This window comes from Gopherus evgoodei, chromosome 9, assembly GCF_007399415.2.
Source record: "Gopherus evgoodei ecotype Sinaloan lineage chromosome 9, rGopEvg1_v1.p, whole genome shotgun sequence".
NCBI classification, from domain to species: domain Eukaryota; kingdom Metazoa; phylum Chordata; order Testudines; family Testudinidae; genus Gopherus; species Gopherus evgoodei.
In genome coordinates this window covers 106123430-106195518 of record NC_044330.1, presented here as the reverse complement: position 1 = coordinate 106195518, position 72089 = coordinate 106123430, and the positions used below count along the sequence as shown (strand labels likewise).

Sequence of the window (72089 nt, the reverse complement as noted above, 5' to 3'; positions counted from 1 at the left end):
GATTTGGAAGATGAACTGTTTGCCTGTATATGACATTAATGTGGAGCAAAATAGCAAAAATAAATGGTTTGCAAAGCTCAGCCTACCACCCGATGCCAAGACAAAGCAGCAGCACACAAACTGGAATCTGCCAAATAGGCAGTGAATGTACGAGGCTACAAAGACCTCCTCAGCCATATCCAAGAGAAGGAAATGAAATGAGTCAGCAGGATGGAAGCTGTGGCAGATCCCAAATCCCAGCCACAACCTCATCTGTCAGCTAGAGAGAGCGAAGGAAGTAAATCTAAAATTAAATAAAACCAAAATGAAATTACAAGTGACTACAGCACCATACGTGGAACACATGCTGCCCTGCTGCCCAGGATAACAACCTGACCCCAACAAAGGAAGGGCAATACAGCGGATAGCCACATATTAAGTCAGTTCAGAGACCTTTCTGACACCATTTCTTCCAAGCCTCTGAAGGGTGTGTGAGCCCCTGAGGTGACTACTGGACAAAGATGCAGTATGGCCATTGTTCCCTCAACATGATGCAGCTGTCATCACATATATCAAGAAGATGGTGACGAACTATCCCAGCCTGAAAAACTACAGTGCGAACAAAGAGGCAACCATATAGTGAGATGGGGCTTGGGGCATCTTTCCTACAGAAGAGATAGACGCTAGCTTTCACATCAAGATCTCTATTGCCAGTGGAACAAGCATACATCCAAACTGATGAGGAATGTCGGGCAATAGTGTTCATGTGTGAAAAGTTCGACTGGTATATTCAAGGATGGGAACCACCCGGGTTGAAAGGGACCATAAACCACTAAAGAGCATTTTCAAAAAGCCACTGCTAGTGCCCCCAAAACGCCTTTAGTGTAGACTACTGAAAATGCAGTGTTACAACTTTAGATGTATCAGAGGGGTAGCCGTGTTAGTCTGGATCTGTAAAAGCAGCAAAGAATCCTGTGGCACCTTGTAGACTAACAGACATTTTGGAGCATGAGCTTTCATGGGTGGGTGCATCCGATGAAGTGGGTATTCACCCACGAAAGCTCATGCTCCAAAACGTCTGTTAGTCTATAAGGTACCACAGGACTCTTTGCAACTTTAGATGTACAATACAAGGAAGGGACTGAAATGTACACAGCTGGCTTCTGACCCTGTGAAAACAGAGAAACTGAACAGGAATGAGAGATCCTCAACTTGATAGAAAGCATCAGCCAAGCCAGGAATGTGCCAGTTTTAAGGCAGGGGCTTGAGAGTATTTGAGAATAAACCATGCAAACATTATCAGGTGTTCACATCCACCATTCTATCAGAAGGGCCAGACAGCAGAGGAGAAGTCCCACCTGCCACCCAAGAATACAGGAACTATTGAGATGAGATGAGTGTGCAAGATAGCATCATCTATGTATATAGTTAACCATAAAACCCAGATCACTGGGGACAGAAATTCTGACAAGCATACCTTGGAGCCATTCTGGAATAGAAGCCTGTCTCCAGAATGCTAGAGAACCTGTACACTGGCGAAACATGACCAAGGATATCAGAGACCTGGTAAGCTGGTAAAACACATGGGAAATGCAGACTAGACAGCAAAAGGAGATAGTGAAAAGACACAGGATCTCCAAGAGACTGTGGGGCAAAGTAGGACTAGGTCTTTTCACAACAAAGTACCTCATGAACGTAGACTTCTGGGATCTAGCTGAACTGTCAGACACTACCACAGTCACCAGCACAGATGAAGCAATGAACCCTTCCAGCAGCCCAATATCCCAAACTGTGTCGTTTCAGACAACAGACCCCAGCTGACTCGCAGAGCGCTTGGGAAGGACAGTTACCTGGGATTGGGAATTCAGTCAGATCACAGCAGCACCGTACCACAGCCAGTCAAAGGGCAAACCTGAATTGGTAGTTACAGTTTGCTAAGATTCTATTTAAAGAAGCTGCACAAAGCAAAGCAAATGTACAGCAAGCCAGCCTTGAACGGAGAATCCCTCCCCCAGAAGGCTTTAATAGCAGCTTGTCACTGTACTTGAAGTCAAGATGTACACATAGCTTGGTGCCTTTTCGCCCAGTGTTACTACAGCTAGCAATGGTGCAGGGAGTAACAGACAAAACGGAGGAGAAACAGAGGTACTATAGGCACTGCATTTAGCCGTATGAAGTGGAAATCCATCAACTTCATGAAAAAACTTGTGCAGACTGTATTTTCCACCGCATGCATCCGATGAACTGAGTTTTAGCCCACGAAAGCTTATGCTCCAATAAATTTGTTAGTCTCTAAGGTGCCACAAGTACTCCTGTTCTTTTTACTCAAGATCTCCCTGTTTATACATCCAAGGATCACATCAGCCCTTTTGGCCACATATTCACGCTGGGACCTCATGTTCATCTGATTATCCACCCGGCCATCCAAGTCTTTTTTATAGTCACTGCTTCTGAAGATAGCATTCCCCATTCTGTAAGATGGCCTCAGGGCCAATGAGAGGGTGCGGGGGGTAAGCCGGTTCAAATTACCAGGGCCTGGCGGTCTGGAAGGGGGCCCGGGGCCTGGCTTCCCCAGCTTCGTCGGCCCTGTTTAGCCGGTCCTCCCTTGTTGAGAGGCCTGAAAAAAAATTTTCACCGGGGCCCGAACCTGCTGTCGGTGGCCCTGGATGGCCTGCAGTCTTTGTTCCTTGATATTTGGCCCTGCTGAAACATATATTGCTCACTTGTGCCCAGCTTACCAGCCCAGATATCTCTGTCAGTGAACTGTCCTCTTCATTATTTAGCTCTCCTCCAGCCTCTGGTGTTATGTGCAAACTTCACCCATGATGATTTTAGGTTTTCTTCCACATTTCTAATAAACTGTTTAATAGCGTAGGGTCAAGAGCCGATCTATGCAGGTCCCCACTAGAAACAGACCCACTTGATGATGATTCCTTCTTTGCAATTGCACAGTGAGACCCATTGCTAGCCAGTTTTTAATCCATTTAGTGTGATGCAATGATTTTGAATAGATCTAGTTTTTTAATCAAAGTTTTGTGCAGTCCCAGGTCAAATGCCTTATAGAAGTCTAAGAATATTAAATCAACACAATTACCTTTACCAACAACTCTTGTAAACTCATCAAAAAAAATCATCAGATTAGTTAGACAAGATCTTTTCTCCATACCCCCATGTTGATTGCCACTAATTATATTACTTTCTTTTAATTCTTTAATAATCAAGTCCCAAATCATCCATTCCATTTTTTTGTTCATGTGATCTTCAGGCACAGAGGCAGGATATTTACAAATAAAAAAATCTAACTGATGGAGATGGTTACCATCACCCCGGCCGTTCCTCCTCTGAGATAGGCAGCTGCTTAGTGACCTGCTCTTTGACACAGATGCCAGGACAAGACCTGCACTGGTGGCAATTCAGAGCACAGCCCAATTGGCACCTTCCTCTCTGCAAAACTCTGAAATGACATTTCACAAACACAGACTCGCCCATTTTCATCAAAATGCAGTTGCGTTAGGAGAGCAGCTTGCCCTCCAAGCGCTCTTTGGGGCGGGGGGGTGCCAGGACACTACCATTATGAAGATGTAGTGTGGAATAATTGTGTCTTTGACACTTGAAAACCCAACTTCCCTGGCATCTCACCTACCAGTGCCCTGATTTTCATACCTTTAACTACAGTATCTCACAAGTGATACCCCTCAGACTGAAACTATTCTGTCAGAAGACCAGAGAGGAAGGTTACTCTCCACCTGCATTATCTGCCTGCTATTTAATCGTTTCCTGCAGTGCTGTTAACACAGGAGGGGAGGCCATAGATCCCTCTGTGTCTCTATGGGCTGGTCCACACTATGGGGGGGAAATCGATCTTAGATACGCAACTTCAGCTACGTGAATAACGTAGCTGAAGTTGAATATCTAAGATCGGATTACTCACCCGTCCACACCGCTCGGGATCGATGTTCGCGGCTCTCCCTGTCGATTCCGGAACTCCGTTGGGGTTGATGGAGTTCCGGAATCGATATAAGCGCGCTCGGGGATCGATATATCGCGTCTAGATGAGACGCGATATATCGATCCCCGAGCAATCGATTTTAACCCGCCGATACTGCGGGTAGTCTGGACGTGGCCTATGTTTGTACTTTTTCTATAGATGAGACAAAGGGTGACCTTTCAGTAATAAAGGATTTATTCTAAAATGGCAAATAAAATGAATCAGATCAAATCCCTGAACATTGTTCTGTGGTATAAATATTTGAGATGGGAAAAGCAATTTGGATAAAATAAAAACAAACACAACTCTTCGTCCCCAAAGCAATCAATGAACCAAACCTGGTTTTGGAGACTCGGGTAAAGTTCAGCTAGCTTCTTTCTTCCCTTGTTGTTTTTCTATTAATTAGTTCTGACCAGGAGTTAGAGGCATCGAAACACTGAGGGAAAGGCTCCAGTCTCAGAAATTGGAATCTGAAAACAACTGGCAAGTGACTGAAATCTCAAAAGGGAGAAAGAGCTTCTTTTTTTTTTTTTAAACATTTCCTAACCCAGGCAGTTGAGACAGACCTCTGAACTGCTGAGAGTTTTACAGCACCTCGGTCAACTCTTTGGAAGGTTCCCTCTCAATGATAACTATTGTGCCGACGCTCCGCTGTGCAGGTGCCATGGAGATGAAGGACACTGGTTCTGCCAAGCTGCTGTGCACAGTTTTGAATATTTTCAATTCAAGGGAAAGGGACAATTCTTCCCTAGGTTTAGTTGCGCTGAAGGCACCAGAGATGCACCAAGGAGGGATTTGGCCCTGTATATTCAAGTCATCAGATTCACCATCCTTTTCCAAGTGATCCTTCTCATTTAGGTTTATCTGAGGGGCTGTTCCCATGCCCCCACTCAGAACATTTACATTGTGTGGAGGGTTAGAAATGATTGTGTACATGTGGCCATTTAAATAGCTGGGTGCTGCAGATGGCACCAAAGTGGGAAGGAGTGACCAGGGCTTTGCTCTTCGGGGGCTTTTCTTGCTGAACTGGGTCCTGGTTTTGGGGGAAGATAAGCAGTGGGGTTTCAGAAGTCTTGGTGTTGATCTAACTCTGCCCCCGGTGACCTGAATGGGAACTGTACCATTGACTGCAATAGGAGTGGGGCCAGGCTTTTCAAATCTATTTAGCCACCCAAAGATACAGTGAGGCACCTAGAGGGATCTACAGTGCACCTGAGCAGGTTAGGCACCTGCGTCTCAGTGACATCAAGGACCTCCGGGTGCCTAATGTACTTAGGCAAGTTAATCAGCCCCATGAGGCATATAAATACCTTTGAGAAGCTGGCCCAAAGGTAAGCCAAGGTCCCGCCTAGTGGCCACAAAGATTAGCCCAGGAAACTCCTTTCTCCTTGTGAGATGATGCAGGGCCAGGTCCAAGCAAAACTCCTATTGGCATCAGTGAGTTTCTTAAAGTAAAAAAGGACCACAGTATCTGGCCCTTGGTCTTCAAAAGTGTCATCACCCACTGCATTAAATGGAAGCACCAGTGACTTCCAAGTAATAGACACTGATGAACTGGATGGAATTACATCTCTGCTCAGCTGTAAGAGAGCTTCCAGCCCATTGTACTGTAGCTGAAGAAGAATAGGACAGAAGAAGTGAAAGATGGGCTCAGCCTGATTTGAACCTGCTGCCTGAACGTTGTTTGGGCTCAGGCCTGCAGCCAGGTCTGAACTTCACAGGGTCAGCCCATTGCTAGTTCTTACACTGCCTAGGAAAGAACCCACAGCCAGATGCGCATTAGCAGACTGCAGCTGTGACACAATGCCTTCGGTTACCTGGGAACTGGCTACGTTCTCTGGGATGCATACCCCAGCATGGCTTGTTCCTATTGGTGTCTCGTTGCATTATGTGACATCTTGTTAAAAAAGCCAAGGACAGCTTTTTGAAGTTTCTGTCCGCACCCAAAAGTAGCAGTGCTGGGGGTGATGGCCAGATGAGACCTTCCAGGCCAATGTCATAGATTCAAGGGTTCAGATAATTTAGTTCTACCTTGGAATGCTAGGTACTTATCCAAAAAGCATCTGAGCTCTGACCCTTTTGAGGTTTGTCCAACAATGCTAGTGTGAACCCCCCAGAGCTTTACTTGGATATGCTTGTGATTTAGTAGTGTTGGAACAACATGATGGCAGATGAAAACATATCTCAGTCATTCAGACCAGTAGCGGTTCTCTGTTGTTGTCTACAGGTTTCTGTGGGCCTAGTATTCAGATCAGATGATGGCAGCTAAGGAAACGGGGAATATGTAGCAATGCACCCTCCCTGATCTGGGGGTTGGCAGGGAGCTGGTTTCCTGGGTGTAATTTTGAGCAGCCTCAAGTTTGCTCTAAGTTGTGGCCAACTGCAAGAGCTTGCAAAGAGACGTTTTATCAGCCAGGGATCAGCACACAGCAGTGCTCCAGCCAGTAACTCCAACATGCCCCATTGCCCAAGGCCATTACAATAGGGGTATCCCCTGGCAACAAATTAAGACAGCTTCAAGGCTGCTTTGTGCCATAGAAACAATGAAGAACAATTTTAGTAGCAGGTTAGGATCTGCTCCGCAATCTCAGTAAAGCTGTTCATCTTCTGAAGACAAACTTTATCAGCACTTGCGAGGCCAGGAGCACTCCCGTCCCTTGGGTCTATTTAATGCAAGTGCCACACTAATTCTCAGAAACTATAGAACTGCAAGTTCCATTAACAGGCTGCTATTGAGAAGCAATGTGAAACTCATTCATAAACAAATATTGTTGCGAAGGATGTGACCAGAATACCAAGTTGCAACTCACAGCCATGAATGATTTATGCTGAACCGACCACCACACAACCCCCAGGGTGCCCCTCATCTGTGCACTGACATTTCTTTCTGAATATTTAAGTGAATGTCTGCTCCAATCTCTTGGGCAAAATCGAACACACACAAAGTGGTGTGCCTTGCCTGGAAGTTTTTACTCCGTGTACAATAGATCAGCCTGTGATGAATGCTGGGAACATACTAACAGGGCTCTGTGTTCAGGAAGTTGTTTTTATTTGTATTTGATACCTGAAAGGCTTTGGGGAGGATTTTATAAGTATAGTGCAGGTCTCGAGGCAGCTTTACATTTACCTGAAGTCCCAAGAATCATCTGAGCTTGAAAAAATGCAAATATCAAAGCCCTAATTATAGCCTTTCATTAGAGAAATAAAGGACTGTTTGATGTAGCACTTTCAGTAAAAGTCAAGGGCAAATAGTGTCCTAGAACAGGAGGTGTGTTTGGTACGTGCAGCTTTCGTTAGAAGCTTATCAAAATAAGAGAAGGATTAAGACAAATAATGGCTTCTAGGCCCCTAGTACCTGTCAAAAGTTCTCCTACCCCCTTCCTCTCCTCCCCCCCCATGTAGGGCCGTTGGAGAATTCTGTCTTTTCTGTCTATTTCAGCACTCCTGCTGTTCTGTGATGGCAGCCAGTTGCTTATGTTATTTCAGTACCTGACAGTATTAGTTGTTTTTCCATAAGGCATTAACCATATGCTATAGTATTCTGTAACATATTTTCTGTTTTCACTGCTATTTTTTGTGTGCAGTTTGTAAAACTTCTCAAACTATAAGTAAAATAACATCTATGTAGTTTGCATGTTGTGACGGGTTGGATCACAGAAACCCCCTAGGGATTTGCCAACTGATGTGCCAAGACTACTTCTACCCCTGCTTTCCCTGCCAGCCTGGGACCCCAGTACCCTGTCTTGCTGAGCCAGACACACCCATCTGCTCCAACACAGACATAGGGTCTGAACCACCTGCCCCAAAGCTGCAGACTTAACGGAAAGCAACTTGCAGAAGTGTTCCCGTCTTTAACACTCTGATGCCCAACTCCCAGTGGGTCCAGTTCCAGTAAGCTTCCTTTTACAGACTAGTCTCCTTCTAGTCTGGGTCCAGCAATCACTCACACCCTCTGTAGTTACTGTCTTTTGTTCCAGTCTCTTTCAGTCCATCCTTGGGGGTGAAGAGGCTCTCTCTTTAGCCAGCTGAAAAAAAATGGAGGGGTCTCCTAGGGGGTTAAGTAGACTTTCTCTCATGGGTGGAGACACCCTCCTCTCTCTTATGCAAAGTCCAGCTCCAAGATGGAGTTTTGGAGTCACAGGCAAGTCACATGTCCATGCATGTCTCAGTTTTTACAGGCAGTAACCATTGCTTACCTGCTACCTTGAACGTCCTCATGCAGACTTCTTATGTGGATTGGACCCTCCCTAGATCCATTGTCCCATAAATATCAGAGGGGTAGCCGTGTTAGTCTGGATCTGTAAAAGCAGCAAAGAATCCTGTGACACCTTATAGACTAACAGACGTTTTGGAGTATGAGCTTTCATGGGTGAATATTCACTTCGTTGGATGCATGCATGTATTCACCCATGAAAGCTCATGCTCCAAAACGTCTGTTAGTCTATAAGGTGCCACAGGACTCTTTGCTGCTTTTATTGTCCCTTAAGTACTTCTTGATTGGGCACTTAATCTGCACTTTCCTTTCTCAAGAAGCTGACCAAATGCTTTACAAAAGGCTACTTAAAAATCAGGCAAGTACACAGCCAATATTCATAACTTTGAATACAAAAATGATACATGCATACAGATAGGATGAATAGATTCAGTAGATCACAGAGATATGTTACATGGCATATGTAGCATAAAACATATTCTAGTTATGTCATATATACATTCATAAGCATATTTCCATAAAACCTTATGGAGGGCACCGTCACACGTCGGTGAGATATTATGAGTGTTTATCTGATTTTTTTCATTGTAAAGAATTGACCCTATGCTTCTCCCATGACTGAACTCTCAAAAACCTTGCAATCAGCCCCCAAAACACACGTTGTTTGTGTCACCAAGTCTATAATACTCATTGTATTAACTACAAGGGAGTTGGCGTACTACAGCTACAAGTGATAACTGGAAACTTTGCTTCTTTGTCCGACTTCTCTGTCATCCAATCTTTTAAAAGTATCATATACACCAACCGAGCTTCCTGTCAGATACCTAGCTTGGCTCCTGGATGGGAGAAATCACAGCAATGATACAACTCTAATAAATATGACGTTTTTTTTCTATTAGGGTCCATTGGACACAAACTTGCAGCAATTCCTGTTGGAATCATGAGCAGCTAGTCCTATGTTCAGCAAGAGGAAAGTTTGCAGTGGAATTCCTTTTTTTTTTTTTTTTTTTTGGTGCATAAGGGCCTAGCCATCACGTCAATAGAAATTACTGGGTTTCACAGGCAATGTTCTATGCAGCCGTAAGCAAATAAAGTCTTTGGCTGGTATAAAGCAAGAGTAATTCCAAGTTACACTTCGTTAATACCCACTGTAAGCGAGAGACAAGCCAGGCCAAGCATGTCCGAATATTACAATGAAGGCAATTTTCTTATAGGAGAATACAGTGAATTGTGGCCCATGGAAAATTGATTGATTATCCTTCCATAAGAGCTTGACGCGTCTAGACGAAAAGTCAATAGTGAGGCACTAGCAGAATCTATTTTGTACACATGCTGCTAGCATGCTCTGGTATCTTACATTCCCATAATGGCCCTGGAACGGTTTTCTCAATTCTATGTTATTTCCAGGCCTCCAGTGCCCTTTGAGCCATTTTCCTGGTCTTCTCCTTCTTGTCACTGAGTGTTTCCTAGTCACTGTATTAGCCCGTGATGTAGAAAAGGAAACAAGCCATGAAGGAACATTCTGAGCTCTAGCTTTCCCTTAGCTCCTTTTGTATTAAAAATGACACAATTGCATATAAATACAGGGCTACATCCAGAGTTCAGTGCAGCTGATGGAGTGGGAGGCAAAGGCAGCTCAAGGCCACCTTTCTCTATCTTTTATCCTAGGACTGGATGGGCCAAATTAGCTCCTGGTGCAAGACACAGCACCCATAAAAATACTCTAACATGCAGCCGCTGTCATGGTTTCCTATGTCCATTCTGGACATGCTTTGCCCAGCCCGTGGACGTCTGAGAAGAGCACACAGTGTCAAGAGAGCTATGCTGTCCTTACATCATCAGAGGGTTCCTTTACAACAAGGTAATTCCTAATTGCCACTTTTGCCCTTTGACCCAAGGCAACAGAGCAAAGAGGACTTAGTGTGGCCAGGGGGCTAACCCAAGAGGCCTGAGCTGTTTTTTTTTTCCAATTTTGTGGATGCAATTTAATGCCTCCAAATTTGCACCCACACTCAATTGTGGATGCAGCTGAGAGCATACAGACATCTACCTTACAACGGCAGCCTGATAATGAACTGTCCATCTGCTGGAATTTGCACCTGCAACTAACTACCCTTCAGAATTACACCTTCAAAACTGAGACCAAGTTCTGACTTTTAAAAATGCCAGCCGCAAGGGGGTGTTCTGAAGGAGGGATAATCAAGGTTCACTATCCTGGGAGGAAAAGCAATATAGGAAGCACTACACATTAGTATTATTGATGATGATGTAAAAGTTTCGGGTGCACTTTTGATGAAGCCCAGGAATGTTCAGTCACACAAAGCTGGCTGGGAATTACAGCCAGTTACTCTTTATTACCCAGCATATTTTAAGTGTGTAGCCTGGTGGTATAATTATAAACTTGATAATTTCCAAGGATGCAACTATCAATTCCAACATACAGGGACATTTGCATTGTTCAAGGCATAAAGCCACCACTAATGCAGCCTTTTGTGTTCACATGCTTGAAATATGCCAGGACGTATAGATGAACTAAATCCTGGCAGTTGATTTCAGCTTTATTTTTCTTTGACATGTACACAGTGGGCAGGGTACATACCTATGGTTTTGCCATGTACAGCTCTGGTTTTGCACTCACAGTATAAAGATCAACATATTCTGCTTTATTGAAAGATAAAGATGCCAGGTGTAGCAACACATATAAACCACAGCCCTGCTGTGAACCATTGTCCATGTTGAGCAGTTACTCCCACAAGGAATCCACTGTTTGAAATAGGACTGCTCATGTGAGAAAAGGATTCGTCTCTGGCCCCAAGTGAGTGATCACGTGGACGGGCTGTACATTAAGGCCTCACTCTGGCAATGTAAAGAGACAAGTGATTTAGTTGTAGCGGCCTAAAGGGCTTTAGTGTAAATGAAAATTCAGGCCAAAATGAAGGAGTCACTGATATGAAACCCATTAGGATTTGCTTCATATTATTAAAACAATTTTGTTTGAAAATATATATCCTTTCTTGATAACCTAGAGCTTGGTTATTGTGCAACAAAGGTTAACAGGGAGTTTCATTTTGGGACTAATTCCAAACGAAACATTATTTTCATTATCTCAGTTGTTATGTGAGTAGAAAAGGTAGCCATCACGTAATACAACTTTCCTTCTGTCTTTACTCGGGGTTTTATTACTGGAGATTATACTCTAGGAAGCGAAATGGTTCAGAAATCATCTTACATGTTTGTTCAGCGTTCGCCTTGCCAGATAAATGTCATTAACTTTCTAACTGCTGTCATGGTTACTACCTCTAGCGATGACCAAAATAAAAGTGAATTCAGTTAATAGTCATGAAAACACATATGTATTTTATGGTGAGTGGGATGTTCTGTTTCCCAGCAGCGTGTCATTCATCAGCACAGCTCCTGAACCAAACATACCTATTTGCAAGCTTGTTTCACTTGACAGAATGTTCCTCTGGCAAAGCTGCTTTGAGATCGGCTCTGTGCACCCACAGATGTGGCACGGTGTACATCCAGCAAGCAGGCTAAGGGTAGACACAAAACCTTTCACTTTTAGCAGGGTAAAGAAAGGAAACCCCTAACTCTGAAAAGGTACAGAACAAGGAACAGACAAGGACAGGGAATGCACAAGAAAATCTTTGCCAACATTGGAAAACAACCATGCAAATCCCCACTTTAAATAAAAGGAAGATAAAATGAATCACTGCCCATAGCTGTTGCCTTAACCCAGCACCCAGGACTTGCTTTGAAAAATGCCTGATGCGCCTTCCCAGTTATATCCTGCTGAGCTCCAGGGCAGAGAATGTGAAGTCATAAAGTATGACTAGGGAACAACCCCAGTATGCGGAGACACTTGAACACCTGCTATGGATCGCATGGTGCATTATCCTGGCCTCATCTTACACCAGTGGAAAAAGGGAGCAGCCAAGAATTTCACAGATGGTTGCCAAAAGTTAGGCTGCAAGGTCCATATTTGTGCATCTTAATAAATTTCTGCATTTCAAACCCGCAGAGCTGACTGCAGCTCCCATTGGCTTCATTGGGGCAGACGGACGTTTGCATTCTGAAGACTCAGGCTCATTAGTGATGCCCACACATTTAGCAAGACACAGCTAATCATGTCCATGACTACGACAACTTCCCAGCACGACTCTAATAAGTACAGATGTTGCTAGCCCCACCTTTGTATTAGTTATGATTCATGTCACTAAAATATGCTTTATTCATTACCCAAGCCGTGTTCATTTCTGTGCCAACCTCTGTCATGTTGCAAGCAACAGGGGACTCTGTCAGGCTTGTCAAAACCAAGTGTTTTCTGACAGGGATCTTTATATATAACCTGACTGAGATTCACTTTACAAAAGTTCGGGATCAAAAAGGTTCTTCTTTGTACAGAAGAGGAAAGGGAAATGTAAATGCATCTCAATGAAAGAGATTTTTTTTTCTTTTTTGCTACTCCAGGCACCCACCAACTTTTAGATGAACCACTTACAAACTTGGCTTTAATTGTTCTCACAGTTAGTTAATTACATATTTCTATTTTAATCTCTTTCTAATTAACTGATGAAAAATGGCCAGAGAAAAACACGCAGGCTTAATGTGAAGTTGTTTTCAAAATACTTTAATGTCAGACATGGAAGGGAAAGAAGAAAAAATGGCTGAAATTTATTATGATAAGCAAATAAAAGTAACATCAGAAAACTCATTTGGGCAGGTTCTTCTCTGGGCCTCTAGTAGCTTTTTAATGCATATACAATGCAAAATGAAATGAAATGGATTTTCCCCTAAATACATGATGTGACTGAATCACTGGAGTTGGAGAGTTTTTAAGGGTCATTTCAGTCCCCTGTCTCATTGATTTCTTATTCCCAAAGCATCGCCAACACAGGATTATCATTGTGGCCAATTACAGCAATCTTACAATTTCCCTTGGCAGATAGTTTAATTGTCTAAATGTTCTTACTATTTTAAAAGGATGTTGTCAGGTTAATTTAGGCCTCAAGTTTTTCAGAAATGATTCTCTGAAAAAAGTAAGTGAAAATGGTTGTGGCACAATCCTGCAAACTTTGCTCAGGTTACTCATTCTTTTTCCTACTAGCAGTCACAAGGAAGCAGGTGAGGTTTGCAGGATTGTGCCTTTAGTTTTTAACCAAGTAATATTCTCTGGAGCAGCTTCCAACTTTTCAGTGAAAGTCAGCAGATTGGAACCCAGCATGGCCTTTTTGCTACTTGTTGGTTCTGCACCTTGTGCAAAGGGGCCTTGGTCCTCAAATGAGCTTCCTAGGGACTGCAATAATAAACCCTCATCACCTATATGGAGATATACCTGTCTCATAGAGCTGGAAGAGACCTTGGAAAGTCACTGAGTTGAATCCAGTCCCCTGCCTGGACCAAGTACTGTCCCTAACAGTTGTGGATTTTTTGTTTTTTTCTCCCCAATCCCTAAATAGCACCTCAAGGATTAGTACTCACAACCCTGGGTTTAGCAGACCAATGCTCAAACCACTGAACTATCCCTCCTGCCAGGTGATGATAAATGAAAGTGAAATGGACAAGTTTGTTTTAATTGTCCAACTAAACAGACACCTTTTTTTTTAATTACCCTATATTTCTTGGCTTTAGACTCTGCCTAATCCTCATTACTACAGAGAAGAATCTATTCCGTCTTCTGGTAAGTACTTTCAGAAAGGGGTGTCTACGGTTAGTCTTATATTCTTGAGAAGGTGCTATATGTATTCAGTTCTTCTCATCTCCCCCCAGGTGTTTTCAGATTGAACAGTCCCCGTTATAGTCTTAACAGTGCTAGCCAAAGAGGAATCAATCCCTCACATTTCTGAAGATACCTCCCCAACATTAATGCTTTTTAGAGACATGTGAAGTCAGTATAGCTTATGCCAACAGTGAATGTGACTCTGGCTGTAGCATCTGATTGCACACACAGCCAATTTTTCAGAAACAGAAGTAGAATATCTGCTCGGTCAGTTGTATCCCCTCATGTTAGATATGTATTTTTCATCACTCCCCATGCTGATTCCCTGCCCTTCGTTCTCAGCCCTTCTCTCTAGCCTCTCCAGGTCATGATGTATTTAACACTATGCTCCAGCGGGTGCCTGTTTCCCCTCCCAGTTTCATAATCACGTAAGAGTCTTTCTGAATCCCCCCTGCAAACACTTGAAAAGTACATTCCCGCCTTCCTGCCTGAGCACAGCAATGCCAGGAATTGGATCAGTATTGGTGAAATGCTGGTCCATCATCCCTTCATGTGAAACAATTATGAAAGCTATTAGTGCATGAGACTTACTTGTACCATAACAGCGGTGTCAGAGGAAATGAACGAACAACCAAGGAAAAGACATTATTCATTAATTTTCCATGGTAGCATTTTGATTGATAGATTTTAAGAGCAGAAGGGACCATTGTGATCATCTAGTCTGACCTCCTGCATAACACAGGCCAGAGAACTTCCCTGAATTAATTCCTGTCTGAGCCAGAGCAGAATTTGAAAGACACTTTATATTGATTTAAAAATGTCCATGATGGAGAATCCACCACAGTCTTTAGTAAGTTGTTCCAATGTGCTAATTACCCTTTTGTTAAAAATGTACACTGTTAGTTCTAGTCTGAACTTCTCTAGCTTCAACTTTTAGCCGTTGGATCTTGGTTTACCTTTGTCTGCGAGACTGAAGAGCCCCCTGTTATTACCAAGTTTTGTTCCCCATGTGGGTACTTATAGTCTGTGATCAACTCACCCCTTAATCTTCCCGTTGATAAGCTAAGCAGGCTGAGCTCTTTGACTATGTCTACGCTGCAAAGAAAACCCCAGAGTGCCAAGTCAAAGTGCCCATGTCAATTGATTTGGGCTCACGGGGGGTTGGGCTGCAGTGTTGACATTCCCAATTGGGCTGGAGCCCAAGCTCCAAGACCTCCCCACCAGCCAGGTTTCAGACCCCGGGCTCCAGCCTGAGGGGGAACAGCTACACTGCTGATTTTAGCCCCAGGAGCCTGAGTCAATTGACCTGGGCTCTGAGATTTTCTTTGCAGTGCAGACATACCCTTTGAGTCTCTCACTACAAGGCAATAGGGACGAGTTTGTCTACTAGGAATCATAGTTAAAGACCAAAACATTCATTTCACATAAGCCACCAAATATCATCACTGGTCTGTGCTTAACCAGTATGCTTCTAACTGGGCGCCATTGCATCTTTCTTTTATATTGCGGGCCAAAGTCTGTTCCCAGTTACATCCATTCACCATCTGACTCTCCATACCCATCCTGTTGGTCTATCCACTAGATAGAGAATAATGGAAACAAAATACCAGACATAAAATACCTAACGAACTGCCTAGTTACTATTTCTTTTGTTCTTGCCCTTTGTGATTGCCTTGGCATAGTTATTCAGTTCACTAGTAAAAGTATATTTCTGATACTTACAGTACTTGTGCTCAATTTAAGCCTCAGGGAATCAAATTATGCTTTCTGATTAACAGGCCATCATTTCTGGTGAGCAAAAATAGTCAGATAACTGCAAGATTCAGTTGCAGGGGAATTATTGTTCATATTCCTAAGTAAAGAATCATGGAGCTAAAACAAAACAAAAAAAGCTATTTTGGGACAGAGCGGCCCAGAGGATTCAGGAGGCCTGGGACAAAGAAATTTTGGGGGCCCCTTCCATAAAAAAAAGTTGCAATACTATAAAATACAAGATTCCCATGAGGGCCCTTGTGGGGTCCGGGGCCTGGGGCAAATTGCTCCCCCTCTGAGCAGCCCTGTTTTGGGATGATAGAACAATCTTTTTGATAGTGCTGACAAAAAACAAACAGCAGGACACTCCTCTCACTCATCTCCCTACAGAAGCACAGTGTTGGGATAAAAGTTAGAAAATCCTTAATTAAAGTGAAGAATTAGTGCATCTGATCCCTTGCAACTGAAACTGCTCTACATACTGGGAATAACTCTGTTGGCCAAATCACGGCTGGTTGCCTGAACTCCTATGGTTTCTCTTGGTTTCTCCATGTTAGTAGTCAAGAACCAGCACCTCAATGGCATACATAGAGAAGAAGTGAGGAGCAGCGAGGAAAATATAGCAGACTGAAGAATTTCCCAGTTTTCTACCAACAGGGTGAAGGGGAAATTGCTCATATTGGCAAGTTCAGTACAAAGGAAAATGATGGGAAAAGATTTGTAAAATATCGACAATTGTGAGCAAAGAAGTCAAGAACTTCTCAGACGAGTGCATGATATACAAGATGGTTGTTCAAAGCAGTCTAAGGGATGTAGACACATAGCTAACATTAGAGTTATCCATGTTATTCCAGCCATAAGCAGTGATGGATCTTAAAACAAACATTTCCAGGCAAAACACTGACAAAATCAGAATTAAAATTCCACAGATTTCATGGTATTTGGACTCAACTCATTCAAAAGATGTTTTGGAGCAGCAGCCCCAAATTTGAATCTAGAACTAGACCTGAGTTGAAAGGTTTGGGCCATCTTTAATTATAAGACAAACATGCACCTGGAAGCTCTTAGCTGTGCACATGTGTCTAAATCACTTAGCTTGGAAAAACTCAACCTAAGTGGATTCAATATTCACCCTCAGCAATGACCCCAAACACAGGTAAACACATGCATGAGCATGCATTTCATGCTATCAACCTATGTTCATTCATATTCCACGATCAACAATCAGAGCTGGCCTGAACCAAAACCAAGGTTCCAAAACACACATCCAGTTCCAGGTTCAAATCTGAGATGGCAGCTTCTGTAGGAGCAGGATTTTATAATGTCCCATAAGAATTAACGTATGATTTGATTTCATCTTGTCAACCACCCTTTTTGAATAGCAGAAAGGAATGACCAACCAGAACAATCCTTATGACTGATTATAGTCACCCTTTTGTTTTAGGATAAGTTATAATCTCTACTATGGTTTCCTATATGCATTACAAATTAGGCACTCTAGTTAAATATACATTTATTTGTTTCAAGGTTTTAGTAAGTAAGAGACAGAATCTTTTATTGTCTCTATGTTAAGGAGATTAGAGGAATGTTGAGGGCCTGAAGCCCCAATGTGAATTGTTTTAGTTATAAGATTTAGCAAGGCTTGATTTACACTGTATTCTGCTGGATATACAATACTGCTGTCTGTATACCTTTGAAAGTTTCTGTAAGAGATTATTTGTGTGAATGAGAACATAACATAAGAACATAAGAACGGCCATACCAGGTCAGACCAAAGGTCCATCTAGCCCAGTATCTGTCTACCAACAGTGGCCAATGCCAGGTGCCCCAGAAGGAGCGAACCTAACAGGCAATGATCAAGTGATCTTTCTCCTGCCATCCATCTCCATCCTCTGATGAACAGAGGCTAGGGACACCATTCTTTACCCTTCCTGGCTAATAGCCATTTATGGACTTAGCCACCATGAATTTATCCAGTTCCCTTTTAAACATGGTTATAGTCCCAGCCTTCACAACCTCCTCAGGTAAGGAGTTCCACAAGTTGACTGTGCGCTGTGTGAAGAACAACTTCCTTTTATTTGTTTTAAACCTGCTACCTATTAATTTCATTTGGTGACCCCTAGTTCTTATATTATGGGAATAAGTAAATAACTTTTCCTTATCCACTTTCTCCACATCAGTCATCATTTTATATACCTCTATCATATCCCTCCTTAGTCTCCTCTTTTCGAAGCTGAAGAGGCCTAGCCTCTTTAATCTTTCCTCATATGGGACCCTCTCCATACCCCTAATTGTTTTAGTTGCCCTTTTCTGAACCTTTTCTAGTGCTAGAATATCTTTTTTGAGGTGAAGAGACCACATCTGTACACAGTATTCGAGATGGGGCTTACCATGGATTTATATAAGGGCAATAAGATATTCTCTGTCTTACTTTCTATCCCCTTTTTAATGATTCCTAACATCCTGTTTGCTTTTTTGACCACCTCTGTGCACTGCGTGGACATCTTCAGAGAACTATCCATGATGACGCCAAGATCTTTTTCCTGACATGTTGTAGCTAAATTAGCCCCCATCATATTGTATGTATAGTTGGGGTTATTTTTTCCAATGTGCATTACTTTACATTTATCCACATTAAATTTCATTGGCCATTTTGTTGCCCAGTCGCTTAGTTTTGAGAGATCTTTTTGAAGTTCTTCACAATCTGCTTTGGTCTTAACTATCTTGAGTAGTTTAGCATCATCTGCAAACTTTGTCACCTCACTATTTACCCCTTTCTCTAGATCATTTATGAATAAATTGAATAGGATTGGTTCTAGGACTGACCCTTGGGGAGCACCACTCGTTACCCCTCTCCATTCTGAGAATTTACCATTAATTCCTACCCTTTGTTCCCTGTCTTTTAACCAGTTCTCAATCCATGAAACGACCTTCCCTTTTATTCCATGACAGCTTAATTTGGTTAGAGCCTTTGGTGAGGGACCTTGTCAAAGGCTTTCTGGAAATCTAAGTACACTGTGTCCACTGGATCCCCCTTGTCCACATGTTTGTTGACCCCTTCAAAGAACTCTAATAGATCAGTAAGACATGATTTCCCTTTACAGAAACCATGTTGACTATTGAGGAGTGCATGCATCAGGAAAAGATAAGGTGTGAAAGCCATCACAAGTGTCCAAATGGTCAAGAAGAAGTGAGTTTGCAAGACTCCTGAGGGGGGGTGCAGGACCTCCATATCTCTGTTAGCACTCTCTGCAGCTCTGGTGCAACCCAGGAAGTGACTCTGGTCTTCCTAAATATCAGTTCTAATGCCCATCTTGTCCCTGATGAGATGGAATTTTCTTGCTCATGTGGTTTATGTTGACTTGAGGTATGTTCTCCAAAATTCAATAAAACTTAAAGCTTATTGGTTTGTTTCAACTGCTCTGCTCTTCATTTCTCTTTATTTCTTCATCCCAGAGGAGCCCAGTTGCTGTCTTAAAGTAGAGTGAAGACAACAGTTCTGTTCAGAGGCTTCATGCTGGTGCTAAGGATGGAGACTGATGGCTTCCAAGTTCAAATTTTAAAGGAGGACTGTGTAACCAGGGCTCCCAAGGATCCCTGCGGCTCAATCACACTTGACAATGGGCTGTCCCCATGGTTCCCAAGGTTTTTCTTATAGTTCTTTTATCCACATCGATAACAACGTTGAGTACAATGAAAGGCTAATAGTTCAGGTGCTATTGTATTACCTGCAAAGTTCCTCATGAGTACTTCTATTACTGTGCAGAGGCTTTGCAAGGGTTTCAGAAGAGCATGTGATTGCACAGTATATGTCCTTTCAGCTGCAATATGTAGGCAGAGTGATGGCCATTGAAAAAGCAACATTTGCCCACAATTATCACTCAGTGTCTTTTGACATTCTGCAGTTTTATTTTACTTAAAATAGGGAATAACTGCAATAGCTCCAGGGGTAACTGCTGTTAAATTCTGACTCTTAATGCCAATCACTGTGTTACAGGCTGGCACTTTTCCTTGCTGTGGGTTTAATTTAGATAGATTTCCCCCAGTGATCTAACACTTGGAACTGAAAAAGTTAACACTTATAAATGTGCACTTTTATTACAACGGATTTCTAAATATATAAACCAAGAAATTAATGTCAATGGGAGCAGGCTGCAACTTGGTTCTGCTTTGCTTTTGTGCTTTGTTTATCTCTGGAGCATCCACAAATGGAAGCTGACTAGCCGTGTAAATTAACCCTAATGGAAGTGTGTTTGTGAGAAGTACTCTGCCACTTTCTTAAAAGAGCTCATTTCACCATCATAAAAACTAGACCATGATCTTTGACAAAGTGGCTCTGCAGATTTGACTTCATTAGCTGCTTTGCTGACTGCTAGTCTCCCAAGGACACAGGTGTGGGGGTACACATGTCTGGGGAGGGATAGCTCAGTGGTTTGAGCATTGGCTTACTAACCCAGAGGTGTGAGCTCAATTCCTGAGGGGGCCACTTAGGGATCTGAGGTAAAAATCAGTACTTGGTCCTGGTAGTGAAAGCAGCAGGCTGGACTCAATAACTTTTCAGGGTCCCTTCCAGCTCTATGAGATAGGTGTATCTGTAAATATCCAATCTTAAGACATGGCCTGTCTGGTCAGAACAGTTGTGCCATGCTTAGCAAAAAGTTGCTAAATAAACTTAATTGAGCTTTTCAACCATTAACTTTTCTTGTTTTCTTTCCCACTGCTTACAATTTCAAAATGTTGCCTTAAGCCACACACTAAAATCAACCCCTTCATAAATATGATCTTTAATTGCTTTTGCAGCATCTTGAAAGGTCCACCATTCTCAGTGATTAGAAAATGTAACGTGCCAAACTGCTCACCATGGTAATACTGCATGATTTAGGTAAGTATTTGTGCAGGACTGAGACCCAGGGAGCCCATAGTGCCATCTGTAACAGGGCACACCATGCCATAACACACTCATTGCCCAACACACTGCTGTCATAACCTGGATCTAAAAGGTGTCACGTCAGGTATCATATGCAATTCAGTGTCCCACTGGTCATTAATATTAGTGCATGATGTATGTATGGGCAGTGTATAAGGAATTATAAATGTGTGCTGGAAGCATATTCTTAAAAGGTGTTTTGTAAGCAGTATAAAAGCCCAGCCTGTTCTAGAAAAACAAATGTTGTTTCACTTGTTTTCCTGTGTCTCCCATGTACATTGAGCCCAGTATTGCCAAAGAGGACAATGAAAGTACATCTATATATAAGGTAAACAAAGCCATCAAGCTAAACTAAGTGTGTGGGGGGGGGGGCAGACTGTGTAATGATGATGACAAGGGGTGGAGCCTGCACTCTGAGGAAGCCTTCCTGGTTCTTGAAACAGAAACAATAGACTTTGGGAGATATGAGCAAAGACAGGCAGCTATTTTGGCATTCATCATCTAGGGGATAATGGGTGAGCAGAGCCCTTTGAGATCATGAAAAGTGGATCCTCGTGGCCTGAAATCTTAGGTATTGATGATAGGTGAAACACCTGTTTAGACAAAGATTTAGGCTTTGTACACACTTCAGCATACATTTGTATAAGTTATGTCACTCAGGGGTGTATATAAGCCACAGCCCAAGCAACGTACGTTACACCAGCCTATGCGCTGGTGCTATGTTGTCAGGAGAGCTTCTTCCATTGACATAGCTACCACAGCTCTGGGGCTGAAGTACTCTAGTCAACGGAAGGAGCTCTGCCTCTTGGAGGCAGCAAACTTATTAACTTCTGTGACTATCCAGTGAGAGGGACTGGACACTGCAGAAAGCCACTGCTGGGGAATTCGGGAATTGGGGCTCACTGATTAATAACTGGCAGGCAAGGTTCAGACTGGTAGAGTCCTGAGGAGTTTGCTGGCAAGGCAGACAAGCAGGTATGTTAAGGAGCTAGTAACAGAGTGAATCATACTTCTGAATGACCTGAGCAAGACATCACAAACTGGTGAGTTGGGCAGAACTGTAAGGACATTAGGGATGAAAATCGGCCTCTGGTGAAAAGAAAAGTCTGTTGAAAACCGCTGAACCCTGAGGATAATGAAACTTCTCTTGAAATGTTAAGCAGTTTGAGCAATAACTCTTACACTAAAACTGGTACAGTTCCTTCAGTTCTAATTAAATGTCATTATAACAGCTCTTGTAATGATACTTGTAAATTGACAAAAATAATGACAGATACATAAAAAGTAATCATTAACGTCTACTTATTAACTAAAATGTGTAGCCAATTGTTTCACTACACTCCTGGTTCATTCTTAAACATGTTCAAGAGACCAAATAATTGAACTTGGCCAAATGTATTCCCTAAAGACAAAGCAGCACAAAGACAACAAGGAGACATGCATGCTTCTCCTTCCAGGGAGCAATTCTTATCTCACAGCACGTTCACCTTACACAGAAGATGCGCTTCAAAGATATGCACTTCAGCTAGTAGTATTTATAGTATGATTTTACAAGTTACAAAAGTGTTTACATATCACTAAAATCCAACCCAACTGTTTGTAACAGTCCCTTGATGTTTTGTTCTGTTTCTTACCTCTGTTTTAGACAGGGGCAATGAAGCTTCCTAATGGGGGGAGGGCGGGGCATGCACCGGTGACTGAACTGTGGTCCCAACTACAGTACACATAGCACTGAATGGTGGGTGATTTTTATTTATTACTATTGATCTAGAGCCATTATGTAGATCATTTAATGAACTTTCAAAGAAAAATCCTCCAGGGTTTCTAATTGGAAATAGAAATGCAAGAGGCTTAGTATAAATAAGATTTCTTAATCTGTTATGTATATAAAGACATGCCAGTAGCTGAAAACTTGTATCCAAAGCTAACTGTACGGGATTGCGATATGCTCTTTTTATTGTCACTGCTGGCTCACGGGGTTAGAACATGGCTAGAGGATTGCAGTGATAAGTCAGTGGGAACTGAGGCTCTCGATAGCATCTTTCAGAATGGAATGTACACTTAGGGCTGATCAGACTGCTTTTGAGTCAATAGGTATGTCTTCATTGACGTTAGTAGGTGTAGGATTCTGCCCTTGGTAACAATGACCTGATCCTGCAAAGCTTTACTCATGGGAGAAAATATTATTTGCACAATTGTCCTCAGTACATCCATGAGACTGCTTACTTAACTAAGATTTAATTAAGTAAACAAAGGTTGCAAGATCAGATCTCAGCACTGTGAATTGCACATTTGTCTTGTCAGGAGATAATTAGATCTATGTCTTTCTCTTGTCATTGAATTAAATGTAATGACAAATTTGGAGCTTGACTCATGAAGCTGTCTGTACATGAAAAGCCCAGGGAAGTCAGAAAATAATATTCCTTACTTGTTGGTTCATAAAAACAATTATAAAAACCTCCCATTGATCAGATACCCACGATTAGACCAGGATAGTATAATTTAGTATTTATGAAAGAAGGCCTGATGTTTAGCAGATGAACATGCTCAGGAGAATTCCTATGACAACAGTACAGATCAATTTAAATGTAAACTATCCATGATATTCATGACCTAGGGAGATATAGCTTAGATTAACCTACTATAAGGTGGGTACACAACTGGTTGGAAAACCACACTCAGAGAGTAGTTATGAATGGTTCACAGCCAAGCTGGAAGGATATGTCAAGTGGAGTCCCACAAGGATCTGTCCTGGGTCCAGTTTTGTTCAATATCTTCATAAGCAATTTGGATAGTGGCATAGAGAGTACACTTAAAAAGTTTGAAGATGATATTAAAGCAGGAGGGGTTGCAAGCACTTTGGAGGACAGAATTAGAATTAAAAATGATCTTGATAAACCGGAGAAATGGTTTATTTATTTAGAAATAATTAGAATGAAATTCAATAAGGACAAATGCAAAGTACTATACTTAGGAAAGTATGATCAATTGCACAAATACAAAATGGGAAATGACTGCCTGGAAAGGAGTACTGAAGAAAAGGACCTGGGGGTCATAGTGGATCACAAACTAAAGTAAGTCAAAGTGTAACACTATGGAAAAGAAAGCAAATGTTATTCTGGGATGTATTAGCAGGAATGCTGTAGACAAGATATGAAAAGTAATTACTGATAAGGCCTCAACTGGAGTACTGACCCATTCTGAACATTGCACTTTGGGAAAGATGTGGACAAACTGGAGAAAGTCCAGAGAAGAGCAACAAAAATGATTAAAGGTCTGAAAACCTGATCTACAAGGAAAGATTGAAAAAAACTGAACAGGAGTACTTGTGGCACCTTAGAGACTAATAAATTTATTTGAGCATAAGCTTTCGTGCTCAAATAAATGTGTTAGTCTCTAAGGTGCCACAAGTACTCCTGTTCTTTTTGCAGATACAGATTAACAAGGCTGCTACTCTGAAACCTGAAAAAAATTAGTTTGTTTAGGTTTGAGAAGAGAAGCCTGAGGGGGGACGTAAGCCTTCAAGTACATAAAACAACTTCCAAGATGAGCATCAAACTGAGGATGAATTCAACCAACACTTTCCAAAAGCAAAATCCAACAGGTCTCTACTGAGTCCCAGTAGGTAATACTGACATGGAGAGTAGGACATTCCCTGTTAGCAAAATGCTGGCTCAGCTTGATCCATTGCTCTTCCACTCTAGCTACACTTATTGCTGAGGGTCTGTATTATTTTGCCTTTGACAACAGCTACCCGCGAACAGTGGCTTTCCTCTCTTGCTAAGCCGAAAAGTCCTCGGTGTGCTATGACGACTGTTGGAATGGACTAGCTTTACGCCTCACCAGAAAACCCAAAACACCAGCAACTGATAGAAAATACCACTGACCACTTGGAAAGGGTAGCGGTGATCATTGCTTTACATTGGCAGTAATCAGACATGCTGCACTTCTTTGTCTTTTAAAAAAACAAAGCTCAGATGCAGGCTTTTTTGCACAGTGTTACATACCTGAATACTGGCTCCAGCCTGGGTACCTCATTGCATAATCCTAGATTTGCTACCGCTTATAAGACAATGCCAAGGTCACACTAGAGAATATTTTGCTTTTGGGATATCTGACCCCCATCCCAGCAAGGGAAGAAAATAATGCCTGTTTTGTACATCGCTAAATACTAGGTTATGTCTGATTCCATTGCATCACTTGCTATAACGTAAACCAACGTAGCCAGATAAAATGTGACACAAGTGTCATGTTACATCAAATTTTAAAGAGGCTGGCAGATCCTACCCTGTAGTTAAAAAGTTCCAAGAGAAGTATAGTCATCAGCATTCTGATAAACCTTCAGGTACAGTAACATTGTCCACTAGCTACAATTCATATTTTCCATGTAATAATTAAACATTTCTAATGTATGAAATACAACTTCTGTCTCTCCCCTTTGCCTCCACTCACCCCACAACACAGCCACACACACACACAGGTGAGCACTGGTTAGCAGCCTGACAGAACGCTGAGTCAGTATTGAATTCATCTACTGAAGAATTTGTAAAACACAAGGGGCCTGACCCAAAAGCCACTGAAATCAATAGATATCTTTCTATTGATTTCAGCAGGCTGTGGATCAGGGCCAATATGTTGAACTAATTCTCCATTATAATGAAATGTAGAATAAAGAATGTAATTTCTTTTTACAGAAAAAGGCAAAGCAAATTTTGCGTAAAAATGAAAACTAGAAGCAAAACCTAGGCAAAATGTTAAGTGCTGATATTTTGGTTTATAATATTATTCTTCGTTTTCTCTTATAATAAAGAAATATTACACAAGGGAAACAACAATCCTTATCTTGCCATTTATTGTCTTTCTTAAATACTTGTCAAATTTTTCATAAAATGTATATGGCAACTGTACAACAGAGATTTAATAATCCAAAATAAGAAGCTACAGTTACTACTGTGTATTTCCTTTTCCTATTTATTGTTTAACATATTCTTTCTGATCCATTTGACCTAATCATTATTTTATATGATCGAGGAAGGTTATTTACTTAAGTCAATTCAGCCCACTGGACAGGGGTAAGTCCTATGCCTGATGTGTGTCTATATATATATAAATACACACAGAGAGAGGTGGAAAGATTGCTTTTTATCAGTAAATGTTGATAAACATTGGTTTCAACATACACACAAACCAACAAAAACCATTTCCATCAGTAATAACCTACATTTAAAGAGAGGCAAAGTAAGAGAAATGCTCCTTGAGAACTTATTAGCCCCATAATACCAGTGTTGGCCCACGATGAGTATTTCATTTCTTTATCATCTTGGGTAAGGTGGCTACAACCCCAAATTACAACCCAGCAACCTGTCACAATTCAGACTACATTTCCCAGCTCCATATGTGGAGTGAATCTGCACGTCCTTTTCCTGCTACTGATTTCTTCCCCCTCCAGGCTTGCTCCACTCTGCTAGCCAGGGTGCACAGAGGGGCAGGCAGAGGGGCAAGTAGTGGCCTGGCAGTGCTGGCCTTCCCCCGAGCAGCCAGCTGTGAGAGGGGTGGCAAGTACAGGGTTCCTTAGGCCATGCATGAGCATGCAGCAAGAGTCATAGTCCGTCCCTAGCCCATGCAGAAAGGGAACTAAGAATCAGAGGAGACCAGCAGCGATAGGTAGCACCTCAAGTTCCCAGAGCAGCAGCAGCAACAGCTGAGGAAGGTTTGCAGGACTAAATATGAAAGAGAAAGAAAAACGATAGTTACTGTTGCAGAGGCAAAGAGGCTACACCGTGAGGGAAAAGCAATTACCATAACAGATAGGGCAGTTAAAAGGACACTGCCAAGTTTACACACTCATCTATACACTTTTGCCAGCCTTCCCTCACACAGAAAGTTAGTCCTGTAATGCAATATTCGGAGTTAGAGTCACAGAGCAGGATGCTGTATGTTCACTCTCAATTGTAGCACAAAGGATGCACGATTGGTTACGCACCGTTTTGTTTTTAATATTTGTGAACATTCTGTTCCTAGCTGGTAGTGGCCAATTGATTCCCCACTGTGTTTTGAGGCCCTCATTTAGTTTATTTCCTTGCTTTTCAGCCCTGGTCTGGTAGGGTGTAGGAAGGGAGCAGAGCATCGGTTAATTGCTGCTATAGACACAGCCCTGAAATCACAGATTGGTTTTCATTGTGCACTCTAAAAGAGTCCTGGGTGTGGGACAGTCTGTCCCATAGTATGCAGCATAGCACAGGAAACACATGGGGCTTGAGTCACCAGGGGAACTCTTAGGTGTCCTGCTACCTGGTGAAAGTCACAACTTCAGGTTATACAAGCCCTGGGGAGAGCCAGGCACCTAAAAAAGGGATTCCCAGGAGCCAGCACACCGACCAGAGAGCTGCCCAAGCTAGCCAATAGGAAATGCCAGGGAGAGGGGTGGGACCTAAACCCCACCCCTAAATGTGGGGCCTGAGGGAGGTGCCTATCTCTGCTCAGGATCCATAGGTCTGAACACTCTCCTGGAGGTAGGCACCTAAGCCAGGCCAGTCCTTTCACAAGAAAAAAAAAAGTGTGTGGGGGGGGGGCTTTATATCCTACAGCCCAGTGTGTAGCCAATGGTTTTAGTTTATTGTTCATTTATTGTGTGATGTTACGACTAACTCATATGTCATGTTATATATAATCAGGGTAAGTTGTAGGATTATAGAAGTATAAGATTGACCAGTAGTTAGAAGGGATAATTATGTATTAGGTAGCTAACTAAGGAGGGCTGAAACGCAAGACCTATAGGCTGAGGCCTGTAACGTTTTAGCTTAGCTAGTTTCGGCCTTAGAGATAAAACATGCTTGACATAAGTAAGTGACCAGAAAATAACCCTATACCATAAGATTATGGGACAAGATGTACCAAGGGGTGAAATTATGAAAAATTTGCCAGAAGATTAATTTTAAACCACAAAAATGCTCTAGAAGCACATTTATCTCTAATAGGCTGACCAGACAGCAAGTGTGAAAAATCAAGACAGAGGTTGGGGAGTAATAGGTGCCTGTATAAGAAAAAGCTCTAAATATTGGGACTGTCCTTATAAAATTGGGACATCTGGTCACCCTGCTCTCTAATGTGTCTTACATACAGACTACAGGTTGTGCATGAATGCTGGTGAGAAAATGGGATACCTGAAGTTTCTTGGGAACACAAGACCAGTAAGGAAAAAGAAGGCTGACACTTTCATGAACATGTGCAGAATGTAGGTATAGCCAAAAATCACATTATGAAAAAATGAAGTTGCCCAGATTTGGAAAATTGAGCTTCCTATGGGAAAACTACAACAGGAATCATCCCTCTATGGATAATCAATCCGTGAGAGACCCATCAGACCCTAACAAAAATCTAGGACAGTGTTTCTCAAACTCCTCCTCAGAGTAGAGACTTGAACCCAGGAGAGAGACAGTCTCTCTTACCTAAATAGTCACTGGGCCAAGAGAAAGTAAGTTCATTGAAAAATATTTTCAGTAAAATGGGAAGCCTCCTTTTTGAGATGGTAGCTAAATTTTGCACAACCCAAGGCCGGAGTCAGCATTATTTTGTGCAGTTTCCCTCTGGGTGCTGGAACAATTTGTATAGTGGGGGTGATGAGGGCCATTGAACCAAACTGTAAACCCTGGATATGATGGAAATCACTTCAAGCCAGGGGTGTGGCAGCCCCAACACACCCCTAGTTCCAGCACCTATGGTTTTCCCCACCAAGCTATGGCTCCCCCAGTGATAAAAGCATGTTCCAGGGACAGTGACTGCTCAAAAAGTACCTGGCAGCATGGCTTCATCACAACCATGTTTCCATGGGTAGGTCTAGGAGTCTGTGCAGAGTCACAGGACCTCCACCATGAAGAGCCAACATCTCCAGCAAGTCTTGGAGGATCTGATTGGGGGAAAGGGAATGGGAAGGGGAATGTGAAGAAAAGGCTATGAAACCAGTAGTGCCTTCCTTTATTTTACACTGTTTATTTATTTGTTTTAGGTCCTGATCCTCCCATCAGATCTTCAAGATGGGCCACTTGTGCCCAGGCAGAGTCCACTGACTACAGTGGGACTCCAAGTGACCGTGAGAGCCTGCCCTGCAGGAGTCAGGGCCATTGTTTAGTTACTAAACAGTTTTAAATGTACAGAAAGTTTGAGAAATGCAGTCACCAACAAGTTAAATGCACAGAAGACACAGAATATTCTGTGAAGAACACATTCTGTCAATCTGTTCATTAATTTGTTCACTGCTTTTGACTTTTAAAGAATTATTTTTATTTATTCCACACATATATTAACTTTAAATAACTCACTCAGCTAATGGGAGTTTTTTATTCCCAGTTTTGGAAATAGAGAAGTGCCCTGGATTGTTGTAGACTAATGAGCCACTGTCAAAATTTCTTTTTTGAAATGGAGCCATTTTAGAGTTGTTCCACCCTAACCAATTTCTTTGACCCAATTTCTAAAAATAAATTCAGTCCTGCAAGTTGGAAATGTCCATGCCAATATATGTTGTCCTGCCAATATAAATCCTGCTGAAAATAGAATTTTATCATGTAAATATGCAGAAACTTCAGCTACTTTGATGCAGATTAAGTTGCTATGTTATTTTTGCTAAGACTATTCTGAAATTCTTGAGTCAGAGCAATTTAAAATTTGTTTGAGCACAATACCTAGAAAATGGCATGGTACCAAAGGAATTAATTGTACTAAGAAGAAGGTTACATTTAAATAAAAAATAGCTCATTGGGGAAAAACATGGAGGGAGGCAGGGCTGCAGTTGAGTGTGGAGAAAAAGTTAATTGTTTTGAAGGAAGGAACTGGAATGTTACTTGCACAATGAAAAATGATTGCTACAAAATAAAACCAAATATGCAAGGACCATTACTGCCATCATTTTTGTTTTTAAAGAAAGGATTGTTAGAACAGGGAAGAGCAATTTGGAACTAAATTGAAGAAGATGGCAACAAATCCACTGCTCCCTCGATATAACACCACCCGATATAACACGAATTTGGATATAACGCGGTAAAGCCGTGCTTGGGGGGGTGGGGCTGCACACTCCGGTGGATCAAAGCAAGTTCAATATAACACGGTCTCAGCTATAATGCAGTAAGATTTTTTGGCTCCCAAGGACAGCGTTATATCAAGGTAGAGGTGTATGCATAGATAATATATTAACCGCCATGCATTATAATCACTTTGATCACTTTGCTTTCAGCTTGTATCTCATTTCCCTGCCTTTTGTCCATCTTGTACATTTTGATCGCAGACCCGTTGGGCTAGGGGCTGTGTGTCACGGTGGCTCTGATCTGGCACCATTAGAGTCAATGGGAGTTTTACCCCTGAGTGTAGAATCAAACCCGATGCGCATAGAGATGAAAACCTAGAAATTATCTTTTTCTGAACCTTTTTGTCCAGCTTTTCATTTAAAACGAAAAGATCCTTTAATAAAAAAGGCTTTTCTATGCAGCAGCAAAAAGACATTGTCTGACTTGTTTTCAGCTAGAAATTTAGAACTAAATCTTGTCAATCTACCCCCTTTCCTTCAAGGGACAAACAAACATTTCTCCAGTCTTCCCAGCACAGCTGAAAGCGATCACAAGTCCAACTGAGAGGCAAACTCATTACAGACTTGATCAGTTGTTCTATCCATTTCTAGAGTGTTTTTTCCTGAATGCAACAAACTTCTGTGAAGCTGTGTTTGTTCCATTATTCTTGGATGAGCTAGTTTACAGTAACAGCCAGATTTCCAGCAAAAGCTATGCACATACAGATTTCTTAACACTGTCTATGTTAGTGTAGATTTTACTCCCCTTCACAGAAGAGATTTCAATAGAAAAAAACCCACATTAGTCTAGCAAAGTGACAGCCACCTATAATCTACAGCAGAAAGGGGAGTTGAGGGGAGAGGATGGAAATTGGTTGCTATTCACCCAGTCATTTGTCCTAAAGAAGAACTTCCAATTACTTCATTGAGAATTGGATCAAGATCCCGGTCCTCTGATTTTAAAGGGCCAGGTTTAGGATATTGCCAGGCTCTTCTTCCAGACCCTAGTTGTGCCAGGGTCCTGTCCAAACTTATACGTTGAACAGCATCAGTGCTCGGAAGGAAGTCCTGCAGCCCTGGAGACGTAAAATTCCACCTGGCCCACAGGGAATGTCCATCAAATAACAGCAAAGAATCCTGTGGCACCTTATAGACTAACAGACGTTTTGGAGCATGAGCTTTCGTGGGTGAATACCCACTTCCTCAGATGCATGTAGTGGAAATATCCAGGGGCAGGTACACGCATCTGAGGAAGTGGGTATTCACCCACGAAAGCTCATGCTCCAAAATGTCTGTTAGTCTATAAGGTGCCACAGGATTCTTTGCTGCTTTACAGATCCGACTAACACGACCCCCCCTCTGATACTTGACATCAAATAACACTGAGTTCCCATAGAAATAAGCCCTCCCTTCAGGCTTGGGAAGCTATAAGGGATGCTACTATCTGCCTCAATGGATGGGGGGATTTGATGGGGACAATCCCAACAGCTACGTAGGGAGACACCTGCTGAGGGCCACTCCATTGGCCTGCTGTCAGGTGAGGGGCACTGATTGGTAAGCATTTTCCAGCTCTCCGGATGTAATGTGGAACAGGGTCAATATGGAGTCTCTTTCAGCTCCATTCCAATCTGCTGCTACAGTTATCAGAGCACCTCTTCTGTGCTCCTTAAATATGATTAGCAGCATTAGAAAGAAATAATCCTGAATTGTAGTGTATAGATCAATCCCTGGGTTCTTTAAAAAAGAACCCTAAATCAATTGTTGCCATTAAGGTAACTGCAGAAGTAAGGTGACCGGCCTCTCCAAAGGTACTGCAGCTGATTCAGTGGAAAGAAGAAAGAAAAAAGAAAAGAAAGAAAATTGTTTGTCATGGGCCAAAAAAGCTGATATTGTCCTGGTAATATCCATAAATAAGTGAATGAAGGTGGAGAGAGGCAGACTGGTTTCTCCACGGGAACTTCTGCCCCCTCCCTCCCCCGAAAAAAAATCAGAAGCAAGATAGCCAGAGACACATTCCGCTTCATTAGAAGTATTATTTCAATGAAGGAGCAGCTCTGCAGAGCCCTGCTCAGACCTAGCAGTGGGGTCATGAATAGGGTGCATTGCTGTGGGAAATAGCATATGAAAATTAGCTCCACCCACAAGAAGTGCCTGCACATGGACAGGGATGGTTTGTTTTTTTGCCTCAATGCACTTGGCCCAACCTTTTCCCTGAGCAGTGTGGCCAGGTCCGCCTCCACTATACCAAATGGCTGGAGGATAGCTAATGGGACGCCAATTTTTAAAAAGGGCTCCAGAGGTGATCTCAGCAATTACAGGCCTGTAAGCTTGACTTCAATACTGGGCAAACTGGTTGAAACGATAGTAAAGAACAGAATTCTCAGATACATAGATGAACATAATTTGTTGAGAAAGACTCAACATGGTTTTTGTAAAGGGAAATCATGCCTCACCAATCTACTAGAATTATTTAAAGGGGATCAACAAGTTCCTGGACAAGGGGATCCAGTGGATATAGTGTACTTAGATTTTAAGAAAGGCTTTGACAAAGTTCCTCACCAAAGGCTCTTAAGTAAAATAAACTGTCATGGGATAAGAGGGAAGGTTCTGTCATGGACTGGTAGCTGGTTAAAAGACAGGAAACAAAGGGTAGGAATAAATGGTCAGTTTTCAGAATAGAGAGAGGTAAATAGTGGTGTCCCCCAGGGGTCTGTACTGGGCCCAATCCTATTCAACATATTCATAAATGATCTGGAAAAGGGGTAAACAGTGAGGTGGCAAAATTTGCAGATGATACAAAATTACTTAATAGGCAGCAGGTTTAAAACAAATGAAAGGAAGTATTTCTTCACACAACGCACAGTCAACTTGTGCCAGAGGATGTTGTGAAGGCCAAGACTATAACAGGGTTCAAAAAAGAACTAGATAAGTTCATGGAGGATAGGTCCATCAGTGGCTATTAGCCAGGATGGAGAGGGGTGGGGTCCCTAGCCTTTGTTTGCCAGAAGCTGGGAATGGGCGACAGGGGATGGATCACTTGGTGATTCCCTCTTCTGTTCATTCTCTCTGGGGCACCTGGCATTGGCCACTGTCGGAAGACAGGATACTGAGCTTGATGGACCTTTGATCTGACCCATTCTTATGTTCTTATGTACTCAAACAGTTAAGTCCGAGGCAGACTGTGAAGAGCTACGAAGGGATCTCACAAAACTGGGTGACTGGGCAACAAAAGGGCAGATGAAATCAATGTTGATAAATGCAAAGTGATGCATATTGAAAAACATAATCCCAACTATACATATACAATGATGGTTCTAAATTGGCTGTTACCACTCAAGAAAGATCTTGAGTCATTGTGGATAGTTTGCTGAAAACATTCACTCAGTGTGCAGCAGCAGTCAAAAAGTACACAGAACGTTGGGAATCATTAAGAATGGGATAGATAATAAGACAGAAAATATCATATTGCCTCTATATAAATCCATGGTACGGCCACATCTTAAATCCTGTGTGCAGATGTGGTCACCTCATCTCAAAAAGATAAACTGGAATTGGAAAATTGTCCGAAAAGAGGCAACAAAAATTATTAGACTTATGGAACAGCTGGCCATATGAGGAGAGATTAGAAGCCTGGAACTTTTCAGTTTGGAAAAGAGGACGACTAAAGGGGGATATGAAGAGGGCTATAAAATCATGACTGATGTGGAGAAAGTAAATAAGGAAGTGTTATTTACTCCTTATAACAGAAGAACTAGGGGTCACTAATGAAATTAATAGGTTTAAAACAAATAAAGGAACGTACTTCTTCACACAACATACAGTCATCCTGTACCAGAGGATGTTGTGAAGGCAGGACTATAACAGGGTTCAAAAGAACTAGGTTAAGTTTCGTGGAGGATAGGTTCATCATGGCTATAGCCAGGATGGACAGGGGTGGTGTCCCTAGTCTCTGTTTGCCAGAAGCTGGGAATGGGTGACAGGGGATGGATCACTTGACGATTCCCTGTTCTGTTCATTCCCTCTGGGCACCTGGCACTGTCGCTGTCAGAAGACAGGATACTTGGCTAGATGGACCTTTGGGTCTGACCCAGTAGGGGCCGTTCTTATGTGTGTTGTCCCTATGCGCTACTGCCCTAGAGTTTTACATCGCCTCTGACCCTGTGACTCTATGAGCATGAAGTCACCATTAGGGCATTTACGTAGGAATTCCAGAAAAGTGGTGACAAACATGCAACATTGAGAGGCACAAAACACAGCGTGTGCACGGGGGTCGGGGGATGGGCACTGCCTGCACACAGCACATCCACATGTGCACTGCCACCACACATGCTTTGTTTGGGAAACAAACACTGCTAGGCCCAACTCGCCAGAGGCTAGGGACAAACGTTCCATAGCAAACATACTGGTGCTGCACAATCAGGCCATTAGTCATGCCTGTGATTCACTCTCGGCTTAGGGTACAATCTCAGTCAGTCCTGTGTTATTTAATGGTGCCCTTGCCCAGAAACCTCAAGGGCACCTTAACAAGAATATAATAAAGCCAACTCACCCAATGGCGCGCAACAACCAGCCCCATATTTTTCCAGATCAGTCATTTTGCTTTTAGCCCTCAATCCAAGCAACAGATGTGAAGTACATCAACAACATGGCTGTTGCTATGACAGTCTGGGCATGCCTTACAGCAAAGCCCCAGCTGGAACAAGCAGGAACCGTATCCCTGGCCTTTAAAGGGCAGCTGAAAGCACCTCGTGATGTGCAGCCGTCAGTGCTCTTGGGAGATGCCGTGCCCAGTCAGTCTGGTGCCAGAAACAGGCCAGGGGGAAGAGCTACTGCCTGTAGCCCCTGTGGGTGGGCCCTTATCCGAGCCTTGCACTGACACCAGGGTCTGCTGCGTGGCTCCGGTTGCAGAGCTGGCCCTTTTTCAAACTCAAGATCGCAGGGATGCAGATTGGGGATGGGGAATGCAGCACCATTTCACTCAGCCTGGCCTGCACAGGGACTCCCTGTGGCGCTGGACCAATGGCTGTAAGAGAAGCAAGCCAGTGATTGGTGGGGAGAAGGATTTGAAAGTCAAACAGCAGTAGGGCAATTTTGTAAAGGGGGGGAAAGAATAATTTAATACAATCGGGATGATTTTTTTATTGTGCTAAAAACAGCAGAACAAGCAAGGGATTAGTGTTTGAATGAAAACACCATTATTTCACATACCAGTGTAAAGTGCAGGAAAAGAAAACCATGGCAACTGAAACTCAGTTCCTACTTCAATTTATTGCCATCAAAATACTTGCCAAATGTCAGCCCCCTGAAAAATGCATTTTTCATAAGTACTACATTGAAATTAGCATCAGAGAAAGTAATGTATTTATGAACTGTCAAGATATACTGAGAAATGTGTCTGAGACATGAAGACAACTGTATTTATGAGTCCCTTCAACCTCTAGCAAACATCAGCTAACTGGATAAATGTCACTGCAAATTTGATTCATGGTTTAGTGTCATTTTAAATTTAAGTGGAGCAAATACTATTCTTTATTCCGCTAATGCTGGAAGCGACACAATGAACAAAGGTCATAGGCTCCTGTTTGTGCAGTGTTGCTAATCTTTCCATTTTAAACTTCACAGAGGGTCAATCTATCCCATCCCATTTGGGCCAAATCATAAACCTATTAACCAATGTTAACATATAAGAAGACTGGGACTTTTCAGCTTGGAATAGAGACAACTAAGGGGAGATATGATTTAGGTCTATAAAATCATGACTGGTGTGGAGAAAGTAAATAAGGAAATGTTATTTACTCCTCCTCATAACACAAGAACTAGGGGTCACAAAATGAAATTAATTGGCAGCAGGTTTAAAACAAAGAAAAGGCAGTATTTCTTCACAGAATGTACAGTCAACCTGTGGAACTCCTTGCCAGAGGATGTTATGAAGGCCAAGACTATAACAGGGTTCAAAAAAGAACTAGATAAGTTCATGGAGGATCGGTCCATCAATGGCTATTAGCCAGGATGGGCAGGGATGGGGTCCATAGCCTCTGTTTGCCAGAAGCTGGGAATGGGCGACAGGGGATGGATCACTTGGTGATTCTCTGTTCTGTTCATTCCCGCTGGGGCATCTGGCACTGGCCACTGTCGGATGACAGGATACTGAACTAGCTGAAACTTTGGTCTGACCCAGTATGGCCATTCTTATGTTCTTATGAACAGAGAACTGGAGTGCAACAAACAGCACAAACCCTGCTGGACCGGAACAGTCCCTTTGACCTAACCACCACTCTGCTATATCCCCAGCTCATAGATTTTCCACTTCTTTCACCCCCATTCTTCCTCCAAACAAATTGTGCCTAGAACTGTTGTCATGCGTGGGCTTGTTGGAGATAACACGGCATGGCCATGCGGCATTGTGTGCGACACAGCTCTGTCTGAAACCCCTTGTACTGTCAGCTTCTTGTGGGGCCATCTGTCGAGGCCACGGCTGTGCAGCCTGCCAGGAGGAAGGAAGTCTGGGGATTCCAGCTTGCACTGCTGTATGCCAGGGCACCAGCACTCGGCAGATGGCAATGCCAACAGCAGCCTCACGGCCCACTAGGAGAGGCCACCAGACCATGCCAACAAAGGTAAGAAGAGGGGGAATTTCTCAAAGAGCCTGTCCACAGACATTGCTACGATCCACGTTCAGCTCACAGTTCTCAGGGAGTCGCATCCCACAACTCCCCTGCGAAGAAGGGGGACACAGCCCCCATTTCACAGAAGAGGATACTGTCATGTGGCACAGAGAAATTAAGCCCCTCATTCAAGATCACCTAGAGGGGCTGTAGCTGAACTGGGGTCTCCTGACACTCTGAGCCATGCCATAGTCACAAGACCCTTCTCAGCCTGCAAAGCCTATGGCCCCAGTACATACCTGTGCAGGGAGTGATGGGGCATCAGGTGCCCCCTCTCTTCCCTATAGGGGTGGAGAGGACAGGACGGTCTGTGGGGGCTGCTACTCCCCCTCCTGTGCAGGCATCAGGGACTGGCAGAGCTATGCCTCCCTTCCTTGACACACAGGCCAGATGTGGTGCTTGTGCTGATTTCCCCACTGCCCCCGTGTTCCCCAAGGGGGACAGAGACCAGATTGTGACTCCCTGAATCTTCACTCAGGCCTCGTCTACCCTCAGAGCAGCACAATTCAGGAGTAGTCTTGCTTTAACCAGAACTGGGAAACCCATCCTTAATCGCTACCGGCACGGCCTGGATTTGACTAATGAGCCAGAAGTTTAAAGGCTTCCTCTCTCTTTGCCCCCACTCTCTTGGGACATCCAGTATCCCAGCATTCTCACTTCACCCTTCTCTCCCCCGCCTTGGATTTCTAGAGAGCACGACTCAGGATAACTTGCTTGGGCAAGAACCTCACCAAGAATGAGGCGGGGGTGGGGCTCCAGTTCCGATGCCAGTGGCCCCCCTACGCTTCTGCACAGGTTCCAGTGCTCCTAAGGGGGACCCCAAATTGGCCAGGGCCCCTGGTCACAGGCCCTGTGTGTTAATCCACCATTGCTTGTGCAGAAGAGTAAGAACACCCTGAGCCCTCTGCACTGGCTCTGTGGGACTGAGCAGAGCCGGCGCAGGGGCTGTGTGCTAACAGGCTGCTCCCAGAGGTCAGAAGCCCATTACTGCCTCCCTGGAGCAGGTGAATTGTGACTTGAAGTTAGAAAAAGAGAAGCCCCAAAATAGCCAATAGCCCCAGTGTGTAAGTCGGAGTCAGAGCAGGGACTGGAACATGGGTCTCTCACAGTGCCTGACCACTGAGCTATGGGTTATTCTACCAGAGAGCTTTGAAAGGTCTTGGTTTCATTCCGGTGAGAAATCTTGACATTTTCCACAAAACAGAATTGCTGTTTTCTGGCCAGTCTGGCCGCTCATAGTCACAATGCTGCCCTGGAGCCATGCCTCTTATGCACCAGTCCTTTTTCAGGGCTGGGTCTACAGGCACAATCTGGTCCTAAATACGTTACAAGACAGTTTGGGGCACTTCAGTCCTACTTATCAACTGCCCAGGACATTTTAGCAATAAGCCTGGATCCCCTGATAAGCCCGGCAATGTAAGTTCTAATTGAACATACCCTCTCTTAGGATCACAACCTGCTAGTTTGTAGAGACAAAAGTTAACCAACCAGATGCCTACTACAGCTCCACACATTAGATCCTTTGTACTTACACTTGGATCCATTAGATGGTCCTTATACCGTATGTGCAACATGGCCTATGAAAGCCTCGACTGCTCTGTTTCCTGACACTTTACAACCTTATTGTTGAATCAATGTCATTGCAGTAAATAGAGAGAGTAAGAACTTTGAGAACAAAGTCAAATATGATTACAAGTAACATTACATCTGCACATATTTATGAAAGTATGGCCAATTCTATTGTTTTGTCATGAGAAAGCAACAGCCATAGATGGATCTGAGCCATGAAATGAATAACTGAATCAGCTTTTGGAACCCAGACAGACTTTGGTGTCTGAATCTGAGGGTCTGTTATCCTCTCTCTAGCAACAACAGCTCATCCATAATATGTGTCCAGAATACAGCGCTTTTGAATATTTCTCAGAACTAAGGCAGCCTGGATTAATAAATGCCATTCCTTTATGCTGAAGCTACTGCTGCTAAGAGTTGTATTTATTTATTAGTCTTTATGTTATGCAAGTCACTGACAAATGGTTAATCTTATGCAGCTTCATGCTTTAGCAGGGAACATTATTTAGTATCGACACAAAATGGCATCTTTATGGTGAGAAGAATAGCTACTGATTCATTGCCCAACCATCTGGGGAGGAATTACCTTTGTTGTGTTATGAGTCCACCTCTTCTTGAATTGGGAAGCTTTAAATTATTCTTTCCTATACACATTGCTGAGCTTTACATTAACTGCAACTGCTGGGCATCGTTATGGAGAGCTCAGTGAAAACCTCGGCTCAATGCGCATAAGCAGTCTAAAAAGCAAGTGAAGTGTCAGGCTATATAAATCACAATGTATAATACTGACATCACTGAAAACACAGCTGTACACAGGGATGAGACTCTCAGACCTTGAATACTGTGTTCTGCTGTGGTAAGCAACCTCAGAAGAGAATGTTAGAAATAGAAGGCATCCAGAAACAGGAAATGGATGCATACATGGGAAGATGTTTGTGTTGGGAGAGAGGGGAAAGGCTCTGACTGTTAGGGTTAGAGAAGGAACAAATAGAGAGACCATGATGTAGTCAGATGTTGGCTGCCGCATGTGTGTTCCTTCAGCGTGCTGTCCCAGCTCTGTGCAGTAGTGGAGATAGCAGATCTCAATTAAACTGCCCAAATAATCCACAGACTTGGTTTTCAGCAAAGGCACCCAGCCAGGTTTATCGTCAACAAAGCACAGTACTAGCACCTGGCAGACTCTACGAGGATACTAGGACATGTAAGCCTGTGACAATGGATACAGCTCAGTCAGCAGTGGGATTTTCTGCTGGCCAAAGACGCTCCCTTTGAGAGACATCTTTACTGGGGTGTCAATTAATTTCCATTAACTCACACGTTAACTTACAAAAATTAATCACAGTTTAATCACACTGTTAAACAATAGAATACCAACTGAAATGTATTAAATATTTTTGGATATTTTTACTTTTTTTTCAAATATACTGATTTCAATACAACACAGAATCCACAGTGTAGAGTGCTCACTTTATATATTTTTATACAAATATTTGTACTGTAAAGACAATAACCAAAATAAATAAGTATTTTCAATTCACCATATCAGCACCATATGCAACCTCTTACCATGAGAGTGCAGCTTACAAATGTAATTTTTTTTGTTACATAACTGCACTAAAAAACAAAACAGTACAAAACTTTAGAGCCTACATGTCCACTCAGTCCTGCTTCTTGTTCAGCCAATTGTTAAAACAAACAAGTCTGTTTACATTTATGGGAGTACTGCTGACTGCTTCTTATTTACAATGTCACCTGAAAGTGACGGAACAGGTGTTGGCATGGCACTTTTGTAGGCTGCATTGCAATGGTATTTACTGCCAGCTATACTAAACACTCATTGCTCCTTCCTGCTTTGGCCACCATTCCAGAGAACCTGCTTCCATGCTCATTAAAAAAATGTGTTAATTAAATTTGTGATCAAACTCCTTGTGGGAGAATATGTCTCTGGCTCTGTTTTAGCTGCATTTCGCCATTATTTTTGTGTTATATCAGTCTTGGTGATGACCTCAGCACACGTTGCTTGTTTTAAGAACACTTTCACTGCAGATTTGACAAAAAAACAAAGAAGGTCCAATGTGAGATTTCTAAAGACAGCTACAGCACTGGAACCCAAGGTTTAGAATGTGAATTGCCTTTCAAAATCTGAGAGGGATGGGGTTGGAGCATGCTTTCAGATGTCTTAAAAGAACAATACCCCGATGTGGAAACTATAGAACCGAAACACCAAAAAAGAAAATCACCTTTGCTGGTGGCCATCTGACTTAATGATGAAAAATGAACATGCGTTGGCTGCTCTGCTTTGGATCATTATTGAGCAGAACCCGTCATCAGCACAGACACATGTTCTCTGGAAGGGTGGATGAAGCATGAAGGGACATGTGAATCTTTAGCCCATCTGGCACGTAAATATCTTGCGACATGGGCTACAACAGTGCCATGCGAACGCCTGTTCTCACTTTCAGGTGACATTGTGAATCAGAAGCAGGCAGCATTATCTCCTGAAAATGTAAGCAAACTTGTTTGTCTGAGTGATTGGCTGAACAAGAAATAGAACTGAGTGGACTTGCAGGCTCAAAGGTTTACACTGTTTTATTTTTGAATGCAGGGGGTTTTTTGTACATAATTCTACATTTGTAAGTTCAACTTCCATGATAAAGAGATTGCACTGCAGTACTTGTATTAGGTGAATAGAAAAATACTTTTTTTTTTGGGGGGGGGGTTACAGTGGAAATATTTGTAATCAGAAACAAATATAAAGTGAGCACTGTACATTTTGTATTCTATGTTGTAAGTGAAATTGATATATTTGAAAATGCAGAAAACATCCAATAATATTTAAATGGTATTCTATTATTAACAGTGTGACTAATCGTGATTAATTTTTTTAACCACACAATTAATCGAAATAAATTTTTTTAATCACTTGACAGCCCTAATCTTTATACATCAATACAAACAAGTTGCATATTACCCCTGATGTATCAGGGTGCCACCCATTGCCCTGTACCTGCGGTTTGATCAAAACATCTCTATCTCATCAGCTGTCATCCTGACTTTATCCTTAAGGATGGTCAGTGTATTCCTTTTATCTTTTGGGGAATGTGCTGGTATCAAGGTGTTATGGCTACACGCCCCTTCTGGAATGTGCTTGCAGGAGTGCCTCTGTGCCCGGCCACCTCTCAGGAATAGGTGTTTTTGCATATCAGCCCTGTGCTTGCTAATTCTGTGAGCAGGGCCTGCCTCTTGCTCACAACCTGACTTTGCTTCATATTGGCAAAGTTTTGACCACTACTTTAGTTCAGGCCTCATACCAGGCCTCTGATACAAGGACTTGTCTCAAGCTCTCTTCCTACTGCACATGACAAAGGCGTACAAATAGTAAATGTCCTTGAGAAGGAAAATTGTGTGCGTCTGTGACAGGTTGAGTCACAGAAACCACCTTGGGATTGCCACCTGATGTGCTGGGACTACCTCTGAGCCTGTTTTCCCTGCCATCTTGGGACTTCAGTACCCTGCCTTGTTGAGCCAGACATGCTAGCCTGCTACAAAAACAGGCCAAGGTCTGAACCACATCCCCCACAAGCTGCAGGCTTAACTGCAAACAGCTTAAGAAGTGCTCCTGTCTCCAGCACCCAGATACCCAGTTCCCAATTGGGTCCAAACCCCAAATAAATCCATTTTATTTTGTGTAAAGCTTATATAGAGTAAACTCATAAATTGTTCACCCTCTATAACACTAATAGAGAGATATGCACAGCTGTTTGCTGCTCCAGGAATTAATTACTTGCTCTGGGTTAATTAATAAGTAAAAAGTGATTTTATTAAATATAAAAAGTAGGATTTAAGTGGTTCCAAGTAATAACAGACAAAACAAAGTTTAAGTTACGAAGCAAAATAAAATAAACCACGCAAGTCTAAGCCTATACAGTCGGAAACTAATGTCGGTAAACTCACCTTAAGAGATGTCTCCAGTAAGCTACTTTGACAGACTAGACTCCACTCCCTAGTCTGGGTCAGCAATCACGCTCACCCCCAGAGTTACTGTCCTTTGTTCCAGTTTCTTTAAGGCATCTCTTTGGGGTGGAGAGGCTATCTTTTGAGCCAGCTGAAGACAAAATGGAGGGGCTTTCAGGGCCTTCTATATCCTTTCTCTTGCTGCAACATCACAGCACCAAGATGGAGTCTCTATCCACCTGGGCAGGTCACACGTCTACAAATGATTCAGCTTTTTGCAGGCCGAGGCCATTGTTTACATTTGTTTGAATGTTCCCAGGAACGTTCAGATGTGGATTGGCGTCTCCCAAAGTCCATTGTCAGTTAAGGGTTTCTCGATTGGCACTTACTGAGAATAATCCTTTCTCAAGAAGCTGACCAAATGCTTCACTGAAGCTACTTAGAATCAAACAAATACACAGCCAATATTCATAATTTCAAGTACAAAAATGATACACACATGCAGATAGCATAATCATAACCAGCAAATTACAACCTCCCATAGATATCCCACTTGGCCTCCTCTGGACAAGACCTGGTGCAACTCTAGGATCCTGGCTGCAACAATGATCTATACAGTCACAGTTCATGTCAAAAATGACACAACATCTATTCACCCTTCCTCATAACACAAAAGGAGGAGGCTGGCCAATGAAATGGAAAGGGAGCACACTGTAAACTGATAAAAGGAAAACATATTTTTCCATAATAAATGAAATAATTGTGGAACTAACTTCCCCAAAATACTGAAGGACTCAGCAGTATTTAAAAAAGGATGACACTTTTTAGCAGGGGTCAGCAACCTTTCAGACGTGGTGTGCCGAGTCTTCATTTATTCACTCTAATTTAAGGTTTCATGTCCCAGTAATACATTTTAATGTTTTTAGAAGGTCTTTTGCTATGTCTATAATATATGACTAAACTATTGTTGTATGTAAAGTAAATAAGGTTTTTAAAAAGTTTAAGCTTCATTTAAAATTAAATTAAAATGCAGAGCCCCCCGGACTGGTGGCCGGGACCCATGCAGTGTGAGTGCCATTGAAAATCAGCTTGCGTGCCACCTTCAGCACCTGTGCCATAGGTTGCCTACCCTTGCTTTATAGCGATAATATATCAGACAAAATTAAACACTATCAAGGGGGTGCAGGATTCAGGCTCTATGCCACCTACTTGCTGAGCAGCCTTTCTTGGCCATTCACCAAACCAGCCATTGAACCTGCACTGGGTGATTTAAGCCCCTAGAATCTGAACAAAGTCCAGGCACTGCAACTGTCTTAGGGCCTTGGGGAACAGTCTTGGGGTGCAGATCTTCTATCTAGCACCTACCCCTGTGAGCAGCCACTGGCCAGCCCCTCAGACTGTCCCCAGTGTTTAGACACCCTCTCTCCCAGAACTGCACCCAAAGGTGCAAGGCTCCTGGTTTACCTTTTTAAGGGGCATATGGTAGGTGTGACACATGGCAGGTAGTGACACAGTGCACAGGATTCTAACACAATATTGCCCTTCCTTTGATAGCATGAGAAACATACAGAGCTAGATGAAAATAATAAATGCTACTTCACTTTTCCACCTCCATTTCTTCACCACTCCAGAGCATTCTTTGGCTGGAGTCCAGGTCCTCTTGGCCATTCAGGGTCATCCTGCTGCAGTGCATGGCTTGGGTTCTGAAACATGGTGCCTTCTCCCCACACACACACAGCTTGCCTCCTCTGACCTTGGCTGGTCTGTCCTCGTCCCCTCTCCTGCCCAAACTGCCTACATGGTTCTCTTTGTCTTCTTGACAGGCCTTTCATAGCCCTTCACTGCCTTGGTTAGGTGACTCTCAGATCAGCCTCTTCCAGTGATTCCAGATCCTTACCAGGTGACTGTCATTGCTTGGTGACCACTCCGCTGATACACCATTCTCCTAGGTAGAAGCCAGCTTGTTTAGAGGGATTCCACATCAATGGATGAGTGCTTAAGTCAATGACCCTCTCTCCACAGCCCAGTATCATGACCTGCTGGAATTTCAGTCCAACATCGAGGTATCAGAACAGAGATGTGAAAAAACCCACATCCAAAATGGAGTCTGCAGCCTGACACAGGTACATATTGGGAGCCCTCCGATATCAAACAGAACTCATAAACTGTACCTACAGAGGCCCCAAATCTTCACACAGGGATTAGGAACAAGCTGTTCCCTAGGGACAGATTATTAAGTATGTATTTAGAGCAGCGACTACAGTATCATCCTCTGAAACATTTGGTACTGACCACTGGGAGTAGTGGAACGCAGTCTGATGCACTACAGAAATGCCAGGTGTTCCTACTGGAACATCCATAAGATTTATAGAAATCAGGGTTTTTCAGTAACTTGCCAGCACATGATATAGCAAGTGAACTCTGGGGGCTAGAGAGCAAACACATGGTTTAACACAGATTTGCAAAGAGAATAATCTGAAATATTTTTAATTGATATTTAGGATGCATTATTTTCATATTAGGGCTGTACACGAGACTTAAGAGCCAGCACTGACCGTTCAATGCCCTGTCCATTTTAAGTCTGCAGTAGGACTATTTTAGACCATTATTTATTAGCATTATAAGTAAATGAGTTATTAGCATTCATGGATTCTATAACAGTCAATTTGTTCCTCCGCCCAGAGCCTTGGAAGTGTCTAGTTTACAACTTTCTTAGACATGTCACCATGGAACTAAGTGATTGCCAACACAAATCTTTATAATTAATGAGGATAAGCTTTCACCCTGTTGAGTAATATTTAAATGTATACCGAGCAATAAAGTACATCTCAAGGAGTGCGGTATTTTGATTGAAGTTGGAAGCCGACTCACAGTATGTAGCACTTCTAGTATTGACTTAGCTGCATGTTTTGTGAACGGTGCCAAAACTGCCTTTGGATGGAAGGGGATGAGGGAGGCAAATTCTCTGTCTTGGTCTCTTCCTTTTGTGCTGCTCAGGCAGAGAAAAGGATTTAGAAACCTCCTGACATTCTGCTGCAGAGGATATCTGGGTGTGGAGGAGCAAAGCCAGCACCATTGCTTCCCTCCCTGCTGGGGACATGTCAGGGGGCAGAGAGGGAAGTGTGTGTGCATAATATACCCTGGAAATACTCACCTGGCTCTGGCTCTAAGGGAACATAGTTTAAAGCTGATAGTAAAGAATACAAATCAGAAATTAGGAATTGTAGAAAATTGATAAGGGAAGCCAAGGGGACAGAAGGCAAGCTCTATGGCCAGTAGAGTTATGGACCAATAAGAACGTTTTACAAATATATTAGGAACAAAAAGATTCCTGAGAATCCATTACTAGATGGAAAAAGTAGAATCATCAGTAATAATACAGAAATATTTACTGAGCACTTCTGTTCTGTATTTGGAAAGGGAAATAACCGACAGATGCTAATCTCATCATATGCTAACAGAAGCTACTAAAGTTAGACATTTTTAATCAGCAGGTCCAGATACCTTGCATCTGTAAGTTCCAGAAGAGCTGGCTGGACCTTTAATGTTGATATTCAATAAGTTTTGGAGCACTGTGGAGTTCCAGCAGCCTGAGGAAAGTTAATGTGCCAATTTTTTCAAAGAAGAAATAGGATGACCAGGTAATTATAGGCCCTTTCAATCTGACATTGACCGCAGGCACGGTAATGGAGTGGCTCCTATGAGACACAGTTAACAAAGAATTAAAGAAGGGTAATGTAATTAATGCAAATCACCTGGGTTCTGGAAATAGATCCTGTCAAACTAATTAAATTTTTTTTATGAGATTACAAGTTTGGTAAATAAAGGTAATAGTGCTGATGTAATACACTTAGACATCTGTAGGGCAATTTGATGTGTACTGCCCAACATTTTGATTAAAAAACTAGAATGATATATAAGTAACGTGGCACACTTTAAATGGATTTTAAAAATAGCTAACTGATAGGTCTCAATATGGCTGAAATGGGGATGTGTTTCCAAATGGGCAGGTGGTAAATAATGAAGAGGACAGATTCAGAGTGATCAGGAGCTCTTGATAAATTGGCCACAAGCAAATACTATGCATTTTAACAAGGCTAAATGTAAATGTATATATCTAGAAACAAAGAATGTAGGCTATGCTTACAGGACGGGAGACTATGTCCTGGGAAGCAGGGACTCTGAAAGAGATTTGGGGGCTGTGGTAGATAATCAGATGAACATGATAGTGTGGTCAGATGAGCTGATGCAATCCTGGGATGCAGAAACAGAATCTCACGTAGGAGTAGAGAGATTATTTTACCTCCATATTGGTGCTGCTGTAACCAAGACTGGAATCCTGTGTCCAGTCTGGTGCCCACAGTTCAAGAAGGATGTTGATAGATTGGAGAGGGTTCAGAGAAGAGCCATGAGAATGATTAAAGTATTAGAAAACATATCTTATCGTAACTGAGCTCCTTGAGTCTATCTTTTTATCTTAGCAACGAGAAGATTCAGGGGGCGGCTTTGATTACAGTCTGTATGTAGCTACACGGATAATAATGGGCTCTTCAATCTAGCAGAGAAACTTATAATACGATCCAAGGGCTGGAAGTTGAAGCTAGACAAATTCAGACTGGAAATGAGGTATAAATTTTTAACCATGAGAATAATTAACTATTGGAACTGCTCATCAAGGGTCGTGGTGGCTTCTCCATCACTAGCAATGTTTAAATTAAGATTGGGTGTTTCTCTAAAAGCTCTGCTCTGGGAATAATCTTGGGGCAGAGTCTATGGCCTGGGCTCTACAGAAGGTCAGGCCTGCTCCTCGTGGCCTTGGAGGCTATGAAAGATCAGACCCCAGGAGCTGAGAATCAGGGAGCCATAACCAGCTCCCAGCAGACAGCAGACAATCAGCCTCAGGAGCCTGTCTACATGTAGATGTGTCCTATGCTCTGCCTATGGGGCCAGGGACAAAGCAAGACCACAACCTCTTGTTCTTGAATTGACACTAGTTAAATAGCCTCCTGCCTGCGTTTGAGCAGACTCCTGTGTGCGGCTGCTGCTCTGGGAAGCCTGTGATCTGTCTGAACCCAAGGCGTTCAGGGACAGGAACCCCTATAGAGATATGTTTGCACCAGGGCGCCCAGAGGATTCGGGGGCCTGGGGCAAAAGCAATTTCAGAGGCCCCTTCCATAAAAAAATACAATACTATATTCTCGTGGGGGCCCCTGTGGGGCCCCGGCGCAAATTGCCCCCACTTGCTCCCCCCTCCATGGGCGGCGCTGGGAAATATAACCTTCTGCATCTCGGCACAAATCCAGTTTTAAGAAACTTCTTTACAAGGTATCACTGGTTCTCCGCATCAGTAGTGCTAAAGGCACTAAAGCTCATTAAAGAGTTGGACAAATATGTGCCGTCCAAAACTGTTTCTGGATCGAAAACTAGGGGTTTTTTTAAAGGAGGAAAAAAATCACGGACAACGTCTGTTTTCTTCAAAATCTGTTGTGATTTTTTTAACTGAAAGCTGATGAAATTCGGTCTGCTATAACCTGAATATGATTTGGGGTTTCAGAAGTGTGTGGCCAAATATCTGCTGCTTGCTGCGTTTTGATTGAAACAATAAAAAAATTCTGCTTAAAAAAAATCAAAACTTTTTGAACCACCTCAACTGTGACCAACACCCGAGCCCATCCAGTCAGCGATTTTTTCCAGGTTTCTGATACTCTGCTGGCTTCCTTGACTCATATTCGTTCTCCATAACTTTGGGTTCATTTAGGTTAGAATATAAGAACAGTCATACTGGGTCAAACCAAAGGTCCATCCAGCCCAGTATCCTGTTTACCGACAGTGGCACAATGCCAAGTGCCCCAGAGGGAGTAAACCTAACAGGTAATGATCAAGTGAATCTCTCTCCTCGCCATCCATCTCCACCCTCTGACAAACAGAGGCTAGGGACACCCATTCCTTACCCATCCTGGCCTAAAAGCCAGGACCCGGCTTTAGACCAATTCCACCAATTCCCTTGAATCAGGCCTGTGCCTAAGAGGGCCCTGTGCCCAGTGGCAGGGACACCACGCTGGGCAAGTGGCCAAGAATCCTTCCCTGGCTAAAGGTTCTTTTTTAATTTTTACTCACCCGGCGGTGCTCCGGCTTCAGCAGCACTTCGGCAGCGGGTCCTTCACTCGCTCCAGGTCTTCGGCTAAGCACTTCGCGGCAGGTCCTTCAGTGCCACTGAAGACCCAGAGCAAGTGAAGGACCCACCTCCGAAGGACTAGGAGCACGTCTGGTGAGTACAAGCCCCACGTGTTTTTTTATGTGTGGTTTGTTTTTTTTTCAGTATCCCTGCTGGGGCCCGTTTGAAACTGTTCGAATTGGGCCCCGCACTTGCTACTAAAGCCAGCCCTGCTAATAGCCATTAATGGACTAACCTCCCATGCATTAATCTGTTTCCTAGAGACTGGCTCCATGGGGTCCCTCACAAACTGGAGCTGGTTACGGGGGTTTGTCTTTAGTATAGACTCATAGACTGTAGGACTGGAAGGGACTAGAGAGGTCATCGAGTCAGTCCCCTGCCCTCATGGCAGGACCAAATACTGTCTAGACCATCCCTAATAGACATTTATCTAACCTGCTCTTAAATATCTCCAGAGATGGAGATTCCACAACTTCTCTAGGCAATTATTCCAGTGTTTTAATAACCGACAGTTAGGAACTTTTTCCTAATGTCCAACCTACATCTCCTTGCTGCAGTTTAAGCCATTGCTTCTTGTTCTATCATTAGAGGCTACGGTGAACAAGTTTTTCCCTCCCTCCTGATGACACCATTTTAGATACCTGAAAACTGCTATCATGTCTCCTCTCAGTCTTCTCTTTTCCAAACTAAACAAACCCAATTCCTTCAGCCTTCCTTCATAGGTCATGTTCTCAAGACCTTTAATCATTCTTGTTGCTCTTCTCTGGACCCTCTCCAATTTCTCCACATCTTTCTTGAAATGCGGTGCCCAGAACTGGAAACAATACTCCAGCTGAGGCCTAACCAGCGCAGAGTAAAGCGGAAGAATGACTTCTCGTGTCTTGTTTACAACACACCTGTTAATGCATCCCAGAATCACGTTTGCTTTTTTTGCAACAGTATCACACTGTTGACTCATATTAAGCTTGTGGTCTACTATGACCCCTAGATCTCTTTCTGCCATACTCCTTCCTAGACAGTCTCTTCCCATTCTGTATGTGTGAAACTGATTGTTCCTTCCTAGGTGGAGCACTTTGCATTTATCTTTATTGAACTTCATCCTGTTTACCTCAGACCATTTCTCCAATTTGTCCAGATCATTTTGAATTTTGACCCTGTACTCCAAAGCAGTTGCAATCCCTCCCAGTTTGGTATGGTCCGCAAACTTAATAAGCGTACTTTCTATGCCAACATCTAAATCGTTGATGAAGATATTGAACAGAGTCGGTCCCAAAACAGACCCCTGCAGAACCCCACTTGTTATACCTTTCCAGCAGGATTGGGAGCCATTAATAACTACTCTCTGAGTACGGTTATCCAGCCAGTTATGCACCCACCTTATAGTAGCCCCATCTAAATTGTACTTTCCTAGTTTATCTATAAGAATATCATGCGAGACCGTATCAAATGCCTTACTAAAGTCTAGGTATATCACATCCACCATTTCTCCCTTATCCACAAGGCTCGTTATCCTATCAAAGAATGCTATCAGATTAGTTGACACGATTTGTTCTTTACAAATCCATGCTGGCTATTCCCTATCACCTTACCACCTTCCAAGTGTTTGCAGATGATTTCTTTAACTACCTGCTCCATTATCTTCCCTGGCACAGAAGTTAAACTAACTGGTCTGTAGTTTCCTGGGTTGTTTTTATTTCCCTTTTTATAGATGGGCACTATATTTGCCCCCTTCCAGTCTTCTGGAATCTCCCCAGCTTATGTATATATACCTTATGTACATACTCCACGAACTGAGCATTTGAACTGAGCATTTGAGCTTGTTCCAAATCTGGGATCATCCTATGTTGTGAAACTGAATGCTCAAAATAGCACATGCATGTGAATGGACATAGCGTGTTAAAATTAAATTACCCCAGGGGTTCTCAAACTGGGGGTCGGGACCCCTCAGGGGGTCATGAGGTTATTACTGGGGCAGCAAGCTGTCAGCCTCCACCTCAAACTCTGCTTTGCCTCCAGCATTTATAATAGTGTTAAATATATAAAAAAGTGTTTTAGTTTAAGGCGGGGGTCACACTCACAGGTTTGCTATGTGAAAGGGGTCACCAGTACAAAAGTTTGAGAACCACTGAATAATCCCTCTGAAGCCTCAGGAAATGTAGGGGAGGGGGGGTCTCCCTTGGTAGGGTTGGGAAGGAGGTAGGTGGTGTAGGATATTGCTCTTCTCATGTGAACCTTCTCCCAGTGGCTAATTTTAAATGAAGCTGCCCTCCCCTGACATGAATCTCCCTATGGCACTAAAATTAAATATAGACTATAATTGGCATTTGAGAAGTGAAAGGGATGGGAGCCCTAATGGAAAAGCTAACAGCTTGGCTCTCTGCAAGCCTCAAACTGCTGAATGAGCTTTAGGGTAGGGAAGGCTGTGCCTCCCAACAGCCTGGCCCTGCTCCCTATCCGACTCCACCCACTTCCTGGCCCCCCAACAACCCCCCTCAGAATCCCCAATCCATCCTGCTCCTTGTCCCCTCACTGTCCCCCAGAGACCCTCCACTACCATGCCAGGACCCCACCCCTGCTCCCTGTCCCCTGACTGCCCCAACCCCTATCACCCCCTCGCTGAGTCCTGACAGACCCCTGGAACCCCCTCCCCATTCCCTGTCCCCTGACCGCCCCCCCCAACCTCTGCCCCCTCCCTGTCCCTGGGCTCCCTTCCCCTGGGACAATCCCCCCGGCCCCGGCCCCTTACCCTGGCTCCCTTCTCACCCGGAGCCTCAGCGCATCCAGGAGCTTTGCTTGACAAGGCAGCGTGTCTCCAGCGGGGCCTGAGCTCTGCCCCGCTCAGAGCCGCATGGCAGGGGCAGAGCTGCGAGCTCAGCTCCCTCCGCTCAGCCTGGAGCTCGCAGCCCCGGCCCCTCACGGGACGCTGTCTGGGACGCTGCTGGATGGGCTGAGGCTCCGGGAGAGGGGAGGGGAGGAGACGGGGCCGGGTGGGGCCAGGGAAGGAGCCTCAGCCATGCTCATGGGGGCCCCTGCAGAGCCCGGGGCCTGGGGCAAATTGCCCCACTTGCCCTCCCTCTGGGTGCCTGTGTTTTGCACGTATCATGCCTCAGTTCCAGGACAGCGCAAGAGAACTGTGACAAGAGGGCCTAGGAGTCCTTTCTATCCTCATCACAATGGTAAGTTCCCAGCCATAGGCCTTTCTCTAACCTCCAGGGGCTGTGGGGTCACCGTCTTCATTGTGCCTGATCATCTCCATGGGCGGGGGATTCCCAGGGGCTATTTTTTCTCTCCCTGTCCAGGGGGTTTGCTCCACTCACTGCTGTGGCATCTCCTTGTGGCTCATCTGGGGATCAGCTCACCACGGTGTGTGACATCCTCCTGCGGTTTCTCTGCCCCTGGTCCCGATCTCTCACTCTGCTTCTTCTCTTACGTTCCACAGACTGCAGCGCTTCTCTTCGTGGCTGAGCCCTCCGGCTAGGTTCCCTCCGTCCGGGTAAAAAAGTCTCTCTAGCCAAACTGCCTCAGGCAGTCTTCAAAGTCCACTGCACTGTCTGTGATCCCCACCCCCCCCGCAGTGGCTTGTAGGGGAGCCCAGGGCTGCTCCCTTCACTCTGGGTGCCAGCGAGGGACCCTACATTCGACAGCTGAGGTCCATGCAGGCTCACCCTGGCTGCTGTTTTCCACAGGCTCCTTCCTACTCTTTTCTCTCAATGCTGAGAGCAACAGCCAACTCCATCCCCCTGTGGCAGCCCCTTTCTGTTCTCCTCTCTCTGGCTTTATACAAGCCCAGCCTGGCTTCAGCTTTGGTTAGGGCTGTCTATCTTCACCTAGGTGCAGCCCGTCCTGTCCACTTCCCCTCTGGAGCCATTCTAACCCCTTCTGGGGTGGTGTAGGATGAACACCCCATCACTCTCCACAATCAGCTGCACAGGTAGCATGGCCCCATTTCCAGGAGCTGTTAATCCCCCAGCACAGATCCTTTATCTCCCATTTGGCTATGGCAGAGGGGCTGCAGTTTGCTCCATAAGTGGAAGTCTCCAGCAACCCAGTGAAATATGTCCTACAGCTGCTCCCCTGGAAGAAAGAGGGGACTCAGGGTGAGTGAGGCTGGGTGAAAGCTGTGAGAGGGCAGCAAGAGAACACTGCCCTGAAGGTTCACATGCTCAGCACCAGTTGCAGCATAATTACACTCAGTCGCTAAAGGAGAAAATGCACCCCACCAAATCCACTTGCAAACAGATTCTTGGGGCCTCACCCACCAAGGCCCACGTCTCCTTCGCATGCTTTTCCTGATTCTTGGTGCTCTTTATGAGCAGTAGCAGCAGCAGCTCCCATGATAACTCACTGTGCAGGCCAGCACACAGCCAAGTGCCTGGCAGCCCACTGAACCGACAAACAGCATCTGCATTAAGGACCCAAGCTGTGCCCCCCGCTCCCAAGTCAGCCAGAGCTGGGAGTGTTATGGAGGCAGCAGGCTAGGGTCAAACCATACATCATTCTCTAGTCAACATCAGGATAAAGGGGGGGTTGAGGGCAGTAGTAAAAGGCTCAGAGGATACCTCACAAAACCGCCCCCTTCTCTCACCACTCTAGGAGAAAAAAAATCTACCCAGCTCAAAGATACCACCCCTTACCAATATGGAAGTAGAGCCCTGGCAATGTCACCCTGCTGATCGTATGCATGAACGGAAAGGAAATGGAATTTATTCTGCAGATTGGTTTGGGATTTTCAGAAGAAAGCAGGAACAGTTCCCAGGCAATGGGATTCATTTGGAAGGAAGCTGTCGGAGCAGATCTTACCACTCATGGTTTCCATGGGAGGGGCATGGCATATTTATCTGAGTGCATGGGCTTCTTCTAACCTTCAGCCTTTCTGCTCAATAGCCCCACCAAGAGAGCAGAACATTTAGCCACAAGCTTGTTTTCAGTATGTGACCATTTTTTTTTTAAGGAAAAGAATAATTAAACCCCAACCAGCTAAGCAGACACACTCATTACAATTCAGTCAATGACACTTTAGCAGGGACAGCTGCTGGATGGGCTACAGGAAAGATGGTCTACAAGAGAAAAGAGGATTTGTGCTTCTAGCACTTGGCTGGGCTCAGGAGATTTGAATTCAATTCCAACTCTACTCAGACTCCCCGTGTGACCTCAGGCAAAACACCTGATCTATGACTCAGTCCGCCAGCTGTAAAAAACAAACAAACCATGCATGATAATATTTCCTTTCTGACACCTTTTCTCTTTTTTATTTAAATTGTGAGCTCTTCGGGAGAAGGGACATTCTCTCGCTATTTGTATGTGCAACACCAGCACAATGGGGCATCAGTTTCATTTCGGTAACACAAATACATGACAATGAACAAGAACATTTGAATAGTTCACATCATTTTGTAAATGGCAGCAGTCTTTTCAGCAGCTTGCTCGTTTTCAGGAGGTTCGCTAACTCCTCAGCATCCTCTAGATTTGAGCTGACCCACCTTTAATTCAATCCAGGAATAGAGTCACTGAGAGAGATTGTCACACAAGATAATAGGCTCCCACAGCTAGGTGAATGCTTAGAGAAAGACACTTATTTGAATTTTTATTTGGGAGGATTTAATGAAATGCTGTCAGTTCAAGTTTAGCTGCTAATTAAGTTTTATTTAAAGAAGACTTTGAAAGCAGTAAAGCCTTTTAAAAATATCTTACCACAATAAAAATGTTTCCATTAATTTGAAAGCAGATTCCATTGGAAACAAGTTTTTTTTAGAACAGCATTGCTCTGAAGACTCTGTAACCCGAGCATTGTAGCATATGAGAACAAGCAAACAAAAGGAATGAGAAACAGATAGGTATGTTTACATTATCCTAACTGAGAAATCCAAGGCAAGCAACAAAAAGAAGAATACAATCTCTCAAACCCTTTCCTAATTAGCAATCTCAAGTGTTCGGAACAACACAGGTGAAGACAGTTCTGACTGAGATGCTAGTTTTGGTCTAGCTCAGGCATGCTGATCCATCTGGGGGGCCCACGGAGCTCGCTGTTGGTGCATTTGTCGGGTCTATGCTTTTTAATCTGGCCTTTTTCCTGCAGCTCCCTTCCCCTGGCAGGTTCATCCACCTTGTCACTGTGTTGTTCTTGGTCACTGTGTTCCACAGAGATCTTTTATTTAAACAATTACATTTACATTAGCCCTTCATTGAAACATAATATAACACGCCGTGAGAGCTGGCAGGATGTAAACTGCACCCGGACATGCACTGCGCTCAGGGCCGGTGCTTCCATTTAGGCAACCTAGGCAGTCGCCTCGGGCGCCAGGATTTGGGGGGGCAGAATTTTGCCACCCTCGGCGGCAAGTCGGTGGCGGGGTGTCCTTCCGTGCTCCGGTTCTTCGGAGGCAATTTGGCAGCGGGGTGTCCTTCCGTGCTCCCGGTTTTCTGTGGTAATTCTGCGGCGAGTCCTTCACTTGCGCCGGGGCCCACCGCTGAAGTGCCCTGAAGACCAGGAGCGCAGAAGGATCCCCCCCCCGCTGCCAAATTGCCGCCGACCAGGAGCACAGAAGGACCCCTGCCTAGGGCACCAAAAACTCTGGCGCAGCTCCTGACTGTGCTGTCCCTTGCCTTCCAACATGGACACCTGCCTACCCTCCATAATGACAGCAGCTTCTCCAGCTTAACTGGCTGCTTAAGAACAATCAGGGTTTCTATTTTTCATCCCTCTAATTATGCCATCTGCAAACATTACCGAATTAAAATGTTTCCAGCTCCCCAGGACTTGCCTTGAAACCTCTGGTGATTTTAAGGCCTGTAAAATTCTTTTCCTTTAACGATCTGGCAGTGATGATGGTGAGGTGGGAAAAGGAGAGTCTGGCATTTCTTTACTTGTAAACTATTTTTGATGCATGAACATATGTTAAAACATGTACAAAAAAAGTTAATGATTGTCAGCTAAACGAGACGGACTCCCAGGAACAGAAATATACGTCTCAGCCCTCAGGTGAATTTGGGAATAAACAGATGATCTCTGTACTGTGCCCCGAAGGTTAAACCCAGGCTGTGTTCCGCAAGCAGGGGGAGCTGTTATTTTTCCATACAGAAGGGCACAGAGGTGCACACTAAACAACGTATTTTAAATTGAGACGTGCAACAAAGGAGGAAAGGCTCCCCACATCTCCGGGACGGATTCTGTAAATCAAAGGAGCTGGAATCCAGATCTGCAGGGACAAATTCATCCCTTATACTGAGGTTGTCCCAGCTGGTGGCCAGCTACCAATATGGACCATCCTGACACCCAGGAACAGCTAGCACGTGGGAACACCTCTCCATGCCTTCCTCCTGCAGGGAATGCCCTCCATTGGAAGCAGCTTTTGCAGTAGGCCCAGCAGAAGGGTGGCTATGCCATCTCTGGGCCTGTGATGGCTTTACATCCAAGCTGGCATAGAGTGGCCATGGGGCACTCATGAACGGCGCCCTTTCCGGACAGAACACAAAATGGCAACTGCCTCTAGCCAACAACTAGGAATTTAAAGGTGCAGTACATAAAATCCCACATGACACCAGTACAACTACTTACACCACAGCTGTGAGCTCTGGATCTGAGGCCCTCCACTGAGAACTGCCTGTCGCCAACCCCTAGACAGTCAAATTTGGGGCACTTAGCAGGAAAGCAACTGCTGATCTCACAGTCCTAAAAACAAACCCAGCATTGCAAAAATGCTCTGTCAGCAGGGATGTCCTGGCAGAGATGAGCCATTCAAAAGCCATATTGTTCTCCCCGCTGAAATGAATCAAGTGAAATAACTGTTTAAAATGAAAGCAAACGTTACAACTCCCTCAAAAATAATAAAAAAGAATATATAAAAACAAATCACTGTTGGCTTCCCAAAGCCAGAGTGTGACGGAATCCTTCTGTCAGCAGACTGCACATTCTCTACCAAACAACTCAAACACCAGAAAAGCCCTGGTCTCAGATGACAAAATAGGTTTCTCTCTTTGAACTCTGTCATTATGCTTTCAGTCCCCTAAGACAAGGGTTTAGCACATGGGTAACACAGTGTGTAGTGTGTGGCTGGCCCCGTCCAAGCTCAACAGCCAAGCCAGCCCTCAGTCCACATTTTGCAAATGTCTCCATCTTTATATTGGACTCAACCCAAATCCCAGATTCTACCCCCTCTTCACCTGGGGTGATAAGAATCCATTTTCAAATGAGACGGTTTGAGTTCATCACTGTTCGGTCCCAAATCTGCACTGTGTGTGTAACTTAAGGACCTCAGTGGGTGTTTGGGGAGCACAAGGAATGCAGGATTGGGCCACACGTAGAAGATTTGGTGACACCTAGGTCCCATCTGTCCTTTGCCTGCAGGATGTAGTTCTTTGTGAGGCTTCGTGTGGAGGCGGCCTGGGAATGACAGGAAGCCAGACTAAACAGTGGGTCCTTTCTGGCCTTAAACTCCATGATAAACCTCGGGAAGTGAACAGTAGCATAGCAGCTCAGATGACTTCGTTCCTCTTTTGTATGGTGAGACCTTTGCCGGACAGCTGCCTGGGGTCAGGTGGCTACTGGTCAGGAGCAGCATCTTTGTCTGTGTCAGGCCAGTAGCTCTGCCTATTGGTCAGGGGGCAGTATGGTGACCAGGTAGCAAGTGTGAAAAATCAGGACGTGGGTGAGGTGTAACAGCACCTAGACAAGACAAAACCCTGACTATCAGGACTAGCCTTATAAACTCAGGACATCCAGTCACCCTAGAGAGTTGGCCACACTGCGCTCTAGGCAGACTCAGGTCCAAAATTTTTACAGCCTCTCTCATGCTCCTCAGTTGCATGAGATTTTACAAGGTGTTCTGGTTTTGGCTTCTTCCACGTTTCTAGGGTTCAGTTCCATGAGGATTCAAAGGGATTATGTTGATTGTTCACCAGCTCCATAGCTCAAGCGGTGCTCGCTGGAAGGATGGTGTTTGAATACGAATGTAAGGGGACCGTTGCCCCCTTACTAACATTCAGTGGGGGGGGGTTGGTTGGCTAGCTCCCAGCACTAAAAGATTGGGGAGAGGCCAATGCTCCAGGTCAGTCTCAGCCTCTGAGCCTGATTGACAGGGTGGGCAGACTAATCAGGGAGTCAGGAGTCCAGGGGGGTCCTGGCCTCCGTTTGAGCTGGAATTGCCTGGGTCAGACAGAGTGGGGCTGAGATGAGGAGAGAGAGGGGGCCCGAGCTGAGCTGGGGAGCAGAGCTGGGCCAGATCCAGAGGGGCCAGAAAAGCAGCTCAGGAAGCAGGTCAGAGTTGGGAGCAGAGCCAGAGATGCAGCCCAGGGAGAGCAGATCCTGTGCTGGGAGCAGAGCTGCAGCCCCAGTGCCAAGTGTGGTGAGGAACTGGGGCCAGCCAAGATGGGACCTTGAGCAAAGTGTCCAGAGCAGAAAGACACCCCCAGCCAAGGGTCCTTGCAGGCCAGACTGGGAGGGGGATCTCAACCCGACGGTGGGGCTGACGCTGGGAAAAAGGGTCCCACCACCCAAAGCCCGGAGGTGCGTGGCCACCACCATTGCAAGTGTCCAAGCTGCAGCGTCCCTGCAGCACAGCCAGGGCCTGAGGAGACTGGGACCTACAAGGAACAGACTGTGAAGTGCCCTGACGTCCAGAGACATTGCTTGTGACGTTCCCTGCCACAGAGCAGGGCCATGTGTTTTCCTTTAACCTTTCCCATTTTTCCTTATTCTTTTCTTTAAGTTAATTGTGAAGTAACCAACTTGTATTTGCTTTAAATTGTATGATGTGATCAGTGGGTCAGGGAGGTGCCCAGTGCAGAGAGAGCATCCCGGAGCGGGGATGCCCTAGCCCCTGGTCCCAGGCGACCACAGCAGGGTTGGAGGTCAAGCCCCCCAGGAATCCTGGGCCCAGCCTTGTCGGGGATACGATGACTCTGCCAGACAGGAGAGTGGAAGGGGAGTCCTTGACGGCAGGGAGGGCTCTGGGTAAATGAAGTGAGATTGAGGACTCGGATCCTTTCATTAGCCCACTTCACCGGGGTAGCGCAGAAGCCAGGGAAGTTCCCCACAGTAGCAGGACCATTCCCTCGCTTACACGGAGAAGAAAAGGATGAGCTGCCTCTGCCACATTTATTATAATGTTAAAATACTAGAAATCAACCACAGGAAAGCAAGGTTAAACTGTATTCATGGAAAGAACAAAAGTTGAAGTCAGTAAAGTTCAAACAGGAGAGGAGATTTTTTTTTAAAAATGAGGGTAATTAAGTATTGAAATGGATTACCACGGGAAAAGGTAAACACCCTATAACTCGGAGTCTTTAAATCAAGACTGGGTGTCTTTGTGCACCCACCATTTGTTGGACTGAACCCTGGAATGACAGAGAAGTCCCAGGGCCTCTCCTAGGCAGGATGGAGCAACAGTAGTAAACATTGATACTGTGAGGTCACACACATCGCAATGAACCTTCTGGCCTTAACAGCTCTGGAGTTTGTGAAATGAATCCGACCAGTTACCTTTCTAGTTCTTCACTGCCACCACGTTAAAGCTGAGTTACCCAGTGATCGGACTGGCTCAGGATGGGTCCCAGGGAGTAATTACTTTTGATAAGGACCAAGTTATAACTATTTTTATGATATTTCACTTTCTCTCAAGCATATTGGAATCAGACGCAGATACAAATAAGATACTTTAGTTTAGCAAAATGCAGAACTATCATTGTTTATCATCTAATTAAACTTCCAGCTGTTACATTTATTGTAATTTGATTTACTGGTGCATTCTGAATGAATCATAAACATATCTGAAACAAGAAGCTACTACAACTGTACACAGTGATCTAGAAAAGAACAGCTGCTTCCTTACCAACTGGAAAGCAATCTGCAGTTTATTTAAATAACACATGAATTATTTATAGGTAGGCTCTAGTACAGAGGTACTGACGTAAAGACTACTCAGAATAGAAAACAAAAGCAAAATTTAAATGTGGCTTATATGTCAACAGATCTGTAAGAAGTCTAAAGAAATATTTCCCTTGTTTAGTACAATAAATTAGATTTTTTTCCCCAGTTGGCATGACTTTTTCTGTGCTAAAGTCAAGTGATTGATTAGGATACATAACTTCCAGCATCCTAAATATTTTCAGCATTGATTTTGAGCCACCGTTTAGTTGAGTAAATTTAGGGTTTAATCTAATGAATAAGATAAGATGAAAAACTTTTAACAAAGTCAGTCGCCCCCAAGTGCTGCCTCTGGCTCAGGCATGGCTCTTGGTCCAGTTTCCCCTCTTCAGATCTCCTCAGTGAACGCCATCCATGGCCGTCTCTCTGGTTGAACACTCTTCCTTTGGGTCTGGGCTAATTAACATCAAAGTTGAATACAAAACTCAAAGTCTACAAAGTCTTCCTCGCTTTTAGCAAGTCCTGCCCAGCCCTCCCTAGCTGGAATGTTCTTTTCTTCTTCCCAGGAGCTGCTCTCCTTCCCTCAGCCCTCTGTACCCGGTCTCAAATCAAGGGTCTCCTGCCGGAGGTTCCTGCTCACTGCAGCTCTTCAGCAGTCTCTGCTCCAGCTTCCTCTCCCTGTTTCTTGTTCCTCTCACTCTTTGTAGAGACTCGCTGCCCTTTGTCAGCCCTAACAGGCCTGTCTGCACTGCAATTAGACACCCCTGCCAGCTGACTTGGGCTCACAGGGCTCAGACCATCCCCGTGACTCTGTCCAAAGTGGTTTTCAATAGGGATTGGGTTTCTGGAGGAATAAAGGGTTTGCAAAGTCTCTGCTTCCTGTGGAAAATGTCATTTTTGTTGAAAAGTTTCTGACCAAAACCAGGACATTTTGCTTATTAGACAAATATTTTCAGGTTTTGTTTTTTCCAACAAAAAGTCAAAACTTTCAGCAGGGTAACAAACAAAAAAAGTCATTTTCACAATAATTTTCTGCGGAAAAAGCATTTTCTGACACACTCTACTGCTGGGGGCAGAGAGGTAGGGTAGTACAACTCCTGTTTGTTTGATGGGAGTTGTGCTTGAATACAGACTGCAGAATATGACTCAGCAGTATTGTTTAATTTGAATCCAAACTGAAATAGGGAAAGTTTGAGATCAGGGCTGGATCACATGCATCTCCAGCAGCTTATTCATTTACATTTAGGGTAAGATTTGAGTTGAGGAGCATGAGACCAAATTAGAGTCAGATTCAGACTGAAGTATGACACTGTTGAAATCTCTTCAGCAGTTCTCACAAGATTTCAGCCTAAAATTGAAGTTCTGCCAGTGTGAATGGTGGAAATTTCCCACAAGCACCTGCTTTCAGGACATTTGTACAGTCTTAGTTTTGAAATTCTGTGGGCATGGTTCACACAAGATATTGGCTGAATATGAACCAGAACTAGTAAATTCAGCCCTGCTAGTTTTGACTCATACCTGAAAAGGGAAACTAGGGAGATAGGAACAGATTTTTGGAGTCCAAACCTAAACATCTCCTGCCTTGAAATCCCAAGAGATTTGGAGTCACGATTCTAGAACGACTTTCATTACTATGCAGATCTGCGGCTATGCAGAGAGGCAGTGCGGAGATCTAGTGGAGTTGTCTGGACACCACATATGTTGCAGTGAATGCTGAGCCCACCTGACTTGCCGATAATGGAGAATGGCTTGAGTACCATATTTTAAAAACAGAACAGGACTTACAAGAGTGGAAATCAGTCCACTCTTCGCATCCACCGCCAGGCAGGGCTGCTCCACTGGCATCACACCAGCTGAAGAACACGTTTCTCTAACGACGTGTTTAATTGACTGTGCTACTGGAGATGCATCAGAATGGCCCAAAATGAGCATGTTATTACTTTATTTTCCTGACACAGTGCGCCCCCAGGTACACCTATAGCACACTACTAGTTTTTTCTGGCCAGCATAACCAATATAGATTTAGTATCTCTCTTTGTTAAATAAGAGGAATGTTTACAATAGCTTCTGGCTAGAACATTTACCAAGTGAGCGCCTCAATTTGTCTGTCCCTGTCTGTCTCCCTCATTAAACTTTCATGGCAACCAAGGACTAACTCTCAGTCTCTCTCCTGTAATCACAGTCGAAACATGCTCGTGACTCAGTAATTTGCTTCTGAATATTGCTGTTATTTTCAGTAGCTCTGCTGATGCCCACATTTGGTGCAGTTTGCATGATCATGCAGCTTGCAGTTGCCAACATGATTCTTTTTTTCCTTTGCCTTTGCAGACTCCTCTCCATTGTGAAAAATAATGGGATTAACAGCCAACCTATCAGGCCGAATTTAAATCATAAGAGGCTTATTCACTGGAATGGAAAAGTCTGGCAAGCAATTTGTGTCAGCCTCGTTCAGCATGTCAATAGAAGACCTGTGCCTCACCAGAACTAAACACTGACAAACAGGCGGGATCTGGAACCCCAGATTTTAGGCTTGTGAGTTCCCTGAAGATTTGAGGCTTGTGTCTTGAGCACAGCCATTGCTAATGCACAAGGAATAGTGTCGGTGCAATACAGGGGTTACTATTCACAGCATTGTAACACAGTACATTCTGTAACGATTAACTAGTAGGTAAGAAAGCAACTTTCTCAGCAGTATTCACCATTAGTGAATACTGATGATTAGTCTATAAGGAGCCACAGGATTCTTTGCTGCTTTTACAGATCCAGACTAACACGGCTACCCCTCTGATACTTGACACCATTAGATGTGTCTGTTCGAACCAGTAATAACTCATCTGTGTACAGCATGGCCATACAGAAGCCAATACAACAGCCAGACTTCTAGCTTTAGCTCATTGCTCTGAGAATGAGAATTTTTCCTAGAGTTTATGCATTTGGTAGAGCTGTGCTACACTCAGTCTCCCATTTGTTTTCTCTCTCTCCTTATATTTGTCAGGATCAATTTGCATTCAGTGACAATATGAGGGTTCAGGCACCCCCTACATAACATCCGACCAAGGCACTGTAACAAAGGAGGCTATGAAACAATATTTCCTGGGGGAGGACAGCACTCCATTGTGGTTTTCTTTGTTTTCTTTTTTAGCTAGGTTTTCATGGCCTATCAACCCAGCTGGTTTGACTTCCAAGGTAAATGGTAGGGCCAAGGAAGAGTTTTCCTATTAGGCAAGTGCATTTTTGTTTAGAGTCAAATGGAGCACAAATATAAAACAGAGACAGAGAGCGATTCTTTATGGTTTTACAGGTAACAGTAACAAATTCTCTCATGCCCACTGATATGACCATTATTATGACCTTGAATCCCTTCACTAGTTCCCCATGTGTGTAATTACAAAATAGACACCAACAGGAACAATGTTGTAGTGTTAGAAAGTGTTTTTGGACAACATGGAAGACTGTGAGGAGAGCCCTATGCAGCACAGTTATCCACACAGGTTTAACCAGCAAACCCACAACACCCCCCTACAAACATAACATCCGTACATATACTGTGTTGTATAGAACTCTGGTAACAAATTCTAAAGGTCTCCTGTGATTGCTGGGAGCTTAATCACAGGAGCATGAGACTTTGGAAGAAGCAAATTTATGTTATAAACCTAAGGAAAGAAATATTTTAACATCAAAAAACAGCATTTTTTTACTCCTAAAATACAGTCCCTGATTTACTGACAAATAAGCCTAGAAAAGCATACACCAATAAACACCATGGACTGTAAATATAAATGAGAGAGAATTCTAAATGAGGCATTTATTTCTTCCAAGAACACAAAGGAAAAATGAAGCAGCATATTTCCTCTCTTGAAAAGTAATTCTATTTGTTCTGGCACATTCATTTTTGTGTGTGTTTGTTTACAACTAAGGTAATTTGCTGAAAAAGTATGGGATTGGGGCAGATACAACTGGGTCAAAATATTAATTTCTGCAACCCAAACTGAATCTTTAAAACCAAAACAATTGTAGCTCCTGGAATAAGTGAGAGAATAAAAGTGTGAGGACAAAAAATAATTTAGCACCTGATTAGCAAACTCTGCTGTTTCTGTAATGTATATTTGTTTATTTACCTTATCTCTTTGTTTTATTTTACCCAAGTACACTATCGTCATACTAATTTGGAGCATGTCCATTTTAGGTTTTAAAAGTGGGTCAGTGCACCCAGAAAATTCACACCAAACTGCACTTCCTGAACACACACAGGCAGACTTGTCAAAATATTCTCATCAGCTGAGTAAATTTTTGCTGGGAGCAAAAACAACAGCCTGGAAAACACAAGTGCCCTGCAAGCTATCAATTAGCCTTTACATTACAATAAACTTGTGTCAAAGAGAAATTACTTCCATGTTGTGTAAAGAAATATTGCTCTGCTTGAACTTAGAGAAAGGTATAGCTTAGAAAAAATCTGTGGAGACAACTCCAATCTCCTCTTTAGAAAGAGAAATATTCTTGGCTATATAATCAGGATAATTGGCTCATATGAAAAATTCAACAACAAACTAAGATTTGCACTCCCCCACAATGAAACAAACTGTACCTCTGAACAAAAGGTACCTGCAGCGAGACTCTCTTCTGCTTTTTCTGCTTCAGAACTGGGCTCTTGTTCAGAACAATGCTACAGCATATGCTTAATTTTAAAGCACATAAGTAAGTCCCATTGAAGTCAATGGGACTTGACTATGGGTTCCCTTCCCAGCCCTCTCTGATCCCCTTTTGGGGTTAGTAGCACTGACAGCTGCACTGGCTAGGAGCAATCCTTGCACCCAAACTTGCTCAAGGACTGCAGGAGTGGCCAGCCTTTGTGAGGGGGTGCAAATTGACGGGAGGAGTCAGTCAGTCAGTAGACAGATACTGGGCTTCATGGACCTTTGGTCTGACCTGGTACAGCCATTCTTATGTTATGTTCTTATGATGAGATGATGTGCACAACAAGTTTATTGTCCTACAAAGTCCAGGAACAAAGCTGCATGTTCTTGCACACTGGCACCTGATCTAGTAACTAGCTTTGACCATGTATGCAGCTATTAATCACTGATGTAGCAGGCAAAGAGAGTTTGCTAAAGCAATCCAGACAACTACTTGCTGGGAAAGTTGGCTTTCCGTAGCTGCAGTGTGAAAACACCTACATGTGCCTGATGCATCTTTGTGCCCGGTAAGAGTTATGTTTGTCCAAAAAGATGGATGGAAGTTTTGGCTCTAACCATCAGTTCTGGGGTTTCCCCCACCAAATACAAGGGGAGTTTACACACTTTTCAGGAATGCCAGAGGTTTCATTCACTTTCTAGAATAAACAGCACCTAGCTAGCTCCAGAGACCATCAGCTGGGTAAGACCTCTCTGATTGCTTCCAATTCTTCACATCTTTCATCTGATTCACCGCTCTGTTTGTCATGTGCAGCACACTAGGGTTCAATCTGGTTTTGTCACACCCATTGCATTGTACAAAGCAAAGAATGGGTTACTCTCCTTCCAGCAGATTTTACAGCTGTAACAGAGACCCTGAAGTAATGATGGTGGTTTGATAGTTTGATAAATAAATCCAATATAATTCATGCAAATTACTAATGCAGGTTAAATAAATTATTCCTTTTTATTTACCTGTTGAGGTAGATATGAGGAAATCTCACTCAGCGGAAGTTGCAGCATTCTGTGATCTCTCTAAGTGAAAGTAAAGGCATGTCACATTCCAGTTTGTCTAGTGAGGCATGCCGCAGTCCAGGTGAAATGTCACAGCCAAAAAGCCAGCCTGGGAAATGTCCCTAGTTTAACAGCAAGGCACACCACATGCCTCTAAATAATGCAGGCCTAACTGTGAAATGGTGCAATCCATATTGATTGGCTATATAGTACTACTGAGCTACAAGCCATTTGTAATTAAAAGAGCTTTAAATAAGGTAGGAAGGGTGTGTGAAGTTTCTAAAAGGTATAATATATTTTCTGTTCATGCTATGTCTGTGGTGGCTTTGGGCTTGTAATTTCGGCAAAAGATTTTGAATTTGTCACATAATTCTAATCTTGCTAACTCTGCCAAAGTCTCCAGTAAAGAAGTGAATTGGAAGTAGAACTGGCTGAAATATTTCACCAAAACTTTTTTTTTTTGCACTGAAAAATGCAGATTCAGTTCAACTGAAACATTTTGCAAATGTATGTCAAATTTGCCAAATTGTTTTGGTATTTTTTTCAATAAAAGATTTTGATTTTTCAATTCAAAACAATTTTGGTTTGAAATTTACTTCATTTTAAATAAAGCTCAAAAATGAAATATAGCAGTTTATTTATCCAAAAATGGATTTTTTTTTAATTTTACTTCTTGGCTCACCAAAAATTTCAAACGCTTTTCCAACCCTCCAATTTTTTTTTTTTCCTGAACAGGTGGAAAACCAACACAGCTCTGCTAGGAAGCTTGCTGTGTGCGGAACAGGTGAACAACACTCATGGGAGTTCATTTTTTTTTCCAAAGGGAAACCCAAACAAACATATGGGCATAGATTTACATCTGGTCATATTTGCCAGGTGCACATATTGGGAACCCCTAGCCTCTTGTAGCCTTTTTTAAAATTTGAATTGATTGATAGTCCTGTGTGAAACTAGTGTCCCATAAAGTGAGCTTGGTCCTATGTGGCCATAGTTTCAGATCAATAGGGTGAAAGTTACCCTTTAAGAACCTCTTAGATTGGGAGACTCTTAGGAGTGTGCAAAGAACAAATATAGTGACCACAAACACAGTTACAAGTAAAAAAATCTTGTATTACAAGTTATATTCACACACCCATCTACACACCCTGAGAGAGCCCAAGCAATAGCCAACGCCATATTCATCCTCACCTACCCAAAGATAGTACAGAGTCTGGTGAATCTCTCAACCCGTGGTCACCGATAGAAGGGTGGTTTTCCCAACGAGGTCTTACCTCAGAGTCTTCCCACTTTCACCCAACCAGAGCACCAATTCTGTCATCTTCTTCTGATCACGCCTAATGCCCTTTGCATATACATGAGGTTTCCAACCTCCTTTTCCTTATCTGTACTTCTATACCTCGTAAATTTCAAGGCACCCCACTTTAGTAAGTTGTTCTCTTAGTTCCCCTTTTTCTTTTTAGTGTCTTATTAACATTTACATACACGTATTCCCATGGTAACCTGCAGTAAAAGCAGAACTTTCTATGATGTTCCAATCAGGTGTCTTGCGGCCAAGACAATCTAGACAGGTACATTACAACATATTTCTGGCACATCACCTATTGGCACACTGTTTCCAGTAATCTTGTGACTTGATTGGCATAGGGTTATGTCAAGCTTCCTTAAGCCTAGTGTGACTAAGATGAAATCTTACATGTCACCACCTGTAGGCCTTGCATTAGAGTCATGCTTTACTTGTATACCTAATACACACTCACTATTCCTAAATACTTCTCAATCTTATACTCCTAAACCTGACGCTGATTTCAGTAGGGCCCTATTGGTGCACAGATACATTGCTCTTCTTTGGAAAGAAATGTAGCCTAAAGTTTAATTTTGCAAGTGAAACCAGATCTCTGCAGTGACCTAGGAAGCCCATTAGGGTCACCAAAAGCCATCTGCCTAGGCATGTTCTGCACTTCATGACCAAAGCAGAGAGATGCGCCCTTCCTTTATTTCTAGCTATTCCTGTCTTCTTTTTTCAACAAAGTTCAGGCCCAACCCCATACTGTGCAAATGTTTCATAGAGAAAAATGTATTCAGAAAGAGTAAAAACATAAGAACATATGAACTGCCATACTGGTTCAGACCAAAGGTACACCTAGCCTAGTATCCTGTCTTCCGACAGTGGCCAATGCCAGGTGCATCAGAGGGAATGAACAAAACAGATAATCATCAAGTGATCCATCCCCTGTTGCCCATTCCCAGCTTCTGGCAAACAGAGACTAGGGACACCATCCTGGCTAATAGCCATTGATGGACCTATCCTCCATGAATTTATCTAGTTCTTTTTTTAATCCTGTTATAGTCTTGGCCTTCACAACTTCCTCTGGCAAAAAGTTGCACAGACTGACTGTGTTGTGTGTAGAAATACTTACCTTTGTTGGTTTTAAAACTTCTGCCTATTATTTCATTTGGTGACCCGTCATGATATTATAGACCTCTATCATATTACCCCTCCTTAGTCATCTCTTTTCCAAGCTGAAAAAGTCCCAGTGTTATTAATCTCTCCTCATACAGCAGCCATTCCATACCCCTAATAATTTTGTTGCCCTTTTCGGAACTTTTTCCAATTCCAATTTATCTTTTTTGAGATGGAGTGACCAGATCTGCACACAGGATTCAAGATGTGGGCATACTATGGATTTATATAGAGGAAATATGATATTTTCTGTTTTATTATCTATCCCTTTCTTAATGATTTCCAACATTGTGTTCACTTTTTTGACTGCTGCTTCACAATGAATGAATGTTTTCAGAGAACTATCCACAATGACTCCAAGATCTCTTTCTTGAGTGATAACAGCTAATTTAGACCCATCATTTTATATGCATAGTTGGGATTATGTTTTCCAACGTGCATTACTTAGCATTTATCAACATTGGTTTTCATCTGTCATTTTGTTGCCCAGTCACCCAGTTCTGAGAGATCCTTCCGTAATTCTTTGCAGTTTGCCTGGGACTTAACTATCATGAGTAGTTCATCTGCAAATTTTGCCACCTCACTGTTTACCCCTTTTTCCAGATCATTTATGAATATATTGAATAGAACTGGGCCCAGCACAGACCCCTGGGGGACACCCCTATTTACCTCTCCATTCTGAAAATTGATCATTTATTCCTACCCTTTGTTTCCTATCTTTTAACCAGTTACCAATCCATTAGAGGACCTTCCCTCTTATCCCATGACAGCTTAGTTTGCTTAAGAGCCTTTGGTGAGGGACCTTGTCTGCAAAATCTAAGTACACTATGTCCACTGGATCCCCTTGTCCACATGCTTGTTGACCCCCTCAAAGAATTCTAGTAGATTGGTGAGGCATGATTTCCCTTTACAATAATCATGTTGACTATTTCCCAACAAATTATGTTCATCTGTCTGACAATTTTATTCTTTATGATAGTTTCAACCAGTTTTCCCAGTATTGAAGTCAGGCTTACCAGCCTGTAAATGCCAAATTGCACATTTAGTACAGAAGCTGATTTAAATGATAGGTTACAATTAGTAGTTCTGCAATTTCACATTTGAGTTGCTTTAGAACTCTTTGGTGAATACCATCTGGTTCTGGTGAGTTATTACAGTTCAGTTTATCAATTTGTTCCAAAACCTCCTCTAATGACACCTCAATCTGTGACAGTTCCTCAGATTTGTCACCTAAAAAGAATGGCTCAGGTGTGGGAATCTCCCTCACATCCTCAGCCATGAAGACTGATGCAGAGAATTAATTTAGTTTCTCTGCAATGGCCTTATCTCTGAGTGCTCCATTAACATCTTGATTGTCCAGTGGCCCCACTGGTTGGTTAGCTGTAACTAGAGCTTGTTGAAAAATGAAACATTTTGAATTTCCAAAGATGTTTTTGTTTTGAATAGCTCAATATGTGCCAATTTGTCATCTTTCCATGATTTTTTCTAAATTTGTTATGGAAAACTTTCATATTATTTCACTAAGATTTTCAGTGATGTTTTCAATACAAATAGCATGATATATTAAAAAAATAAAACTTTGATATCTCCAATTTTCATGAACAATTGTAGATGTCAACAGCAACATTTTGTTCTAAAAAAGGCCATTTTCTGATTAAAAGCCTTTTGCAATATACAACATTCTAAATAAGCAAATGCTCTAAATCTATCCTAACAACTTGCCCAACACGTGTTACCATTCAAGCACTATGTTTAACCATCGTATTTATCTAATGCTTATAAAACACGGGCTCAGATGATGTACACCCAGTAAGTAGCTGGTCCCAAGGTATCCAAGCGTGGAATTCCATTCGTAGCTTTGGCATAAATCAAAATGTTCTGTAACAGATTAGAACAGACATTAGCCCTTTGTTTTTAAGAATGGGGGAGTGTGGCAGAGTCTACTCACCTCACGTGACCATGTCTGCATCTGCACTCTCTCTGCGTTGCACTGCTTGGGGTGATCCCTGCTGGTAGTTAACTTCTCTGGTGAGTTTTCAGTGACTCAGCCCTCCAGTCAGTCACACACAATCTGTGTGCATGTGAAAAAAAACAGAGCTTCCAGGGCACTAGTTCAACAGGGCTGGTCTCAGTGCCCTCAGTCCAGTGTCTTTATCTGTAGCCCCAACCCTGGGCTCAATCAGTCCAAAGGGCCTATCACAATACCCTGGTTCAAACAGTCTCCAGCCCTTTCTGGGCTCTGTCTCAAATGGTCCCTGCTCTGGAATGGAGCAGTGACCCCATGGCTTCCTCCCTGGAGACTCTTCACTTGGTAGCAAGCCTCACTGGCCCCAGCTCTGCAGCTGGGCCACTAGTTCAGATCAGTTCCCTGCTGAGGGGTGGTATCAAAGTCCACAAATGCTGACCCTTCTCACGGTCTTCAGCCCACTCCTTGGGGCTGATTAAACTCCCCTTCTTTGGGGCTTTTGGCCACTCCATCTGAGGCCAGAGTTGGGGACCCAGGCCCACCCACTACTCCAGGTCCCAACCCAGGGACCCTACAAATAGAAGCCACTTGCTGCATCCCTTTTAACTCTGCAGCTACTGTTCCTTGGGACACTTCCCTGCAGCCCTTTCGCCTTCATCCTGAGCTCAGGACTGAAGTCTTGCTTGAGTCCCTGCAGCCAGCCAGGAGCACCTTTCTTGCTCCACTGGTCCCTGCCAGCAACTGCTCTGTCAAGGTACTGCAACCAGCCAGGAACAACATCCTTATTCTTCTGGCTTCAGCCAGCAACTGACTCTACTCTGTACAACACCTCCTTTTATATGAGCCTGCTGGATTCTGACTGTCTGCTCCCTGAAGCCTCTCTCTGATTGGATGCATCCTTGCAGCCAACCTAGTCAGTCTGGAGGATTCACCTCTACTGCCCTTTTCCTGGGGCAACTTAGGGTAGGACCACTGGGCCTCCAGCAAGGAATCTGCAAGCCTAATACATCCCGTCCCAGAGAGGAAAAACCTGATGAGTAATCTGCTACCTATAGCTAACTACAGTGAGCTGTGCTGAGGTAGAAGTGTCTCACTTACAGTTAAAACATAGGGCAACTTAGAAGACAGATCTGAAATTGAAGTCAATGGCAAAACTCTCATTGCAGTAGGATTTCACCCCAAGAACTAGATCCCATACAGATACTTTGACCTTCCTATAGTCGCATTTTATTATACTTCCAATGCCCGGTGTCTCTCTGGCCCTGCCTCTCTCACTTGTCATGGCACTAGGTTTTCCTGCCTCCACCTACTCTCTCTCTCTCACTTAATGTCTGCCCTCGCAGCTACACCAGGGTCTCTGTACATCTCCAGCTCCATCTCTCCCTCCTTTTTAATTTTCCTCATGATTCCTCTCTTTCTACCCCACACCTACCTCTCTGTCTCTGGAGAGCTGCTACCAGTGAAAATTAACCTTCATTCTGCAGTGTTTTCACAGCTAACTACATGAGGTAAGATTATGTTAAACACTCTTCACAACTAAAATGCTTCAGTTTTGCAAGCACATTTTGAACCCATAGATCTGAGGTTGACTCAGACATATTGTCCCCTCTCTGATCCTAATTTATTTTTATTGACTATATATGGCTCCCAGAGCATTTCAGTTTGAATACTGCTGGTCTAGTCTTTAAATATCATTGTAACATATTTCTGGCTAAATGTCACAAGGGAACTTGGTCTTAGACACCAACAAGGTTCAATGAAGAGGAAAATATCCCTTTTGGAATACATGATAGCATTAAGGCTACTGAGTGCAGTAAACATAAATTGAATTTTTAGGACTAGCTATAAAAAACTAGTGGTCAAACCATTTTCTAATAGGTAACATACCTGACCTTCAATGCCAATGCTACCAATGTATTGCTACATGTATTAGTGTAGAACCCATGAAGGAGGAATCACAGGAACTCAGTTTTAAAACTGTAGTAAGAATAATACTGTAGATATCTGGCAAATTCCCATTTTTATTAAATTCTTCATCATGAGATAGTAAACATCTACCAAACTGTACTCTTGACATTTACTAGAGTCCTTGCTTTGAGTGACTGCCCATTCTCCCTCTGCTTTCAGTTGTTTCAGAACCTCTTAACAAGAGAAAATAGAACTGGCCAACAAAGCAAATGATACTTTGAAAAAGGTCACTGTAGCACAGGTTCTGATGTGATTTAGAGTAACTGGACTCAGAAAGTGAAGAAAAATTGTATCATGCACTCAGAAGTACATCTTTTATGACCAAAGTCATTTTGCATCAAAAATTTGGCTTGATGTTCAAACATTTGCATCAATTTGTTTTGTGTTAATAGTGAATTCAAATAAAATAGTTAAAATTTTAATGAATCAGTGTAGTGAGAATGCACTCAAGAATATAGCAGCACCCATGAGACATCCCATTACTGTTACACTATTCTCCAGAAGGCAATTACATTGAGACCAGAAAATAGCTCAATAGAAATCCATTTTTTAAAAGTTCACGAAACCCTGTATCCAAGGGCTGGATCAGATCAAAAATGTGTAACCAAACCTTTCCACTAATATCAACAGAAATGACCCCAAATTGGGTACTTCTAGAAGTACGAACCTGCCACAGATGACAATGTGCATATCATTCAAACACTAGATGGTCCCAAGCCATGTAACTGAGCTGTGAAGTTGCAATTTCCAAAAAAAATGGCACTGTTTGAACTAAGGGTTTAGTTTAAGCCCAACCAGCCCCAATTATTTGTATCACGGTACTGCTTAACCGCGCCAAGTTCCCCTTTGTGCCAGGTGCTGTGCTGTACAAACACGTGCCAAAAGACCGTCTCCGCTCCAGAAAGAGATTACAGTCTAGATAGCTCTGAACTGAAGCCCTGTCGATGCCTAATTCAAAGGACAAAGTGCAATGGGGCAACAGTCTAGTTATTGTATTTTATTTATTTGGTGGCACAATTTCGACAGGTTATTGTACTCGATAGGAAAGTTCAAGATTTTACTTTTTTAGTTTTAATCATTTCTCTTCCTGCTTTATTCTCAGCATTGTCCACTTGCTAAGTAACCTCTAGTTGTCTGCTAAAATCCCTCT

The 72089-nt window shown here is 43.4% G+C and overlaps 1 long non-coding RNA gene across 1 annotated transcript; it reads left to right on the top strand.

The window, feature by feature from the left end:
• The first annotated feature begins 40339 nt into the window (after positions 1 to 40339).
• Positions 40340 to 64972, top strand: LOC115658084. The gene is made up of 3 exons (XR_004002148.1): positions 40340 to 40376; positions 43847 to 43947; positions 61189 to 64972. It is a non-coding gene; the product is annotated as an uncharacterized LOC115658084 (long non-coding RNA).
• The last annotated feature ends 7117 nt before the right edge of the window (positions 64973 to 72089 follow it).